Source organism: Dipteris shenzhenensis, chromosome 2, assembly GCF_047967505.1.
Source record: "Dipteris shenzhenensis isolate YYH24624 ecotype China chromosome 2, Dip_SZ_1.0, whole genome shotgun sequence".
Taxonomy (NCBI): Eukaryota; Viridiplantae; Streptophyta; class Polypodiopsida; order Gleicheniales; family Dipteridaceae; genus Dipteris; species Dipteris shenzhenensis.
Genome location: NC_141597.1, coordinates 36,179,627 through 36,240,574, shown reverse-complemented (window position 1 = coordinate 36,240,574; position 60,948 = coordinate 36,179,627). Strand labels below are relative to the sequence as shown.

The following is a 60,948-nucleotide window of genomic DNA, read 5'->3' as shown; positions in this document are numbered from 1 at the left end:
TTACAGTGTAGGGTGTGCCAAAAACTTAAAACTGTCTACCAAATGAAAAACCGTATGATAGATGTATTTAACTTAAAGAATACACCCTTACCCCGATCACATTGAGGATTTAACATACACAGCTACTCCAATCAAAGAGCTAGCTGTGGATTAAGCATATTTGAAACGTTGATATTCATGGCATAAAGCTAGCTATGGATTTGGCGCAAGCCAAGACTAAAATACAGGCTTCTTCAGATCTACGCTCTTTACAAAAGGATGCTTCACACTGAGTAAGCCATAAACCATTGCATAGAAATCTATGAACCTGTGTTGCTAAGCATTCTGGTGCAGTAGTTCTGCGATGGATACACATAGGTGGCCAAGAATGATGCTTAGCTAAGAGTTCATTATTCGTTGGTTCTTCCCAAGAAAATTATTCAAATGAATGATATATGAGCACTTTTGTGGAAGGGCTAATTGTACATTGGAAATAAGAACAATACTTTACAATGCTGCAACAAAGTGTGGCATGTCCTTCCGAGGTCCAACAACAGATCTATATACATAAAGGCTTTCTACCAGTGTGGCATCCCTGCCACTTTTTCGAATCACTTCCACATTGAGTCGAGGCTTTTGTTTTGCCAACCATGTGCAACCAGAGATGGTTACATTACAAGCTGACATCCACAAAGACCTCATCGACTCATATCTATGCAGGCCAGAGAGAAGTGCCATATCTCCAAATGGGCTGTCTCTTATTTCAAGTTTCCGCAGATTCGTACATCCTCGAAGAACATGCTGCATGCCTAGATCACTCTCCCCAGCAAAGGCAACAGAGAGCCTTTCCAATCGTTTGCCGTAAGTACCAATATATTCGAATGCTTTGTCGGTGAGCCAGCCAGACACTGACAAGCGCTGCAAGCCTTTGCAATGTTTGACAATTGCTCCGAAGCCTTCATCCATCGGTTCATTAGTTGTGTGGTCTGGTCTGGCAGGCTCCATTATACAGAGACGAAAGCTCCGCAGAGAAGGACAATTTTCTGCCATAGTCCTCACAGCTACATTTGTCATTTGACCACAAAAATAGAGGATGGAACTCAGGTCTACACAGCCCTCGGAAATGGAAACAAGCCCTCTCTCAGAGACACCTTGCCCTGGTCCATCTCTGTTAGCTGGATACACACGGAAATCTCTCAGATCCTTGCATGACAAAGCAACTGCTTGCAAACCCTTATCTCCAACTGAATCCATTACCTGCATAGAGAGATGTTAAATCTGAACATATCAATTTCGGACTTCATCAAAACAGACAAAATAGCAATAAAAATGTGGACAACCAATTCAAAGAACTTGATCTACCAATACAAGGTGGCCTAAAAGTCACGAGCTCAAAGAAATTAACCACCAATTCCCTGAGCATCCCCATCAAAGTGGGGCACTATTTTCGACATTTCTGGAAACAGTCTAGCCTCTTAAAAACATTCTGTACGTGAGAAAATGTATGGATAAACCTGGATGCACATGTGCGCATGTGTGAGTGAGATATTTTCTATATACACATATGCATATACATGCTGTCATGCATGCATGCACAGCACGTGCTCCCACACATGAGGAGGCAGGCTCACATGCACGCACATAGCCATAACATTGCCTATGCCCTCAGTCTTTCTCCTCGCCCCCTGGTGCCGTTCCCAAACACACACAATGCATACATCACCAATCTGTATTGTAGCAACAACAAAGCTCACTTTGAAAGACCAGTCTTCCTTGACACAAAAACCACTACCTGCATGTCTCTTCATAATCTTTGGTAAGTCTGTGTCATTAGCCAACCTTCTTGACTTGCCTGCTGGTGCTGGAACTCTCTGACTTGATCTAAACTCTAGAACCCATAACCATATTTGCCTGACTGCTGCCCTTTGCAGAGGATTATCATGCGTGGTTAGGTAAAGTGATCAAGTATTTCTGAAAAAACACCTAGCTTCAACTTGCAAAAGCCATGCAGCAATAGGCATATTCAAAAATATACTAGCACAAATTACAACATGACTTTCAAAGCTCCTAATGATCATGTGGCATGCTGATGGGGAAGTAGAAGTTGAAATAATACAATCTGGAGTACTCAATACGAATATTTCTCACATTCCTCCCTGTGCAAAGTAACTCAATTTCTGTTCACCCAGGCACTACCTCCATTAATTTTGGGACTTTCCACTCCATCTTAAGACTTTTCCAATAGAGAATCTACATCTTGTTGTGCTCGTCATGTCATGCACGATGAAGAGGAGACATGGAAGACAGTAAAGAGAAGGGAAATCGAATAGCATAAAAGAGAGAGAGAGAGAGAGAGAGAGTCTACATCTTGTTGTGCTCGTCATGTCATGCATAAAGGAGGAGGGACACGGAAGATAGTGAAGAGAAGAAGAATCAAATAGAAGAAGAAGAGAGAGAGAGGGGGGAAGAGGAGAGAGAGAGAGAGAGAGAGAGAGAGAGAGAGTGAGAGAGAGCACAACACATGGAGGTTAGGGAAGCAGGAAGGAGCTTCCACACAACGTAGGGGACGTCAATAACAAAACATACCTGCAATGGAGTGAGGCGGGCTTATCTGCTCTATGCTGAACACATGTACTCTACTACTAATGCCCTTGCACTCTCAGGTTGTGTGCTCCTCAGTGAGCTTCAGTGAATCTGTAGTGCGAGTTCCTGTGACTGCACCCTCCTGCACACAGGCATGCACTTGATGATGCTACACAATGGGTGATGGATGCCTCAAGACCAAACCATAGAGCTGCCCCCTGGATGGCACTTTTTATAGGGCTGGAAAGCCTATCCCTTCCACAGACTGGCTGAAGCAAACTATCAGCCTACCAATCAGGCAGACTATTGTACGACCAACCTACAGGTTTGCCAACCTAACTAGGCTGTTTTGCTTGGTTCATGGATCCGGATCTGGATCTCTTGGATTTGGAACTGTCTCTCAGAATTGGAACAGGATCCCGAATCCCCGACTATCCTTACTATGCCAGAAATCTAGAACTGCCCCCCAGATCTGCTAGATTTGGAACTTGCTCCCAGATCCTTCGGAGCTGGAAACCCCCCGATCTTGAACTGGAACCCGAAACACTAGTACCATGCCCTTGGACTGTCCTCATATGGGGGCTTGCAAGAGGGACAATGGACCTTGTATTCCAATACCCCCTCTCATTGTCACAATATGGGCTCACAATGACCCAAAGGCACATCCATTCCATCAACTTCCTTTCTGAAGTTTGAGGATCACGTTGAGATTTGTGTCGAAATCCAATCCCGATACCAGTTTACGATGCATCTCCATGTTCAGCCCCACTTCATCCTTGTATTCCAAGAACCAAGACAACAAGTACAATCACAGTACCATCCAATGGCACTGTCAAATGTCATCATGAACCCGCCAGGTACACCAAGCCACTCAGGTACAATCACTACGTATATCCAGTTGTACCCTTGGGAACCATCTGAACCTTCACAAATACCAAGTCTCCTGGGTCTGTTTCAATCTTTTATGCAACCCGCATGAACCATGACACATATCACAAAACCTTGGGAGTACTCCAAGCTGTCTCCTAGACACAATCTCGAAATGAGCTCCTCTCAAGGTCAAACCTTGAGTCCACCAGGGTACAATAATATTCCCATTTGTAGATGCTTCTGTCCTCCCTGAGAAGTATCCATCGTCACAAATACCAGCATAGCTAGTCACACCAACCAACACTATCCGATAGGAAAACCTCGCCAATACTAGTTTGGAAGGTTTTCACTCCCCCTCCTAATAAGCATCGAGTACCAAACATTCTACTACAATCATCATATAAATACATGGAGACTAGATACCCTTATACAGTTGTTGTACACACTACTCCCATCAGCACACCTGTGAGTTCTGGAGCCAAGACTCTAGTCAGTTTCAGTCACCAACTCAAATTCCATCTCAGAGTGGTCTTTACCTTCCTCATCCTCCACGATGGATACAGCCTTGTCCTCAACATGCTCTGAGCAACCTATGCAGTCTTCCTCATCTACCACAGTACCAGAATTTTCTAACATTGCTCTATATTGGACATAAGCACTGTCACACCTGGCTCTATGCACCCTATCAAGGCACTATTGGGTGTAGTCACCAAGACTTTTTCTTTTGATCATCCTTTTTCTTCCAAATATCTCTTGCTAGATGTCCAGGCATATCACAATCATAGCATTTCCTTTTCTTCTTCTTGCTGCCTGTCAGAACAGTGTCCTTGGAAGCATCCATCCTTCTTATTGGGCTTGCCTTCTCTTTCTTGACTAGTCACTTTTCCTTTATGTCGACATTGAACCCCTTCTCGTTTCCATCATCCTCACAGAGCCTCCACCTTGCTTCTTCCTGGATAACAAGGGTCCAAACACCTTAAAGTCAACCGTCTTGATCTCTCTTAGCCATTAGGGTTGTCACTTATCGATTGAAGCTCCTTGAGCATGAGACTCTTGCCACTGATTGCCATCCACCTTATAAACTAAAGCTGTCGGTTGGTCTTTTTAATAATTGAACTTTGACTAGATGCTCACTCACCAGAACAACAGATTTTGGTGTATTGCAATGCGACTAGTGTTTGCCATCTCGTACGAGTCCTTCAGGATCATCCATGCCTCAGACGAAGTCTCCGCCAGCTGAATTTGTAGAAGAACTCAATCTGCAATCATCCCAATGATCATTGATACGCGGCAACATCTTTATGCATCCATTCTTTGACATCGTCTAAATCGGCTATGTGGATTACCTTTCATGCTGCATCCTTCAGGTCCTCTCGTTTTGATTCCCATCCTTGGTTATCTCCCAAATCCATATGCAGTCATGTGATTCCAAATCTTGATCTTCCAGATCGGATAGTTTGTTTAATCCAACATCCCCATCACACCAAGTTTGGAATTGGCATGTGGGACACCATATGCACTCCTGAGATTTACTGCAAAGAAAGTTCTCACTTGCAAACGCACTGGATGGCTTAATCACCAAGGCATATGCCTCCTGGCTTTACATCTCACCCTCCTTTCAAACCCTAGGCTCTAATATCCCTCTTCCAAGCACACTACTGTCTCACGGCTCTCCACATAGGCAGCCAACCTCTATTCCCATGTTAGAAGAAATGCAGACATCTAGCTAGTTTCTCCATGCAGTAGAGATAGGAGTAGATATATGCAATGGTACAATATCAAGTACAAAGAAGGGTGGAATGTTTTTTCTAACTTTGAACTTTTATGTGGCAACAAGAGAAAACTCAAAAGCATAAATTATGGAAAATATACAACAGAACAGTCCAAATTATCTCAAAGTGTTTTGAGCAAAAACACCTCTTACAAAGAGCTCCTACAACGATCCCAAGACTTGCACCAATTGTCAGGTGTACGGATTGGTATCTGATGTGAGGTACACAAGACTAGCTCAGGTAGCCTGGGGAGGCTTAGGGCTAGGCAGGCTTGATTCTCGGGTTGAGTGGCAAGGGTACAAACCAGTTAGAGGTCTTCGCTATTTTTGGCACATTGGGCCTGAGTCTATATAAGGGGCCCAAGGGTTCAATTCTCAGGGAGCCGATGGGAGCAAGTCTCGTTCCTAGGTGCTAGGTCTGATCCTGGATTGAGTTGCAATCGCGCGCCTGCATCTTAGCGTAGCCCAAGGACCAGCAGTAGATCCTAGGCCTCTTGGCGCCACCTGGCAGTATGGGATACCCAGCTGGTTAGGATCTAGTTGGGAGTTCGTGCCAGTAGCTCAGCTTGTGGCTCGCAGGGAACATCTCTTGATTCAAGATCGCATCCCGTAGATGTCATGGTTGGGTGGTGAGCAGCCTGCTCAGATTCCTCACATTGGGTGTGTTCTTGTGTTTGCTTGCAGATCAGAGGTTTCACAAGTGCTGAGGACATGTCAGTTGGTATCAGAGCCAACTCCTGAGGTAGGAGTCTCTATTACAAGTAAATTTGGACGAGATTTTCTCCAGGTATGCCTCAATTTTGAAATTCATGTTCATGCCCTACAAGTGCTTGTTGGTTCATCATTAAGGGTTGTGGTTCTGGATTGGGAAAGAAGGAAGGAGAGAGAGTGAGAGAAGGGTGAATTCGTTGCTAGATGTGAAGGGCTAAGAGAGAGAGAGAGGTAGTTAGGAGGGAGCAGTGAGGTTCGGGTAGAGAAGTGCGAAGGGAGCCACGAGGCAAGCGTAGTGCTGAGGCGAACCGAAAGGCTCCCGCGTATGGGCAGGCAGAAGAGGAGCACAGGGAGGTGCGGAGCAAGCTAGAGCCAAATCGTCATCTGGGCCGGGTGCTATTCAGGGGGGCCTGGAGGCTAAGAAAAGCACCATCTCCTCCAAGTTTAGAGGGTGGGTTTTTGAAAAGCAGGGCTTTCTAAAAGCCTACTTACCCGTCTTATAACTAGGCCACTTCGTCTCTTACTCCAAGCCTATGGACTGCGCATACTTCAAGCTTCTCTACGCCATCTTGTTATGGTAGGCAGCCTAGAAGTAAGTTCTCCTTTTCTAAGCCCTCGTTAAGCCATGTGTCATGATTATAGGCATTGATCTTTATGAAGATCCAAGGGTTTGAAACGTGCTTTCTAGAAAAGCAAAACTTTTGTGAGCTCTCCTTAAGCAACGTGTACAATTTTAGGCCCTTGATTTTAGATTGATCTAAAGGACTAAAACACTTCTACCAAATTTGACCCAAAAGCATACTTTTTAATTCATTCTTTCCGCAAATCTATTATATAAGGAGATAATTGCATGTTTTCTTTGTTGCCATCACTTGATTGCATAATTGTTCAACAAAGCTCACGACCTTGCTACTGAAATTCCAATTGGATAATAGTTAGGATCCAAGTCCAATTTGGAGTTAGAGCCACGATGGAAAGGCTGCCTACCACAACCTAGTTCGAGAGCCAGTTACATTGTATGGCCTGCTGCAAACGCCCGTACGGCACAGCCAGGAGCGGGAGTATTCGGATTCAAAGATTCAAGCTGATCGTCAGCTTCGTACCAGCCTACCTTTTTCATCAGCCAACCTTCCCTTTCTTTCGTCACCTCCTATCTAGCCAGCTCTCACTTCGTTCCTGTCTCCTAGCTCCGAGCCCACCTGTTGCTTCTCGTCTAGTCTACTTTCTTCATCAGATCAGATTTCAGTTATGGCTGATTCCGTAGACCCCGGGCTTGCGATGGGTTATCAAAATATGAATTATCACGCAGATGATGACCAGAGCCTCTACGATGATATGATTACGAAGACTGCCTTCAGTGAATTCACCACTACTCTAGATGAAAAGTTTGAGTGAGTTAATGTGAATCAAACGGAGTTAACACAGCAACTCCAAGGGATTTAGACTTCACTCTCGCTTTTGACTAGCACTGTACAAGCATTCACGCAAGTGGATGCTTTGGCTGCAGTGTTAGGTCCGAATATCACTCCATATCCTTATCCCAGAGATCAAAAATCCTGAACTAAGAAGTTGGTTGACACTTGGTTGCACAATTGGCAAGTACACTTCCAGTTTTACCCTTACCCACTTGAAAAGAAAATGCAGCTTGCAACAGAGTATATGTCAGGGAAGACTTTATTGTGATGGAAGGAACTCCAACCAAAGCCTACAACATGGATCAAATTCAAAGAGGTCTTCAAGAAAGAGTTTCTGAAGAGGGAGGAAGATTATGATATCGTAGGCAAGCTCAAGACCCTCGATATGTCCAAGCTGAATTTGACTTTTGAGGTTTAACTTTAAAGGTTTCGTGATTTGCACACTAGAGCTGCAAAGATGGATCCGGTTACCTTGGCAAGTTTCTTTGTGGATGGTTTGCCTGACTCGTACAAGCTTCAGATTAAGAATAACAAGTGTACTACTTTGCAAAAGGCCATGAACTATGTGCGCATCTATGATGATACGTACAAGGGAGTCGAAGTCTATAGACAACGCCTCCAAGAAGAACTCAACTCAGACGAAGAATGGTCGTGCTCATTTCCTACGCACCTTGAAGTTAAAGAAAGGACATTGCTTCATATGTGAGGAGCGGGACTACACTCGGAATGATTGTCCTAAGCGCAAGAACCAGATGCAAGCGCCAGGACCGAAGCTCCATGTGGGACAAGGTATCAAAGCTAAGAAAGCTAACCAAGTGTTTTGATGATAGGTATTTCTGTAAATGTCATTACCTGCCCACTTTCTTGTAATTGCACTTTTAATAATTTGTTATTTGACCCCCATGACCTTTTCTGAGTTTATGGAGAAGTAAGGGACCAAAGAGTTCACATTCTCTTTGATGCAGGCAGCTCTCAATTTTGTTAATTACAAACTTGTGCAGAGGATGGGTCTGTCCACGATACCTAGCGATCATACCTACGAGGTGCAACTTCCAGCTGGGAAGCAATTTTAGGATCACAAGGTCGATGCACTTTCTATCTGGATTCAAGACTACATAGCTGCTCTTATGTGCTATGTCATGCACTTGGAACATGTGGACTTGTTAATCGGAATAGAGTGGTTTAAAACCCATGATATCGGATTGGATGGAAAGAGCATACACTCTCTTTTTTGGATAAGGACAGCCAATTTTATATTCAATGTGATAACATTCCCTCTTCTCAAGAACCTATTGTATCTGCGATGCAGCTTCGAAATATAATAAACACTTCTGATTATGATTTGTATCAGTGTGTTTTGATTCCGCTTTCTTCATTTGTTGACTCTTTTAATAACAAATATATTTTAACGTGTTTAAACACCGCGTATTGAGAACGTTGTTGGATTTTTTCATGGATGTATTCCCTGCTCAACTACCATAAGTTTTACCTCCAGAACGGGCAGCAGATCATCACATAGATTTAGTACCTAGGGCTTAAACTATTAGTGTTCCACCTTATAGAATGAGCCAACTTGAGGAGGATGAGTTAGCTTCACAACTACAAGATTATCTGAATATGGGCTATATTCGCCCAAGTAAATCACCCTGGGGAGCACCTATCCTCTTAAGAAAGAGAAAGATGATTCGTGGAGAATGTGTGTAGATTATAAACGATTGAATAAAGTGACAATTAAGAATCAATACCCTCTTCCTCTTTCTGATGATTTGATAGACTGTTTGGCTAGAGCAATTCACTAAGATTGATTTACGTACGGGTTATCATCAAATCCGTATCTATGCTAAACATATAGATCGAACCGCATTCTAAACTAGGTATGGCCACTACGAGTTTCTCGTATTACCTTTTGGTCTGACCAATGCTCCTGCTACCTTCTAGCAAATGATGAACGATTTGTTCCAAGATTTTCTGAGCAAATTCATTGTCGTGTTCTTTGATGACATCTTGGTATATAGCCAAATGCTAGAGGATCACATTGGACACCTCTGGATTGTCTTAGTTATACTAAGACATCATAAGCTCTATGCCAAGATGAGTAAATGTGACTTCTTTATGGAGGAGATAATTTACTTAGGACACAAGATTTCTTCTGAAGGTATTAGCATTGATCTAGATCGTATACAGACGTTTTTGGAACGGCCCATTCCTCAGACAATGAAACAACTTCGTTCTTTCCTAGGTTTTTTCTATGGAAGTCTGTGCATGATTATTCAAACATCACGGCACCCTTGACCAACATATTGAAAGGTCGTGGATGTAGGTCTACCCAGCCAATCTCTTGGAATGATGCATTGAACAAGGCTTTTGAAACCTTGAAGCTAACTATCAAGGAAGATCCTGTTCTTGCATTACACGATCCTACCTGGCCTTATGTTTTAGAGGCTAATGTGAGTGATTTTGCGATTGGGGCAGCTTTATTTTAAGAGGGCAGACCTATAACTTTTAAAAGTAAAAAGCTAGACGACACCCAATATCGTTGGCCCACACTAGAAAAAGAACTCTATGCAGTTGTGTATGATCTAAAGGTTTGGAGACACTACTTGTATGGTTTGAAGTTTCTTGTATTGACAGATCATCACTCAATTAAGTATGTGTGTGACACGTCTGAATTGAGGGGAAGAAAGGCTAGATGCGCAGAGTTAATGAAAGATTTTGATTTTGAAATACATTATCGAAAGGGTTCCATGAATAGTGTGGCAGATGCCTTAAGTCGAGTCAAGTTTGTAAATGTTGTCATTTACGGAAATATCCTCAAACCTATTTCAATCCTTGAGGGGGCTTTGCGCAACTGATAGTCATTTCAGTTCTTATTGGGATGGGAGCTCCATGGTTGACCAAGACTCAGGGATTGTGCCACCTACGGTACAGGCAGCGGGAGGTCAATGGATGATTAGGAACGGCTTGTTGTTCCGGAATGGAAAGATATGTGTGCCATATGTTTCGGATCTTCGATCCAAATTTCTCTGTGAGTGCCATGATGCTCCTAGTGTTGGACATCCACGTATACATCGGACTCTGTCTCTTGTGAAACATACCTTTTATTGGCCTAAGATGCATACATTTATTGAAAACTATGTGGTAGGTTGCTGGGTTTCTCAGGTTACTAAGGCAGAACGCCTTAGAAACGCGGGTTTATTACAGCCCTTGCAAATCTCCGGTAATAAATGGGAAAGTATTTCCATGGATTTTATTACCGGTTTGCCTAGAATGCGCAAGGGTCATGACTCCATTTGGGTCATAGTGGACCATCTAATAAAAAATGGCTAAATTCTTACCTACTAGATCGACCATATCAGCTGTTCAGTTGGCTCACGAGTTTGTGGACCACTCGTTTAAGCTATATGATTTGGCTTCTGACATAGTCAGAGACAGGGACTCTACGTTTACAAGTAACTTCTCGACACATGTTTTTGAGAAGTTGGAAACTACTCTAAGTATGAGTTCCTCAGATCATGCACAATCTGATGGCAGTACAAAGAAGGTCAACCAATTGGTTGAAGATATGCTTCGGCATATGTTTCTAAGAGACAGTCTTCATGGGAAGATTATCTCCCCATGATAGAATTTGCTTATAACAATGCAAGGCATTCTTGCAATGTACGGGTTATAGTCCTTTTATGCTTATGTACGGGTTTTAACCTAAGTCACTAGTTATGGTTGGGCTCAAGGGAATCCAAAATGATGCTGCAAAAACATTCTTGCAAGACATGCAAGAAATGTTGCAGTTTGCCAAGGAGTCTATTAGAAGTGTCCAAGATCGGGACAGATTTTATGCTAATAGACATCGTTCACCCAGAGAGTTCTCTTAAGGGACGGTGGTATATTTACGTATTCCTAAGGAATCCAAGAGCCTAAGTACTAGTTTGGTTCCGAAGTTATCCCCAGATATTGTGGTCCGTTCAAGACTATTAAAAGAATTGGACCAATTGCATATAAACTAGAATGGCCTCCTGATGTTAAAGTACATCTAGTATTTCATGTCAGTAGAATGAAAGAGTTACTGGGTGCAGATGATCAACTTGTTTCTCCTCAAGAAATAATAGAAGTTATAGATTTGACTTTTATTCCAGACGAACCTGAGAGTATTCCCGAATTTCGTGAAAGATAGATTCGTAATCGAACTATCACGGAACACAAGAAAGTGGAAGGATCGTGTTGAGGAGGATGCATCATGGGAGACATTACCGAACCTCCAGAGGACATTCCCGAATTTTTTAGCGAACTCGGGAGTGAGTTCTTAGAGGAGGGGAAGTATGTCATGTGAACGGATTGGTATCTGACGTGTACTGAGGTACACAAGACTAGCTCAGGTAGCCTGGGGAGGCTTAGGGCTAGGCAAGATTGATTCCCGGGTTGAGTGGCAAGGGTACGAACCAATTAGAGGTCTTCGCTATTTTTGATTCATTGGGCCCGAGTCTATATAAGGGGCCCAGGGGTTCAGTTCTCAAGGAGCCGATGGGAGCGACTCTCATTCCCAGGTGCTAGGTCTAATCCTGGATTGAGTCGCGGACGCGTGCCTGCATCTTAGCGTAGCCCAAGGACCAGCAGCAAATCCCAGGCCTCTTGGCACCACCTAGTGGTATGGGACACTAGGCTGCTTAGGATCTGGTTGGAAGTTCGTGCCAGTAGCTCAGCTCATGGCTCGGAGGGGACATCTCCTGATTTGGGATCGCATCCCGTGGATGTCATGGCTGGGTGGCGAGCAGCCTGCTCAGATTCCTCACGTTGGGTGTGATCTTGTGTTTGGTTGCAGATCATAAGTTTCAGGAGTGCTGGGGACGTGTTACCAATCCACTGCCATGGTGAGCACATGTGCTGCTCCTACTGATGGCCTTGCACTCCTCTACTTGCAAGCTCCTCAATGAGCTCACTAACAATAGGTATTGTCGAGTCTCTCTAGATGCATCCTCCTCCTGCACAAGCATGCTCCCCTACTAGTTGTAGGCATGCACTAGTTGATGCTGCAGAATGGGTGAGGGCTGCCTCAAGACAAAGTTATAGAACGGCCCTTGGATGGGGCCTTTTATAGGACCATAAGCCAAGCCCTTTGATAGATTGGCCGACCAAGTCTATGGGTCTGCCAACCTAGGAAATTGTTGTACAACCAACCTGCAGGAATGCCAACTTGCAACTTATCAACCTGCTTTGCTAGGTCATTGGATCCGCCCAATCTCCTGAACTTGAAACAATCTCCCAGATCTGGATATCGAACTGGAACAGACTCCTGGACTTCCCATACTCTAGAATTGGCTGTTGGATCCCCTGACTTTGGAACTATCCATCAGATCTGGAGCTGCCTCCCAAATCACTTAGAGCTAGAATGCTAAGATCTGGATCCCTCAAAGCTAGAACCCCAGAATGTTGAACTAGGTTGAGAAACCCCAAAAAACTACACTGGTATCATGTCCATGAGCTCTCATCATATGGGGGGTTTATAGGTGGGACAATGAACCTCATATTGAAATAGCTGGCCGCCAGCCCTATAGGAGACCTACCTACCAAGGTCCAGCCTTTGACCGGCGGACCCAACAAAAAAGGCCACCCATCTGCCCATGATGCCTGACTTGTCCAGTGACACCTGACCTGTCCAGGTCAACCAGCCCTACCAGATGGTTGACTGGACAGTTTGATGCCCCACCCTAGTCTACAGGTCTTGCCCCTAATCAGGTCATTTCAAGGCCCTCATAGACCCTAAATCCCTCCAATCCTTGCCCATTTGATGGCCCTTCCAGCACACATGGCTGGGTACTCTGTTGTTCATCTTTCCTCCAGATAAATTCTGATCTATTGCCCACCTATAGTGCTGCAGACATAGCATCCCTTGTGGTGTCCTTAAAGCTTTCTAATCTTCCCTCTCCCAATGTGGCAGCCCTTGCATGCCCAATGATAAATAGTTCTAACCATGTTTTCTTGAAAGTGTCAATCCCTATCCTTTCCTCATATGAGCGCTCACATGTTGGGAATTGATTCGCATATTGGGCCATTCCCTTTTGATTACCAGACGTGGGCCTACACTGACTCTTGCTCCCCAACTCCTTCCACAAAAGCGAAATCAGGAAATAGTTGAAGGCATCCACCAATGCCGGTCCACATACCCACATGTCCTACACCCCACGTATGGCTTCTAATGATGTGGCATAGAACCTCAAGAAATTATCGAGCACCATAGTTCAAGAATTTCATGTTGAGTCCACCAACCGCCCAATCCAATCTGGATCAAATAACAATGACATAGCTCTAAAATCTAATGGAGAAGCAAAAATCTTCTGAAACCTCCTGTTGAGAAACTAAATGGCTTTTGACTCCAAAAAGATATCAAATTCAAAAGCATCTCGCCACCTATAACCAATCTCCTGCCCTATCAAGACATACCCACTAACTATGCCAATGCCAACCTGAGTCAAACACGATAGAATCTCTAAGATGTCCAAGTACCACCTAAGGTCCAACAAATGATTCATTATCTTGTGATCTCACTATTGCACAAGCCACAGTCTAACAGAAACATGACCATCCAATTGTCGGGTGGATGGTACCATGGACCATAGGTGCTAGGTGCTACTTGGATGGTACCGGTGGGTTTGCTTGTGGACCTAGAAGAGCGAGTTGTGGGTTTAAGGGCCCACGATCAAGGACAACTCCGACTTGTTCTTGAACGCTTCTTTATGGGAGCTGATGAAGCATTTGCATCGACGAGTGGGTGTTGACCGATAGTGGGTCAGTGAGAGGACTTGTTGAGATTATAAAGGTCACCTCCCCACCTGTGAGCCCCCAAATGAGGTGGACATAGGGAAGCTGTACCAGCAACACATATATAAGGGGAAAGAGAGAGTTCACATGGGCTGCCACACAGACAGATCTGATAGCAGTAGCAGGGCTGCCACAAGGGCAGCATGCAGGCTGCCATGTGAGCAGCAGATATGACTGCATACAACGACTGATGCAGGGACCAATGATGACAGGACTAGTGCAGGGCGACAGCGAGTATAGAAAGTACAGATAGGCTCTTGGCCTATTTATAGGCAGGACCAATGCAGTAGATGACAGAAGCATGTTAGCTGCGAGCACGTACAGATGGCTGGAGCAGGAAAAGTTGGCAAGGAGGCGGTAGGAGCTGACTGTACGGTGGCCGTACAGACTGCAGGGCTGGGCTGACTGGTTGGCCAGGCCAATCTGTATTGGTAGAGATTGGTCGGCCACTCTGCAGATCTGGTCGGCCTATTCCTAGGGTATTCCAGCCCTATAAAATGGGGCTCTGTAGAGGCAGTCCATTGATCTTTGGCACCTCAGTTTTTGGCTGCAGTTCCAGCAGCTGGGAGGTCCACACACACACTTAGTGCCTCACACATTGGCTGCACTCCAGCATCAAGGAGGCGTTTGCCTTGTGCCTCACCATTGGCTGCAGACAGAAGCAGCAAAGAGGTCAAGAATCAGGACACCAACAGTAACTCACCATTTGCAGGCGGAAGCAGCAAGGGCATCTACTCAGCCCACTTAAGCTCTTGGATAGCATGCAGGCTGACAAGAATTTCGGAGGTGCCAGGAGGAGGTGGAGGACAGTTTTGTGGTGCCCAGGGTCCACATCTAGGCCATACCTTAACTGCTAGATGGTGGCACAAATGAGCACACCTTTGCACAAGGTTTTGTCCATCATTGGAGCGATACATATTTACTGTTTCTACTCTCATGTGCATGGTTCATTAACTGTCTGCATCTATCTATGTGCACAATAAGGAAAGGAGTGAGATCTGAGTTAGCACTGTCTGAGTTTTGGGCTACATTTACAAAATCTTCCACTCTGCGGGTTTTGTTGCTACAGCAAGCAACCTCCCTCGCTTTGTGTTCTAACAGTGAGTCTATGCAGGCTGTGCCCTCCTTACAACTAGTCGGAGTGCCCTGTGTAGCTGTACTTACAAGGCTTCTGCTGTAGATGTGGACAGAACATCACAGACTTGGCTGGGAATGGTCCTGTTACGCTATTTATATGAGCTTTTCATGGTAGCTGACTTCCTCAGATCAAGAGGACAAGCACTATTATTGGGCAATCCCAGCTAAGCGTGCCATAAAAAGTTGTACTACATCTATTCTCACAGCGTCACTTGTTTCTTTCTATTCTGCCGAAGGGCACAAACATTTTGAAGGCGTTCATGTCAATTGGCAAGAATTTCCAAACAAGTGCTCTCTCTCTCTCTCTCTCTCTCATGTGACTTAGAGCGCTCTCCCACGGGCTGTCGGGCTGGCAAATATGTCAGCACCCTGACAGCCACCAGCGTAGTATGCGAGCGTCCTGGCAGCCACCAGCGTAGCCAAGTGTTCGTCCCCACGAGTGCAATGGAGCCTGCACCTGCAAAATTCTATCTATGACGTACAAGCCTGCGTTGGTAACATCATTTTGAGCTGCATATTGATTATTTTTAGAGCTGACCCCGTGATGCCAGGGTGGAGAGGGATGTTTCCCATCTCCAATGGGGCATTGCAGGGGCTCACATTCAGCATTGAGATTTCTTGGGCCATACGTGGGGGCCTATCAAGCGCATGCATTCCCCAACATTTTTGCTGGGTATGCCAAGCGTGGGAACGCACTCTAAGCTCTTAAGCTTCTACCGTCAGGTCCCTACCTTGCGCTGCAATGTCAGACAGACTCATCATCATCATCATCATCTCTCTCTCACTCACTCATCATCATCATCATTTGGCTCCTTGGCAATGTTGCTACGAAGTAAAAGAACCTCTCCTCCTCCTCCCCGGCCCCCCCCCCCCCTCTCTATCTCTCTCTCTCTATATCTATCTTTCTCTCTCTCTCACACAGACACACTTTATATTTTGTCAACACACACACACAACGGAGAGTTGACATTAACTTTTATCAGGGATGAGGGTACACACCCATAATCGACGGAGTCTCTGGCACTGATTGACAAGGTCGGACAACTCCCCGTCATTTATAGGAGAGTAGCTTAAATTTAGAGATAACAAATTTGAGCAAATTGGGTAAATCATTGGAAGATAGATCGGCACCACATCCCCAAATCCTGACAAAGATTGCAGCTGTCTGCATCTACTGAGAACATTACGGAGGTTCTCTTGATCGCCTGACGTCACTGCTGGAGAAAATGAGCCGGTGCCAAGCTCATGGAGCTGAGGACACTCTAAAAGCAACCGCTGTAGTTGTACCAATGAGGCTGATCTATTCAACTTCAGACTCTTAAGCGCGGTACACCTGCTCACAAGTCCTTCAAGAGTAGGAAAATCGACTTCACTAACGAGATTTTCAAAATTTAAGGACACCAACGAAGTGCATGTCTCAGGAAAAGCCTTCAACCAGGATCCTGACTTGTCAATCACAATGTTTTCCGCGAGCTCAAGGTGTGTTAATTGCCTGCACAAAAACGAGGCTCATTAATTCACTGCAGTAAAACATCCCAAGGAACAACGGTGTCGACATACAAGCAGATCATTCATCTGCAAATCCGGTGACACACTCCGAAACTTCGCTATGATCTTGATTTGTTTCAAGACTGACTTCCGACTCGATCGAAACGCTTGCCCAATAAAACGCAGCAACAATCCTAATGATATGACGGATCTCACTTTTGAACCAAAGAGTCGAAGATTGACATACTTGCAATTGCCTGCGATCGCGGCAAGGCCGTCCGTGCTGAAGCCATCGCAGCTCGTGAGGACTAGAACTCGAAAGGATGGAAAAGAGCGGGCGATCAAGTCGAGACTCTCATCTGAAATTACCATCCGCTTCAACCGCAGCTCTTCTAGTAGAGGATAGGATTTCGAAAACGTTTCGACCCATGGATGTACGTGTGCTCCCCAATTTTGCGGCACAAGATCGAAATCGGCAAATCTGGGTTTCCCTTTCAATGTCACAGAGTTTATCCTCGGGAAACGCTCGGCCAATCTTTCGGGTGACACTACATAGCAATTTCCGATGAAAACACGCTGTCTGCTATAGGCTTCAATCCGATTCCAAGCCTTACACACAAGAGAGACAGCGTTTCTGTCCTTGTGCGCTGTGACAAACCTCAAGACATGCTCTAGCAAATCCTCAGTGATGGGCAAATGCATGTCCGCGTTTGGGATACGTTCGAGGTCCCGGTGAGCCGCTCTATGGGCTCCAGGTGCGTCTGTCATGTAAGCTGTGCTTGCGAGCGTCGTGAGATCTCTCGCAACAACGTGTGTTGCACCGAATGAGCGCTCTCTCTCTCTCGCTCTCTCTCTCTCTCTCTCGCTCTCTCGCCCGCTCCTATGTTATGAGTCGAAAGCTGGAGTCTCAGCAGCAAACAACTGCAGTGCATCCATTCGAGAGAATCGTTGCACCAATTGGAGAAGAGCTGTCGAGTTGCACACAACCAGTCAAAACATGGAGATGCGCCCAGTCCGCTTGCTGGGCATCTTCCCTGTAGCATTCAACGGCGGCTAGGCAAGCAATGGAGCAGTAAAATTTATCAAATTCAGAGCACGACGTCAAAAGTCGACGCAAGGAAACTGGTTCGCCTGCTGTTGGAATGGTCAAGGGGGAGCTGTGGGGTGGCTGTATTAGATTATAAAAGTGGGCTGAAAGCTGGTATGACACTGACCAAAAGGCCACTGAGTGTGAGTGACAGGAAGACTAGCAAAGCTTGGGAGTAATGAGAGAGACAGAGAGAGAGAAAGACTAAGACTGCAAACCTGCCCAGAATGCTACAGAAGGCAGAAAAGGAGAAGGCGTGTAGACTACTCACAGACACAAAAAGAAGGTATTGTTGTGATGGAATCACAGGCAAGGATGCAAACTCTGAGGAGCTAAAAGAGAGAGACAATTGCAATTTGGCCTTGATAAGGACAACAAGCTTGGATGGAGAAGAAAGCTAAAAATTTACTCCACAGTTGGGAAGAAGATAGAGACTCAACTCTTGAGGGAAAGCTCAGAGCTTTGTTTTTAAACCCAATTCCGAGGCAAGCATTTGGGGCAGCAGGCTGCAGCACCCTGGAGACTGAAGCATCCACTTCATGTGCAGAAACAGAAAAGAAGCAGGGTAGGACTATACGTACAAGAAAGATCAAGCTAATTTTGGGAGGGGTGATGGACTGATGAGCTGAGTGTTGTGTCTGCAAGCTGAGCTGGTCTGAATCCTGAATCCTGATGACTCATGAGGCTATTGAAGGAAATGGTAGAGCCTAGAGGTACCGTGCAAGGCTGCAGGATATCCGTATTAAATACTCAACAGTGTGTCAAGACTGCTACTTGTAGCTAGATTGCAAAGTCCAAGGTACAAAGTTTCAACAAGAAACATACCACTAGTGACTAGCTAAATTGTAAAGCCCAAGCTACAGAGCAGGAAAACAGAGCCTCAGCTTATCATCCAGTTGGTTAAATTTTTCAGAGCCTCAGCTTATTATCCAGTTGGTTAAATTTTTCAAATTGACTAGCAGGGAAGAGACAGCTTTACTTAGCATCCACTAGGTAATTGGCTCGTTGGATTGTTCAATAGTAACCAGCTGGTTAGGATTTCAGACTTCTTAGTCAATTTCCGATTGGAATTTCAAATTTGCTGGTTCGATTGCCATTGAACAAAAATCCGGCCAGCCGAGCTCTTTTTTTTCGGCAGCGCTGACAAAGTTACTACTTTCAGCAAGCAGCAACAAAACATACTGGATCTAATACAGTGTCTCTTGACAAGGAGCATCCAAAAAACAGAAAGGAGACTGTGAAGAAGATGTCTGATGAATGCAATGATCAATTCTGCCTAGGTAGAACAGGCCAGCAGTATACAGTATATATATAGTACCTGTCTGGGACCAGAAACAGTGTTCAGCCTCATGTTCACATTGCACTGTTTTGCACATGTGAAAGAAGCCAAGAGGCCCAATCAGATTGTCTTCCAACAAGAAGCCAATTTCCAAAGGCCACAGTCTCTCTTCTGCAGCCTTCACAGCTGCCTCCCCCTGCATTCATTAAAGGATATATGGACATCATCGGCTGATATAACAAGACGGAAGCACTTCAGTCATATCGACATGATGATGCCTGATCATACGCTCAGGCCCGCCATGGCCTTGCCCCCCCCGCCCCCCCCCTTGATTCTCATTCTTCACTAGGATGGGTCATTGGGTATATATTTTTATGGCGATCTTCTGCTTACTAGGAGCTTGAGGTCTGTCATCTTTTGGACATGGCGATGATGCTCCAATTGCTGTGTTGTATTCATTGTGGGTGATTCTTGGCAGTTTCATCCTCAGGTAGGACCTCTGTGCCTCCTGTGCTGCAAGGGCCCGCGAGCCTTTACTATCTCGCTGCTGCAGTGGGTGTTGTTACTGCATTCTCTCTCTCTCCCTCTCTCTCTCTCTCTCTCTCAGTCTCTGTGTCTGTTTCTCTCTCTCTTTCTCTCTGTGCACTGTCCATGACCATGCTCAGCTCATCACCACGAAGGGCGTTTTCAACTGGTGGGGAAGACGATGGGCACTAGGGACCTACTGTCGTGAGTCGTGAGTCGTCCCTGTTGCTCTACAGCAGCACACTCGAAGACTCCAACAGAGTACGAGTGTAGGGAGGAGCTCCCAGGTCGCCTCCTTCTGATTGCCTTTCTCTTTTCTCACGCTTTTGCGCTCTTTTTCCTTTACCCTTTTCCTAGATTCCAATTTCCATCCATTATCCATTGCCCATCACACGAATCTCTCTTGCAAAGTTTGCATCATGAGTGAGTGCCTCAGGCCTCCCTCTCTCTCACATGTGCAACATGCCTCTTTTGGTTCCATCTTCCAATTGAATCACGAGAGGCCACCCCCATACACTCCAAGATCGCTCCTGTAGGATGCCATCGTCACGAAGATAGCCTAGGGAGTGAGTGCTCACAGACCTGCATCAAGGAGGGAGATGGTGATGTGGCAATCTTCACCGTGCTGACTCATGCATGTTGGGGACATCTTCTCCACACAAGCCTCCTAGGGTATTCACGCATGGATGCTGTGGGGGTTTTCCATGCAGGGTATGGGGACAGGGACCTCCTCTTATACCTTCAGCTAACAGCACCCTACACAAGCTGCTATGCATCCTCGCCAAGTGAGAGTATGGGGACATTCATCTGGCCTCTACACAAGGAGGTCCTCTTAAAGTCAATGAACACAAGCCTCAAAATTTAACACTAGTTGCAAACTAGAGTCAAGCTACTCTCACTCAAAAGTTTGCACTCAAGTGCACAACTTTTGAGGCCACCGTGGACATTTGCCTTCATTTAAAGCTCGAAAATTTGCAACCAGTGGGAACCTAAATCCTAGTCATTTCGAGGGGTTGTGATTGCAAACCAAGCAAGATCTAGCATTTGCAACCTTTGGTAGGTTTAATCACCATCATATACGTGCAAAATAAATGCTCTCCACCCTGCAACAATCGTTCCAACAATTGAGTGTGGCCAGGCCAGTTCAACGACAAGCAAATCTATAGCATGCCAACTTTTGTGCTATGTGACTTGACCCTAATCTCTATGCGTTGGAATTTATTATCTATGAGTAGCAACCTAAGTCTGTAACACATGACCTAATCCAATCACTCTAAAATGTGGACATGTACGTGTTGGTGCGTTGACCATTGGAGGAGCAATGGTGCTGAAAAGTAGGGGATTTTGTACGATCTCTTGGCTTTGGCTTTATTCGCTTTTGTCTTCTTTTTCTTTTGCTTTTGTTCTATTGGTTGTTGCTTGAACCCTTCTTTTGCTTGATTGGGCTTACCTTCACAATGTAGAACCGATGTTTTCAATGCTCTATATTCCACAACCATCAAGAGTAGATCCTTCCTTTATTTCCCAGCCCAAGCTTCTTATCGAATGTGCTTTGTTATCCTCATTAGGAGCAATCTTCATTACATCAAACTTCTTGTATTAAAAATTATAGGTTTGTTATTGAGTATCTTAAGTATGTTGAATATCAACTTTGGCCCCTCTCTATGTACATGTACCAGGCACCACAAAAAGTTTTGAGCTCTGATGTGCTCGTGCTCATTACACCAATAAGAGAACCCTTCCACACATCCGTTTGTTACAAAATATAAGGAGTTAGCACAAGGAGAGCTCTTAATCCCACACTTGTTGCTAGAATTGTTGATAGGCTTTCTAGCAAGAACCTCGACAAACATGGTAGGTGAAGTTTCATGGTGACTTGCAATTCCAAGTGGAGTTCTCTTTTTGGGCGCATGGAACACTCACAGCCCCACCTAACCTCCTTGGGGGTGTAGTTGGTTGGGAGGCTTGCCTCTACCACATGACTTAGAACTCTTCGCTAACAGCCACCCTTTGAAGTATGTGGTTCTTGATTTTGAACTTGACACAGGTATTCTCCATGGCTCTTTATTAAAAAAGAGAAAGCTTGTAATGAATGTTGACTAGTGGAGTTTGCTAGTAGATTTAGGGGTGACAAGTTGTAGGAAAGACTCTTTAGTTGGCTCGTGTCTTTGTGAGTTGGTTCATGTTTTAAGGGGTTTTGAGGTGTAAAGGACTGGGTCACGGCAGTATAGCTATTTTTGGTTGGCAATTTTGTAATCTCTTTTTATGTTAATAAAAGCTGGCAAATTAATCATTTTTTGTTTTAAATAGTTGACCATTTGATAGATGCTCCTGGTGAGTATTTTTGGTGACGGCTCTTTCAAGAGATGTGAGAAAAATAAATGCCACCTATGGAAGAGCATTAGTATTTGATTGATGCTATGGTGAGTGTATCCCATCATATAACAAGAGGTGATGTGTTTGGTATGAAAACTGAAATCTAGTATTATGAATAAAGAGATTTGTATTTTTTGTGAAGAGCCCAAATAATGATAGGAGAAACCGAAACTATGAGACAAACACGAAAGGTAATAAAAACGGTGCAGCTGCTTTGGTGAAGTGCGCTGGCGTGTTGATATAATTTGGAAAAAAACGGTGTGGAAAAAAGATAAGGGAGAGAGCACGCTGCCCAAAAAAGCAAAGCGGTGTGAATCCGACGTGGAAACGGAGTGCACGCGGTTCGAGGTCTGTGTGTGCGATGAAAGCGAATGAGCGAAGACATTAAACAAGTTTGAAAACGAAATGAGATGGGAAGCCCAATTTTTGTGTTATTAAGAATGTGCACGCGCACGCGGTCTCCCAGCCTCGGGAGTGGGCACGCCCCCTCCTCCTCCCTCCCTCCCTCCCTCCCTCCCTCGCCTTTTCATTTTTTTTAAAAGAAGCTTTTTCCTTCCCTCCCATCTCGCACACTCCCCCTTTCCCTTCACTTCCCCCCTTCTTGCTTCTCCTTCTTCCCCCATGTTTCTTTTTCCACATTTGCTCGATAGTTCGCCCATTGCTCTCGACAACTCGCCCCACCCACCCCCAGAAAAAAAAAACTACACCCATTTCCCAACCCTGCTGACAACAGATACCACTTCCTCAACCTTTCTTCTTGCCGAAGGATCCGCTACCAATTCATCAACTCTAGCTCCTTCTTCTTGTTTCTCGTCTCCCATGAACCATCTCATTCCGAACACTCCAAATTGAAAGTGAGCCCACACAATCTACCAAAAATGACGGAAGTCCATGGATGTATATGAAGAGACAATGCTGAGACCCAACCCCATAGATAAAACAAATGCCACAGTGCTTAAGCAATTTTTACAAACGTAAAAAACATTATCACATGATAAAATTCGTCAAACTTAATTTAAGGGACTAAGACATTGGATTTTATTGCAAAGCAACTCAGGTTGGAGCTCTTTCACCCCTCTTAGCAAGGAGCAGAACCTACTTCTTTACAGATATGAAATAGAGGTGCAGGGGGAACATCCTATCTCATTGTGCTATCGTGGCAAACACCTCTGGCTCATCTTTGAGTGGTAATGTGCTATGCCAGCTACCTCCCTTTCTTCCCATGACTTCACCAAGGAAAAGAACCATGTGATAACAGTCTTGGGATATAATTCATTATTATGGAGAGAGAGATAAGAGATATATTTTTTAATAAAATACATCCCGCATGTGAAGGTCTATTAAAATATTTTTAATAAAATACATCCCTCATGTGAAGGCCTATCATATATTTTGTTTATCCAACTATCATATGACTACTGTTGCAACTTTCAATACACTACTTGTTACCTTTTACATGTTTACTATATTCTATTCAATATTTTGTTTATCCAACTATCATATGACTACTGTTGCAACTTTCAATACACTACTTGTTACCTTTTACATGTTTACTATATTCTACACACACATTAAGTTCATAATGCGTGCATAATGCTTTGCAACTTTTAGAATATTTAATTAGATGACACTAGTGGCACATGCACCCACATGAGCACCAGGCTTGTTTTGACATTCAAAATGTTTGTAAAAGTGTGGGCACATATGAAAATGAGAGAGAGAGAGAGAGAGAGAGAGAGAGAGAGAGAGAGAGAGAGAGAGAGATGATATGTTCATTAATATAATTCAAGTGTTCTCCATGTTGTGCAAACCCTCGATTTATGACACTATTCAATGATGACTATAGGCATGGACAACAATTGTATTGCACACAATTCTCTCACATGGATACACTCTCAAGCACAAGCACCAACAATTAAGCAAATCACTACCAACAACGTAATACACATCACACAATGCACTAACAACCTCTTTTGGTTTTTGAATTGGAAGGTCATTAATTAGGAAAGGCAATCCTTATTTTCATCATTCTTTGAAATATAAAAAGGACCAACACCTTAAAAGTTTCTTTCCTTAAATAGATGACTTTTTATTCTTTTACTCCAATCAAGTGAATTACCTTATCATAACAGTTTACCATGCAGTCATTGTCGCATTCCTAATGAAACTAGCCAAATAGCCTGATAAGTATTAATATAGAGGCATTAGGGTTTAGGAACGTGTTGTTCTCCTTTTCTAATTATAGTTGTCGTAAATTGACCCTAGGAAGCATGTATTAAAATATGGCATGCTCAAGTTTACAAAGGTGATGGTCTCCGTAACTCATTCGCATCTACAACTCATCTTGCTTCACGGTTTTCATGCTTACAAGGAAATGTTCAATATCTCTCATGGGCCTACATCTGATATTTCTCCGATTTTAAGGCTACAATAAAAATGTCTAATCAAATAATGTTAACCAAAAATAACCAAAGTTATTTTCTATAAATAGGAAAATCTATGTTGTGTAGCATCTCTCTCTCTCTCTCTCTCTCTCTCTCTCTCTCTCCCCCCTCCCCTCACATAAGTTCCTTTTTCATGCCTTTACAATATTAGTAAAATCATGCACTTTCATGTAGATATTAATCAACGAGTCTAGACCTTGGTAGAAAAGTACATGAACTTGTGCAAAGCAATCAAAGTGAAATGATGTCATTGATCTAAAACTCAACGTACATTTAAGTACAACATAATCGCAATATTTTATATTCTATAATAATGGCACTCAATTTTACACAGGTACGGTTGAGGCTTCCTTTTGAATTGTAATGTTTATCTGACTTTCTCTTGTTACATCAAAGGAGTTTATCATTCCACATATATCGTTCCACATCTGTCTTCCCTTTTCCAAAGTATATATATTGATTTGTTTCCATGTTATTTTTTGTTAGCATGTTTTATTAAAGTATTTGCATACTACAACATGACAAATCATGCACTCAATAATGCCATTTATATTGGATTACCCTTACCAATTATATATGCACTCCACGTTATCAAAGCTCCATGCTTAAGTGCAATGCATTTGTCACTCTCTTTTAATAAGAAGGGCTTCCTTGCAGCAACAAATATCTTTGCTCATGCAAGTAACTATTTTGTCATAGTCATATATAATTAAATTGCTATATTTGTACACAAAGATACATATCTTGAGTGAGAAGTAAGCTTATGTTTTCGTCCTCATCATTTTTATGCGAACCTCATGAGGATAGGGGCATGAGGGCATGGAGCTTTAAAATATAAGAGAGGAAACACGATGTTTTCTCTAGAATGAATGTATAAGATTTGTTAGAGGTTGTGCCAAATATTGAGGTGAGAAGTCAAGAGAAAAGGTTGATTATTGTGATCCCTTACAAACATGTTGAGGCCCTAATGAAGGATGAGAACATGATTTTGTCATTGCAAGATAAGGGTGCCCACTTTTGGTTCTCTCTAAACAAACAAAATGGGCATGTACAAGAACAAAGAAACACAAAAAATGGGCAATAAGTAACTATAGCTAAACCTTGGGCTAGTTGTGAGGAGAGTGGGAGAGAAGTAAGGAGTCTCACTTGCAGCTTTCTCACATACACAATTGGGGAATACACACAAAGGTGGAGGCTGAAAACAGTTTTCCTCTTCTTAGTTGTGAAAGCCAAAAGAACTCTCTAAGTACAAAAGGAATAGGTGAACCCTATATGTGGGTCTCAAGCCAAACTCAACTAACCTAGGTGGCATACTAATTGAGCCACTAACTAGAGTACATAAAGATAGCTGTCATCCAGCTATTATTCATGGACGGTGCACCAACCGCATCTGTAGCTAACCAGTCGGTGACATAAATGCACAACGATCACCCTGGCATATCACGAGTGGAGCTCGATATCTCAACAATCCCCCTTCAGCTCAATCCCAATTCTTGCACACCAAGCAGGTCTCTGAACTTGTGCAGCTTCTTTGCACCCAATGCCTTTGTGAATATGTCAGCTACCTGATCCTCTGTGCTGACATAAACTAGATCAATAAAACCTACTAGAACCTTCTCCCGCACATAGTGATAATGCACCTCAATGGGCTTTGTTCTAGCATGATAGATTGGGTTATTTGCCAAGTATATACTGCTCATGTTGTCACAATAAATGACAACTAGCCCATCTGTAGACTGATGCATATCATAAAGTAGCTTACGCAACCAAGCTACCTCACATGCAGCCATTGCTGCACCCCTGTACTCAGCCTCTGTGCTTGACAAGGCAACTGTAGGCTATTTCTTGCTGCTCCAAGTGACTGCAGCACTCCCAAAAGAGAACACATATCCACTGGTAGATTGTCTATCAGAAATACTACCAGCCCAATCAGCATCAGTGTATCCATGCAACTGTATCTGAACCCCATTCTCATAAAATAGTCCATAATGCAATGTAGACTTCACATACCTCAATATGCGTCTAGCTGCATCCAAATGCGGTTTCCTTGGAGCTTGCATAAACTGACTTACCAACCCAATAGCATAGCTCAAATCTGGCCTGGTAATAGTCATATAAATCAAACTTCCTACTATGCGTCTGTACATAGTAGGGTCTTCCAGAAGCTCACCTGCAACTGCCCTCAACTTCACATTTTGCTCCAAAGGAACTAAAATAGGCTTATAGCCTGTCATCCCATATTTGGATAGCATGTCCAATCCATACTGCCTCTGCAAGAGCCATATCCCACTTGTGGATCTAATCACCTCAATGCCCAAGAAATAATGCAGCTCTCCCAAATCCTTCATCTCAAACTTCTGCTTCAATAGCATTTTCACATGAAGGATATCTTCACCACTATCACCTATGATGATCAAATCATCAACATAAATGACAAGCAGCATAATGCCTTTCTCTGTTTTTCTCACATAAAGTGAGAAATCTGCCTTGAAAATCTGAAATCCAATAGTGACAAGATACTGTCCTATCTTGTTAGACCATACTCTCGGTGCTTGCTTCAAGCCATACAAGGCTTTCTTCAACCTCTGCAAACAAACTCAGGATGAATAGCATGCACATAACCTGGTGGCTGCTGCATATAGACCTCTTCTTCCAAATCACCATGCAAGAAGGCATTCTTTACATCCATCTGATGTAAAGACCATCCCTTTGATGCAGCCATAGCAATGACTGCTCTTACGGTTCGCATCCTTGCAAATGGACTGAATGTTTCTTCATAATCAATGCCATATGTCTGTGCATACCCCTTGACAACTAGTCTTGCCTTGTATCTATTCACAGAACCATCTGCATTGTGCTTCACCTTATAAACCCACTTACAGCCAATTGCATTCTTATCTTTAGGCAAAGGCACCAATTCCCATATAGCATTTGCTTCCATGCATCCATTTCTTCATCCATGGCTTTCTCCCATTTTTCTTTTCCCATGGCTTGCTCAAAAGAAGTGGGTTTTGGTTCATGTATCACTTTGACCATATAGGTATAGTGAATGGTTGTAAATCCATCATATTTTAGCCTATCCATAGGATACCTAGCTCTAGTAGACTTGTGCAAAATAGGCTCACTACCAGGTGCTCTCAAAACATCCCTTGTCTTCCTTACTCCAAGTGTAACAATAGAAGGAATACCCAACTCATCATCAAGGCTCTGTTCTGAGCACTGGATTCACCATCCACATAAGAGTGACCTGCATTCACATCAACCATGGGTTGATCTACTTTCTCTTTTCCCTTTCATGATACTTGCATACCACTATCTGCATTGCTTTGAGGAGATCCTCTTGATCTCAATCTGCCTATCCATGGCGAAGTATGTGAACCACTGCTAGAGGACACTATAGGTCCACTAATATTTTGTGATTGCTGCTGTGAATTCTGTGCATCTACATCATCAATCACATTTACTGGTTTATACCAACTGCTCATCTCATCAAAAACATCTCTGCTCACTGTAAACTTACGAGTAGAAGGGTTATTTAAAAGCTTTGAAATGCCTAAACACTTCACTTTTCTTTTTCATAAAATACACCCAAACTTTTCTGTTGTAGTCATCAATAAAAGTGACAAAATAATGATAGCCTCCAATAGATGCAGCTTTAGTAGTCCACACATTAGAGTGGATTAATTCTAATGGCCTCTTACTCTCTTGAACATGTCTAGGAAATGGTTTCCTTGCCTGTTTTCCAAATTGACAGGCTTCACATACCTTATGCATTTCTGCAACCTTGAACTTAGGCAATCCTGCAACAATATTTTGGGCTTGCATTAATTTAAGTCGATGTACATTAACATGACCAATGCGTTTATGCCAAATATCAATATCTACAACTACACCGGTCCCATGTGCAAACATTGCTGCACTCAATTCAGGCATGTCTGCATCCAACGTAAACATCTTGCCCTTTTTCTTCCCTTTTTCTATCAAGCGACCTTTATTTTTCATATCCTCAACAAAGCATCCATGAGGATTAAATCTGACCTGCAAGCCCTACTAAACCATTTGACCAATAGAAACCAGGTTCTTGGTGATATTCGGAACATGAAATACATCAGACAGGTATTTCCTTTTTCCATCCTGCATAGACAAAGGAATTTTACCAATCTGCACAATAGGATGTGCAGTATCATCACTAGTCTCCTCAAATCCTGGTCTTTCCATTTTCCTTGCATCCTGCATCCATTCTTCATGACCTGTCATGTGGTTTGATGCACCTGAGTCAACATACCACACATCATTGCTTTCTTCTGCACTTGTCATAGAATTGGTCATGTGCTGCAGATGCTCATTTCTGTCATCACCCTGTCTACTAGAGGATGCATAATTGCCTTGTTGCAATTTTCCAGTCATGATGTCATTCTGCTTTTTATAGCAGTCTTTAACCATATGACCCATTTTACCACAGTAGTAGCATTCAACATTGTTGTTTGCATTTTGGCCTCTCTGCTATCCACCACGACCTCTTTGGCTTCCCGTACCTCTAAGGTTACCACGTCCTCCTCCATAGGGCTGGTTTTCTTGAATTTGCTGCATATTCTGATTTTTGCCATGGCCTCTAGATCGGCCTGCTCTACCTCTGCCTCTACCTCTTCCAGCATTTGAGTAGAAGATAGTTTCTTTTGAAGTTCCTCCTGAAGAAGATGCACCACCATTTCTCTGCTCTTCAGAAATTAGAAGAGCAATCAACTCCCCAAAATTAGAAAAATTCTCACGGATGGCAATGGATGTTTGAAACTGTGCATAATCCTTTCCTAGACCATTTAAGGTCACAGAAACTAAATCATCATCTTCCACTGGCGACCCAATGGAAGCAAGTGCATCTGTAATCTTCTTCACCTTCATGTGATAGTCATTGATGCTCATATTTTCTCTCTGCACATTATGCAACTCCTGCTTGAGCTGCATTTTCCTGGCTTGTGTATTTGTGCTATACATTTTTGTCAAAGTATCCCACGCCTCCTTGGGTGTGCTTAGATCCTGAATATGCACAATCATAGAATGTGAAATACTGATAGACAGCCAGTACATAACTTTTCTAGCTCTCTCATGCCATCCTTTAAATGCCTGCAACTCCTGTTGATTGGGAACATTAGGAATAATTGGTTCTTGTTCAGCTCCAGTAATGAACTCCCAATAGCCTTTTCCCTTAAGGAAATTCGTCATTCTAAACTTCCATGCTTGGAAGTTGTTCTTTGTCAAGCTTTTCAGTGACTATTTGTGAAATGGCATTAGACGCCATTACAAAACACTACAAAAATATTTTGTCATTGCAAAAAACACAACTTCTACCTCACAAGGGCAAATCTGCGGAAATGACGAAAGTGGTATTTGACCACACAGTCACTTCCTAGTGACGATTTTGCATCAACAGGCAATAAGAATGATTTTGTCACTCCCTATATCTCTGCGCACAGGCATATGATGCAATTTCTGCAGCAACTTTTCACCGACCTGTAGAATAGTGGTCGCACAGTAAAAACAGGGCACTTTTCTGAGTGCATGCGGAAAACTTCTGCCCCCAAAATGGGCCCCGAAATGGCCTCAAATCAAACAAATAATGTCACCAAGGGCGTCGCCCTTACCCGCAGCATATACTACCCTCTTGCCACACCGCGAAGGGCATCCCAATCTGAGACAATGCACTCTTGCACTTTCCGGCTATGCTACCTGTAGAGATTTGCTCCCAAACTCGAAAAATGAAAGCAACACTGATCCTCTTACCAAGATACCATGAACTTGGTTTGCTTTCTTGAGCTCCTTATGATGAACCGAGCTCTAATACCATGTGAGGAGAGTGGGAGAGAAGGAGTCTCACTTGCAGCTTTCTCACATACACAATGGGGGAATACACACAAAGTTGTGAAAGCCAAAATAGCTCTCTAAGTACAAAAGGAATAGTTGAACCCTATATGTGGTTCTCAAACCAAACTCAGCTAACCTAGGTGGCATACTAATTGAGCCACTAACTAGAGTACACAAAGATAGCTATCATCCAGCTATTATTCATGGACAATGTACCAACTGCATTTGTAGCTAACAAGTCGGTGACATAAATGCACAATGGTCACCCTGGCATATCACGAGTGGAGCTCCATATCTCAACACTAGTGACTCTCGAAAAACCGATAAAACACATGTAAGCAAGCACACTTAAAATACGCATATATTCAAAATCTTACATTTTTTTGCATAATTGTTTACACCTCTTTTGTATGTATACATGTGATTTTGAGTTTAAAAGTGCCCTTCGTATATATACGTAGCATAATTATATTAGATAAATTTAAAAAAGGGCTCCTATTTGTAATTGGGCCATTACTATGATACATGTACATAATAACTACCCCTCAGGAGCTCAATCAAGGTACATCAATGAAACATTGAAGTGACAAGAGGTATCTTCCCAAGGATAAAGTATATATGAAGGTGTCATCCTATGTGTCATCAAGTACCCTGATTGAAGAGGCATGACCTTGTTGCACTTGTGCACCTACTATGCCATATGGTGAGGTAGTAAATACATCTATCTAAGGCTAGGTTTCATACCATGCATCACCCACGCATCTTAAATACCTCAATCTAGGTATGTGAATTCCAATCTTGCCTCCCCTCGTTTCCTTCGTTCGTCAATCTTCCCTCCCCGCGCGTGCCGTTATTTGCCCCCTGCTAGCCTCTCCCACTAGCCTCTGTTCACCCCCCATCTTGTGCACCTGATGTCTCCACGATGTTGTGTCACCTCTTTCACCCCCTCTACCCCCCCTTTGCCCTACTTTGTGGTGCTCCTCCCCCATCGCTTTTCCCCCCTAGCTTGCTCTTTGCTTTGCACCATTCCTCCCCCCTCCACATTTTGCTTTGCCCAGCCTATGTCACTTTTGCCCACATTGTTTGCACCTTTTTGCCTCCCTTGGGCTATCATCCCCTTGCCTTGGTTTTTTGGGGGTTACCTAGTTCTATTCACATTGCTGCAAACCCTTTTTCACGCTACTTGCCTTAGCGCTGGTAATAGCAAGACTTTTAGGCGTTTCTTGTCAAGCTAGCCCCTTGCTACGTCAATGCTTTTCTCCTCCTCTACTGATTTTTTTGGCCAGCCTAAGGGGGTTTTCAATAGGGGTAGTTGCGACCTACCAACCCCCCTCTTTGTAGATTCTTTTTCATCACTTTTCTAAGGCTATTTTCCTTTGTTTGATAGATCAAGCAACTTTTAACTCCATAACTTTGGGGATTGTAATCCCGGCGAGGATCTCTTGGTGTGGAAAAGGGGGATCTCATAGCATCTCACTCAGTTCTTAAAGCCGTTCAAATTTCATTGTCCCCATATGACAAGCAATATGTGCAGACCTTAGTGCAATCTTTATAGGAAAGAGCTTTGGCGGGTTGCATCATAGGCATCATGCCTATGCAGAGCTAGGTTCATGATTGGATCTAGGAAAGCTTAGCACTAGAGGGTGACCACATCTAGGAGGTCACCATCTATGGGAGAGCCAAATTTTGCTTGACCTACACCTAGTTTTGTTTATCCCATGGTGTCATGGCTTCATGGTGACGACATGGATTTTATGCACCATGTGCCACATTTCCCAATGACCCTTAGGTTCCTTGACCTTTTGAATAAGTACTATGTTATTTTGCCTTCTCTTAGAGGGTGTTTTAGCATTGTGCAAGAGCCATCACCCACAACACCCTGGGTTCTAGCAAAGGATGAAGGATGATAGCAAGGTTCTTGGAGCCCTTGTCAGAGGAGATATTCCTTGACACTTGGGATGGGGGATCTCTTCATTAGAGGGTCAATGTTTTTGGACTACCAAGGAAGTTTCTGTGCTACTGATAAGTGAGGCACCTTGTGAGAGCCTGCCTGTGTAGTACATGTAGAGTGATTGTCCCACTACTTCATGCAAGCTAGCAACAACAAGAGGGGCACTACTTCATGCAGGCCAGAAACAACAAGAGGGGTATGTAGCTAGACCTCTTCCCCTTGATAGATAGTATCATATGACCGAGACTCCTTGGGTTGAGCCTCTCGATTTATGTGGCTTGGACTCGGTTAGATTAAAGGAAACCAGGAAAGCATGTCAAGAAGAGCCATAGACGCCAAGCACATCACTGATAGTAGGCCTTTTGATGGAGCTTGGACTCAGTTAGATTAAAGAAAATGAGACAAGCGTGTCAAGAAGAACCATAGGTACCAAGCACATCACTATTAGGAGGCCAAGATGGGCCCCTCTTACTATAGGATGAGGGAGCCCCCTCAAGTTGACCTCGGACACCTAAGGGGAATGCCTTTTTCAATCTTCTAGTAGACTTAGTTTGCCTAACCACCTTGCAAGGCTAGGAACCTGAGTCCCACTCCTGGTCCAAACTTCTATCCACACGTGACACCACTCATCCCCCCTTGCCCCTTGCCTCCATCCTTGACCCACTTTGCCTACCTCCCCTCCTTCTTCCACACCTCACTCTCCTCTTTGTTGCCACTCCTCCCCTCCCCTCTATTGCCACTTTAGCAAGCCAGGATCACCCTCACTAACCATCACACTCCCATGCCCCCCACTTCTTCGTTGTCATACCCCCTTTATCCATACACCCCCTCACCATCTCGCAACCAGTGCTTCTCCCTCCGTAGCTCCTTCATCTATCTTGTCAACTGCTTAGTGTCCACCTCTACCGAAGCCTCAAAGTCCAAGTGTACACGGCTTCATAATCCTATCATCCTGGTCTCAAAATTCTTCCTCCTAGAGTTAGGGTGTGAACCCCCCTAAACTTGTGCATGAGTCTCCCCTTTGTGATGGACTATAAGGCCAAAAGCACTACCCAAGATAGCCCCTTCCACAAGAATTCTGGCAATTCAGACCTTGGAACTATTTGGACATTCTAGATGTCTACCCACTTAGAGGTGACATTCCTAATTTGATAGCCTAGAAAAAGGGGTTCCTTTGCCACATTTGGAAGCCATCTTGTCCTTTCTAGGGCTTCAACTTCTCTACAGGGGAGGAGTGATGGACCCCCTTTCTATTTGATTTGATGATGAAGGATTAGACATTCACGATGATGGAGCGGTTGTGGAAGTAGGGGAAGGAGTTGTGTATCATGCATGGAGACATTGCTATTTTCTAGTCGGCCTTCTCTCTTGATAGGAGTTAGGGCTTGAGAAGCGGCTTAGATAGATTGCACCCTTGTTGAGTTGCAATAATGTGCTTGTGCAGACCTTCTTTTTTATGCAGTGGGTAGGCATTCCAATCATGCCTTTAGTGTGATGCTACATGAACACAAATTATTTAGGCCCTACACACCCCCCCAACACACACACACACACACCCCTCAAAAACTCAAAAGCCCATAGTTGTTACATAGGCTTCCATGCATAGGAGGGTATTGCTCACCACCAGCCACCAATAAATTGTACCAATGGCTAGTTGGAACACACACAAACTTCAAACATACTTATACATAGCATTGCCCCTCTTTCTAGAGGCGGCATACACATAGCCTTCCAATGTTTTGATTGGATCATTGGAGAGGTGGCTTCAAGAATTTAGAGTTTGAGGAGAACAAGCAAGGTGGATCTCCTTCTTTGCAATGCCTCCACAAGATTTGAGAACTTGGTAGCAATTTGTGATCAATGGTCATCACCCTTGGACAGAGATAGGGTTCTTCTCTCCTTGTTTGAATAGTCGTCGTCCTCACAACATGATGGTCTACTAAATCAACATGACAAATTCTATGTAGGAGATTTCGTGATGCACTAAGGCGGAGCCATGAGAATTTTGGCGGGGATGACAATGTCAAATTCACTCCTTGATTGTGCTTCACTTAGAGTAGCCCCATCACAAACTCCAATAGAAAGGGGTTCGTATTCCTAAAGCTTTGCTATAGGAGGAGAAGGCCGAGTGTAGAGATCTATTAGCAACCAAAGAGCAACCCAATGGATGGTTGGGCCATTGGGTTACATGATGCCATTCAGAGAACCATTGAGGGGCTTCAAGCCTAGCCTCTTCATTGATGTCACTCTCTCCAAGAATAGGAGAGAGCACTGAGATGGGATTTGTCTTTCCATAGATTGGCTTGAAGAGTCGGACCAAACCTCACAATGTCTAATTAGCTAGACCTTCAGCCCATGAAGGTCCATGGAGTCCAAGTTCTCTTATTGATCCTCCAAGGCACTGTGGGTGCAACAGGGAAATAGGATGACAAGATAGTTTTTCAAACCACTAGCCCTCATTCAGTAGGGGCATAGTTTCTATGGCTATGGGATGTGAGAAGATAGATGCTTAAGACCCTCAAGAGATCTTATAAATGACCATAGACTTCTATCAATAGCCATTTCAATTTGAGAAGTAGTCCACCTAGGTCCATCTAGCCAAGAAGGTAGTCTAGGACCATATTCGTTAGTGGGCTCCCAAATCATGAGTAGATAGGTGGATGACCCTTTTCTTGATGAGGATCTTTTGGAGGCCATCAAGGCCCTACCTTTGAAAAAAGTTCCCTAGGGAGGATGGAATGATATTGTCCTACTTTAGGTTCTTTTAGAAGTTCATTTACAACACCTATGTTTGGCTTTCGAAGAGATTTTTGACACTAGCTTGCTCCCCTAGCCATTGAGTTGACGGTTGATTTGTTTGATCTCAAAAGGGGGGATAGGTGTGACTTTTGGCTCTGAATCTATCAAACGGAGGAGCTACTCAACTGAGGGTTTGCTAAAGACATGATACTCTTTGTGGAGGGCACATTAGAGAGCCCGAAGTGAGTCTAGGGAGACCTAGAAAGATATTGTTTGATCTTAGGGGCTAGGATCAACTTAACCAAATAGGTCAGACAATGAGATACTTAGGCAACCAGATGAGCATTGACATCTTATGAGTGTAGTAGATTGTCCTCATGCTTGAGAGCATGTGGTGCAAGATTTTGTATTGAGCTCGGCCAAAATCTCTATATCTAGTGCCCTTGTGTGCAACCAAGTCCACCTGGTTGCATTATCATGTATAGACTCGTGTTGGTCTTTTCCTAAGGATGCATGGGAAATATCAGGTGTTGAATGCGTACTTTATTATGGGAAAGATTGGAACAATAGAGTCTGGTTTGCTTAGAAGGTGATGATTTTGCCCAAGGTGGAGGGAGGACTTTAGAATCTCTTGCTTCAGTGAGGGATTTTTAGGAAAATACCATCCACTAGAGGTCAATGGAATCAGTACTCACGTAGATCTTTTCAAAGGCTTGCCTAACAAGGAAGGGATCCCCTCTGGCAAGGAGTCTTCACAGAGTTCGATAGCATTCATCTAGATGTCTCATCCAAGTGAATGTCTAATGCCACTGTTTGAGTGGAAACCCCTCTTATGGTAGCCAAAGTTTTGAGATTAGAAGGGTCTCATGCCATTGTTTGAGTGGAAACCCCTCTTATGGTAGCCAAAGGTTTGAGATTAGAAGGGTATCATCCTAGCATAGAGGATGCACGTTGGTGGATGGGCATACTGGGATAGTGTTCTAGTTATTTCCTTCAAGCCATGGAGCTACCTCCCCATCAAGGCAGAGGCACGAGGGTGACCCCTATCTCAGCTAAGGGAGATTGACTCTACAAGCCATGGAGCTACCTCCCCATCAAGGCAGAGGCATGAGGGTGACCCCTATCTCAGCTAAGGGAGATTGACTCTACAATCCTAGAGTTAGTGGGAGGGTGTGCATTGAGCCTCAGCCCCCACACATTGATACTACATGATGGTCTTAAAACATTGAACTTTGATTATTGATTCATACCAAAATATATGTAATAGGAAATGTTCAATTAATACATACACAATGCTCTTTGAACAAATCCAACATTATTTGTAAATTTTCATTGTTTCCTTTTCCTCTTCCTTGTAATGGGACCCATAGAACATGCATGTAGGCTCTATCCCATGGCTTCCACAAGATGAGCAGGGTGGTGTGTAGGGTTCCAAGGCCTTTTGTCACCTACAAATATATCAGTGTCGTCATTTGTAGTATAAGTATAGCTTAGGACCTCGGGTCCTATTCCAGTGAGAAACGTACGCTCAAGTGTGAGGAGCAAACATCATCCATGCTTGTGTGAAAAGAATATTCATCAACATGGTTGGGGTAATGAAGGCTTTTGCCTCCATTGGGGGTTTTAAGTTTAGAAAGATTGTTAGGGTTCAAAAGGAGGTACAATGTTAGAAGGAGGATCCAAGGTTTAGTTGGAGGTTCAAGATTAAGAGGGGGATCCAAGGTTGAGAGTAGAGTACATGTCTAGATCTCCTCTCCCTCATAGGTCTTGGAGGTCAAGGGTTGAGGAACTACTCTAAGAGAGTAACGGTGTAGTAGAAGCATATGAGTGGGAGAGAAAGAAGGTGTAAGAGCATGGGGTTGGGGGAGAGAGAGAAGAAGGGAGGAGGAGAGGGAGAGCAAGAGTTGGAGGAGAGGGGAAAGGAGACAATGTTAGGACATGCTTTTGGACTTGGAGTGTAAGAGAGCATAGACACTTGGAGACAATTGTATAGAACACCGAAATAGAATTCAACACAATGCCCCAAAGAGCATGGGTTTCATTCCATTATGGATATTTATATAGGTTGGAGGGATTCTCTCTCTGCATGTAGGAATTGTAGGGCTTTCTTCTCTACATGTAGAATTTGCATCCAGTCTGCACATGTAGGAGTTGCATGTAGGAGCTACATGTAGAAACTGCATGTAGAACATGCATGTAGGAATCGTTGTGGCATGCCAGTTGATCATGTTGTAATGTCTTTGCACCATACAATGTTGGCTTTTTTTCCAGAAAGCCTGTATCTAGTTGAGAAGAGGTAGATGTTGGCTCTGTTTCTAGGAAACCTATATCCAGTTGAGAAGAGCTAGATCACTGTGAATGGCAGGGGTCTCTTTGCTGAGGCTATGTCTCTTTCATTGAGTCTTCTTAAGATTTGGCATAGCTTCTTGTCTAGCATGTGAATTCATTGCACGCTTTGAGGGTGTGAAATTATATTGTGTTAACATAGTTTTTATTATGCAATTTACTATGTGCGTATTCAAAATTGTGTGAGTGTACATGACCTAATGACTAGGTAGGGACTATATATATCCTTATTTGCAAGATTTCATAGGGCAGCTAAGACTCGGTCATCACATCTGAGCCCTAAGTTGAAACCGATTAGGTCAAACTATATGTGCAAAAATGTGCATTAGCCAATGAATGTGCATGTAACAATCTAGTTTGAACTACTTGTGGTGTGAAAACATGCATATGCCAGTGAGTATGAAAATGTGCATATGCCAACGAGTGCGCATGGAACAATCTAGTTGTAACTAGCTGAGATTTGGGATTCCCAAATCTTTGATTTTGTCCATGTCGGGAGCAATTTCATGTTGAGATATGATGTGTCCCAAAACAACTCCATGGGTGACCATGAACTGGCATTTTGTTGGATGCCATACTCCCATCATTTCATGAGAACTACTTGAAGGCACTTAGGTGGTCATGCATGTCGGAATGGATGCACAAATCATCCAAGAAGACCTATAGAAACTTCTTGAGCAAAGACTTGAAGGTAGTAAGCATGACTCTTTAGAATGTGGCAAGGGCATTGCATAATCCAAACGGCATGACTCTATAGGGAAAGATTCCCCATTATGTTGCAAATGCCGTTTTAGATTGATTTTTAGGATATGTTTGCATGTGATTGTAGCCAATAAATCCATCTAAGAAGCTATATATTTCCAATCCTGCCACCTTTTCTAATATTATTTCTATCAGGGGCAAGGGATATTGATGCCTAATGGTAGCAGCATTCACATTTTTTAAGTTCACACATATCCGCAGCTTCTTATTACATTTAGGCACAATCATGATGGGGGAAACCCAATTGGTGTGCTTTATCTCATAGATGAATCATGCATCCAAGAGCTTTTCTAGTTCATCATACACCATGGTGCCATATTTGGGATTTGTTCGATATGGTCCACATACCTTAGGGTATGCACCTTCCCTAATAGGTATGGTGTGTATGGCCACTTCTAGTGAAATTCCTTTTATCTCTTTGTATGACCATGCTACGGCGCAGTCTCCATCTTCCATTAACGGGGCCTTGAGTTTTTTGAGAAAAAGTGGCTTGCACCCGAGCTACAAGAAGTAGCCTTAAGAGGCAGATAGACATGCCATGCAGATACCTATGCATTGGGATGGATCATTGTTGAGATGATTCAATTTTTTGAAGATGCCTGGGGTTATCTTGAGAATGATCAAAAAATGCCTCCCTCTCATGTCATTAATGCCATTAAGCATCATGTGCATGAACAAAGGATGCATCGCTTTGTCGATTAGAGAAAGCAACCGGCAGAGACCAGTGATATCTTAAAGAGAATAGAATGTGAGGGAGAATCGGCTATGAGGCCTATGGAAGAGATGACTCTTGCCCATAGTTTTGTAACAAAAGCCACATTTTTTGCCTTGTAATATTTTTGGGACACCATGTGTCTGTCAAACTTATCGTAATAAACTTCTTCTTCAAAACAAAATTATTGAGCTTGAAAGCATTTATAATTTGAAAAGATGCCATTTATGTTGTGGATGTATGGCCATTTATATTATGGAAAGATTACATTATTTGAAAGCATTTATCCAAGATTGTGACGTGTACATTTTGTTAAATTAAAGTAATTTTGTTATAACTTATTTTGCATACATATGTAACAATTCCCATGTACATGGGATATGTAACATCTTCATCTTTCAGCGAGCATATTGCACATGACATTTGCATCTTGTGTCCTACCTCACATCTTGAACTCACAAATTTTGAATTTGATGCATGCAGGCTTTGCATATTGTTGCACTCTGAGCATTCATCTATACTACACTATCTCAAATATACTTACAACTTTCCTATGAGAATGTCACAAGGAGAGGATACTCCTCCTCTGCACAAGGAAGAGGAAGGCTCGAGAAGAGCAAGCAAGTGTCCATTGATGCAAGAGGAGGCTCGACGTGCTGAGCATCAACACTTACAATTCAAGCGGCTCTGTAGGGTTGCCAGCATAGCACTCGAGCATGTGCCAGACACTATTACACGTACATCTGTGTAACTCAACCTAGAGGTATGTATGTTTAATAATTCAAATTTCGCATGAGCTTCTAATATTAGATGTATCATTTCTCATGTTGAACTAGCAATCAACACGATGGGTGTTGGTTTTGCAAGCATGCAATGGAAAGAAGTGAATGAGCTAGTCTTCAAACAAGAGCCTTTGGCAATCTGGCCCTTAGAGGCCGATGAAGAGGCAACCTCAAGCAGCTAGGTGAGGAGATGTAGAAGAACAATAGAGGGAGATGGAGGCACCCCAACCCAAGCTTTGGACTAGCATGAGAGATGGAAGCTAGCAAATTGCCAAGACGAACAGATTCAGCAAAATGCCAAGCAAATATATATTGAGGTATATGAAAGTGTGACACACCATAATCAAGTGGTGATGTACTTTGCCAAATTCTTATACACTCACTTCATTAAGGGTATCCAGGTGGACTTCTGATCTTATAAGGATAAGCATACGTGTGGTCATATTGAAGTGACAATCACCCAATCACAATTGTCTAGGGCATTAGAGGGTGCACGTGGACCATTGGAGCAACAAGTGGTGGAGCTCTGTGAAGAGAACATAGCCCGGTTGGAGCAAGTCCAATGTCTAAAAACCAAAAGATTGCAAATTGAGCCAGAGTTGTAGAACGAGATTATAGCTCTACGTGCCCAATTGAAGAGCCTAGAGGACCTCAATACACGGTTGTGGCAAGAGGCAAATGATGCACATGCAACATGGAGATGCGAGCGTGGAGGTGCAGTTAGTTGTTTGTTGGCATCCATATTCTCAACCATATTCTGTGCAACCCCTTCCCTCTGATATGCCATGAAACCATATGCCATGCAACCCCTTCCCTTCGATAGCCCAGACAATTTTTTGTGCCCAATATGCCAGTGTTTGTTTGATAACTCAACCGGCTATTATTCTCTGCCTTGCGGCCACAAATTTCATCTTATTGTCTAGTAGATTACTTGCCGACTAGATCTATTTGTCCACTTTGTAAAAGCCAACTATCAATGGCATTGTACATGGTGTTGGGCTTAGGACATTGAATCAAGTTATACATTTCTTTATGATGGAAATATATGACTTTGTTTTAAGTTATATGTTCTTTCAAGTTTATATGGTTGCAATTATGAATGAATAAAGTAATAAGTAATTGAAATTTATAGAATAAAGTAGGTTGCAATTCTAGTTTATTGAACTCACATGTGCATTCCATCCGAATTTGCAAACTAGCAATCCTAAAACAATAAGTAGGTTTCAATGTTTTAAATAAATCCTTCCAGTTTTCCCAAATGAAATATGAAATTAATTGTACGTATGATCCATTCTAAAATATAAAAGAAAATAAATAACTATCATATTGTTAATTCTTATGAGTGTAGGATTTAGCTAAAAGGTCTAAGTGTAGAAGGTAGGTGTTTAGAAGGTAGGTGTTGAGAGAAATTAGAAATAGTTGATAATTCTCAATGTTGACCTAGTTTTGGAACATGGTATGTGCGTGCATGCAAGAGAAATACTATTGATTCAATCATGAAAAACTATATAAAGTAAACTTTAAAAGCATTTTCTATTTGCGATTGAAATATAATTATATGCACTTTCATCATAATCTCTCTCTCTCTCTCTCTCTCTCTCTCTCAAATAAAACTTATCTCTAAAGTCATTCAAAAAGAATGTTACCAAAGACAACAAATATCACTTTGCATATGCTTCTTCTACATATCATTGCATAGGCTTCTATTGCATATGATGGTGAGTGGTATGCTAGTTGCCGTGCTCTTGAGAAAATGAACCTGGTCATGAGCACTACAATTGGTATTACCACACAGAGGCCTATGCGATGGCAATATGGAAGAATCAAGTCTTTAAATTTAGAACCCTAAGCACAAGACATTTATAATGCATGATGAGACAATACCATACTGCCTCCCATCGACAACATGCATGACGTGACAGAATAAAACTTCTCTCTCTCTCTCTCTCTCTCTCTCTCTCACACACACACACACACACACACACACACACACACACACACACACACTCATAAAACTTATCTCAAAATCCATCCAAAAAGAATGTTACCAAAGACAAGAAATCTCACTTTGCAGATGCTTCTTCCAATTGTCCATCGCATAGGCTTCTATTGCATATAATGGTGAGTGGTATGCCACTTGGAGTGCTCTCAAGCAAATGAGCCTAGTCAAGAGGACTGCAATTGCTATTACCACCCAGAGGCCTATGCAATGGCAACAAGGAAGAATCAAGTCTTCAAAGCCCAAACCCTAAACACAAGATATTTACAATGCACGATGAGACAATATCATATTGCCACCCATTGACAACATGCAATGAGACAATAAGTGCCACCATTAATCATCCACCATTTCCAAGTAGATGTAGTTTCTTCCAATGCTTGAACATCGCTCGATGCAAACAACCCCTCCTTGCATCGATACTTGGCTAAATCGTTACAACACTTTGCAAACTCATGGCTTTGGGGATAATACTATTGCACCACCTTATGAAAGTCATGCATAACAATTGGGATCTCTTTGGGCTTCATATTCTACCACTTAGGGTCTGAAAGGTACCCAAGACTATGCAATGGATTGTGAGCTTGCTCCCATTGAGGCCTAAACAATTGCCACAATTCCTTGCATTTTGTAGCATTAAATGGTCTTCTCTCATTCTCTTGGCCTAGGCAAGAAGGGGGATTCCTCGCAATAAGAGCTTGCTCAATACTCCAAAATTGCATCCATGCTTTTTTGATTGGAGCCTTTGAGTCCGAAGCCCTAAGCACAAATAAAATAGGTTTCATAACATTAGCAACATCCTCAAACCATTTCCATAATGTAGGGGATCGCAATGTTTCTTTCAGGTCATGCATTTTCTCCTTTATTGCCCTATCGGTCAACTTTGACCATCATTCAAATGCATCACAATGAAATGTCTCTATAAGAAAACTCCTATTTTTCACGAGGGATTGCAAAGTGTAGAATTACATAGCAAATCTCATGGTTGTTGGCAATTGCAACATGGTAGAACCATCATGAGACATAAAGATTGCTTCGAGACATTGCTTCAATCGTATTAACTTCACGATGTCTCGAGCCTCACAATAAATCTGTTTGAACCATGGCACTTGTTTATACCAATCTTTCAATCCAAGGTCTAAAGTATGTGTACAACATGCTGATGCATATAGATTGGTATACTCCCTTTGCAATATTCTACCTACCTTTTTACAACTCTTGGTATTATACATGACAACCACAACAACCTTTTCAGGGCCTAACTCTCTTATAAACTTTGATAATACACTAGCCATGTATGTCCCCGCTGCCAACTTCTTTACATGTAAGGAAACAATTGACATGTGGAAGGCCTCCCCATGTAGTGATATAACCATCACATTTAATAAAGCAAGGCATTTTATGCTTGTCCACCCATTTGAGACAATTGTGCATCTGGTGTTATGCAAATGCTCTAAAAAATTCTATGATTTATGTGCTCTTTCTCTTTTGTATATGCCCTATCTAACAATGCCATACACAATGTGTGGTAATAAGGCGGCTTGAAGCCCAGTCCATAGTTAGCAATGCAATTCCATGCAGCTCCCATATCATCATTATCGACCATACTCAATGGATATCTTGACTGCAAGGTTGATCTCTCGGGAGGTTCACCTCATAAAAATTTAGTGTACCACATGCATTCAAAAGGAGGGGTATTTTAATTTAACTTTTTGGAAAATTTTAACAGATTTAGAATAACAGCAGTGGTTTTTTAATTCAACTTTAGAAAAAAATCACTTAGTTCATAAGTAAAGAGGGGTGTTTTTATTGGGGGAAAAATTTTAGTTGAGGGGTTTTTTAATTACCCCTTGAATGCACGTGATAGGGTTTCTAGAGGTAGTGCACCCCCCGACATTGATCTACCAACTACATACTGTGCATTCTCCAAATCTTGAATCCGGATGCTCTCAACTATCATGGGTTGCCTGAAGTTCGGAGTCATAGTTGCCAATCTAGCTTCACGAGCCATAGGTGGTGATCTATCTTGCATGCTAGTGTCCACACAAGGAGTTCTAGCATGGGAGCCTACAACACATGTACTTCCATCACCATGTATGCTTACAAACTCTACTCCACTTACACATGGACTTTGCCAAATTGATCTTCTTCATATTTTTCTAGAAGCTTGCAACTTCTTTGTCAAGGTGTGAGCTACTGGAGCAGCTCCTGGGGCCACACAACATTGAATTCTATTTCTTCAGTCACCAAGAAAGTGACCCTTTATGCGAGGTGCTCCCTCAAATTATTGTATTCGTGGTATTATTAACATTACCAATGGTAATGTTCATTATCCCGGTGGTATAAATACCACCGGTAATATATACCACCGAGATAAATAACATTAGTGCTAGTAATGTGCTACTACTGTCGGTTATATAAGTACTATCGGCCGATAGTTTTATTCAGTTTCCTGATGATTTTTTTTGGTAAACAATGTGATCACCTTGTGTTCACGCTACTTTAAAGAGTAATTAATGAATGCTAATAACCCATTAATGCAAACGTGAAAATGTGAATGTAATCCTTGTCCTTACTCTATGTTGTGTCATTTCAAGTTGGGATCTAACCATGCTCCTAAGCATAGGCCTTCTAAGCATGGGACTTGCTTGTTTGTGTCTATGTCTATGTGTGTGTGGCCCATGCATGACATTAATTTACCATAAGAGTCCTCTAAAATCTCCAAGATATCATAATGGTATTATTAAACAGCATTTGAGAGTTTCAAAACTCTAAAATCTGATAGATATGGCATCATAGGATGTTGCACATGCATGCATGGCACAAAAATGCCCTTGGTGCATTAATGCAAGGCCATTGGTACACATGGTGGCACGGGTGTATTGCACTTGCTCACAGGGCACGAACATGTCTACAGGGCTTTTAGTCCATCAATTTGGGTATGGGATTCATGCTACGGTTGTTGTTTGTTGATAGAGGGGAGGGAGGGGGAAACATAGGGAAAGGAGGGGGGGGGGGAGAGAGGGGGGCGAAGAAAGGGGGAAGGAAAGGGGAGGGGGAGAGAGGGGAAGAAAGGGAGAAAGGAAGGGAAGGGCAGGGAGAAGGGAAGAGGGGGCGGAAGGGAAGGGGAAGGGAGGGAAGGGAAGGGGAGGGGAGGGAAGGGGAGGGAAAGGAGGAGGAAGGGAAGGGACAGGGAGGGGGAGAGAGGGAAAGGGAGGGGGAAGGGAAGGGAAAGGGAGGAGGAAGGGAAGGGAAAGGGAGGGAGAAGGGAAGGGGAAGGGGAAGGGAAGGGGAGGGAGAGGGAGGTGGAGGGGGAGTGTTGGGGGAGAGGGATGTCTGTGCATGTGTGTGCGTGTGTGTGTGTGTATGTATGTATATATACATTGGGAAATCGACATTGGGAGGTATCATGGTTTCCCCACCTATGGTATATATATATATATACCTGAGGGCAAGGCCAGCACTCTACTATGCACACTTCCATAGGTGAGGAAACCACGATACCTCCAAATGTCGATTTCTGAGGCCCCTTCCCCAACCCATGTATCAAATGAGACCCCCATTAGCCCTAACGGCTCTATCTACCCCCTTGAACACACAGGGTGGTCATGTGGCTAGTTTAATCTAGTACATAGCTTAGCCAGCTCCGTTACTACAACCTCCACTAGTTTGTATAGCTCTGGTCAATCAAGTGCTAGTAGAGGAAGTGGCCAATGACTGGGAGGTGATGGATCCACATCACGGGCCTCACCATTACTACCCCTATGAGGAAGGAAGTGGCACCCTAAGCCACTACCTCTTGCGAGAGGATCAATAGGTTCTCGTGTTCTAAACTGCTCCTATGAACTCAAGGGTGAGAGTCCTAAACTCAGTTGCCCGAAGGCCCCCGCTCCAATGTTACACTTGCCAAGGCCCCCACAAAGTAAGTGAATGCCCCTACTGAGGTACTTTTGACCCTCTAGTGTCTTGGTTCAAGTGCCAAGGGCCACATTTCTTGAAGGACTGTCCCTATAGGGATCGTACCTACCGCAATGAGGAGATAGCCACTCTCGCCACCTCCTCTGCTTTCAAATGTGTGTCTATCCAAGGTAACCTTGAGGTACCTTCGAGTCCAAAGGTAAACAAGCCAGTGCATGCCCAAGCCTAGCACCCTCGCCCTCCTATAAGGAGTCCTATCCTGACCTGATCCTAGAAAAGCAATACGTAATAGATGCTCAAAACTTGGTACGGGACTTCCAAGAGAAGTTTGAGCATCGACTCAAAGCAAGCAGAGGGTCAGATACTATCCATCTAGCCCACCTAATGGGCCACCGAGGGGCAAAATCGCTCAAGGTTCTAGAAAAGGTGGAGGAAGAGGAACATTTCAGCTTCAATCGGTCAGAAGCTCTGGATTTGATGCAGAAAATTTTCCAAGAAGACCCAGTGCTATAAAACCTACAAGAGGAAGGAGACCTTTACGGATTCGAGGACTTGTTATCCATGGAAGGAGAGTCTTCACAAGAACCCTGTGATCATTGCCAGGTTGGCTGCCTTCCTATTGAGTGACAGAGGTTAAAATGCCAATCACCTCCCTCTGCTAAGAGGAAATCCCATCCTGGGGCACGATCTATCCAATTGGATGAACAAACTGCTCTACTTCGAGGGTGATGACATGATCGCCAGTATCCCCATAATCTATCAACACCAAAAGGTTGATGCCATCCTAGATGGGGGAGTGGGAGTGAGTGTGTGTACCAAGGAATGCTAGGTGAAATGGGGAAAGCTTGTGCTTAGGAAAACCCATTTGGTAGTAAAGTTAGCCAATGGTAGAACTGTTGAGCCCTTGGGAGTGCTTACTGGCATAAACATTAAGGTATTCAGATTCACACACCCCATTAGGTTCGTAGTCATAGACTTCACTCGGTAGTTGGGATATGAAGCTATCCTAGGTAGGCCCTTCTTATGAATGTCCGAGCTCGTGCACAAATGGTGTACTAATAACATCTACTTGCACCATGAGGAGCAAATCATGCGAGTGGACTTGCACACCTATAAGTCCCACCCATTTTTAGGGTTCTAGATCACCACACTAGAGCTCAAGGGTTTGACCTCGGCGGTTCCCAAAGAATGTTTAACATGATCAAACTCCAAGAGGTAAGCAGGGGAACTGTAAGGGTAAAATCTGATCTCCACTAGCTATCATACGTAGGTGCCATGATTGGTCACCATGAGTTCTCCTCCAATTGGGGAGCTAGGGTGATTAAGATAACCTCCCCCATCGACTCCATAAGCGCAATGGAAGAGCTCTTTTCAGGTTCGAAACTCCCTATATCCAAAAGCTTGGCTAATGACAAAATGACCACTGCTCCTGCAGAAATAAAGGATGCTACTAAAGAAAAAGAGGACCTACGAGAGGTACCAACCCATTACAAGGCCTACACCATTGAGGACCGCAAGATCTTATACCAACAGGCCAAGAGGTCTTGGGAAGACGAGTGCTCCCAAGGGTACAATGGACCAGCCCATCTCAAGGAGGTAAACCTAGCCCCAGAAGGGCAAGACCCCCAACCTGTATTCGTCACCAATGGTCTCACCCCCAATGAGGTGAATGCTTTAATAGCTCTCCTACAAGAGTACAAAGATTGCATGGCCTGGAAGTACAGTGACATGAAAGGGGTGCTTGCTACTGATGTAGTGCAGCACACAATCCCCATGCTAGACAATGCCAGGCTCGTACGTCAACACCCCTACCCTATGATTCTTAAATACGCACTCATAGTGAGGGAGGAAATCTAGAAACTCATAGATGCAGGATTCATCTATGAGATTGAGCATACGGACTCGGTATCACCCATTGTGATAGTCCTAAAGAAGAATGGAAAAATGAGAGTATATGTGGATTTGAAAAAGGTTAACGCTATGACTAGACATTAGACATGACCACTACCCCTTGCCATTCACAGAAAATGTTCTAAAAAGGGTAGCTGGAAAGGAAGCCTATAACTTCCTAGATGGGTGGTTTTTGGGTTACAGCCAAGTGTCTATCACCCCATAAGACCAACATAAAACGATGTTTGCCAACTGAGTGGGGTCTGTATGCAGCTAGGATGATGATCACGGTATTCAAAGAATATCTGAGAGACTTTGTGGAAGTCTACTTGGATGACATCTGCGTGAACTCAGCATGGGATGACCACCTGAAGTACCTTAGGCTCTCATCCTCAAGAAGTGCTGATTATTCTACATATCCTTGAACCCTCTTAAGTGCCAGTTCTGGGTCAAACATGGTGTCATTCTTGGCCACATAGTGTCCTAGAATGGAATCTCTGTGGACCACAATAAAATCAAACTCATCTTGGAGTTACCACCCCCTACCAATGCCAAGGGAGTCCAATGATTTGAGAATGATTTACTGGCAACATGGGCTATTACAAGAGGTTCATCTTGTTCTATGCATATACAAACTACTACTGTCCTTTGAGTGGACTGAGGAATGCTAGAAGTCATTTGAAACCCTCAAAATATCTCTAGCCACTACACCGGTGTTGAGATCACCTAACTAGAATCTAATATTCCACGTCCATAACGATGCCTCCAACTTTGCTATCAGGTCTGTGTTAGCCCAACCAGGGGAGCATAACCTGGACTACTTGGTATACTTTGCGAGCCACAAACTAAATGACCCCGAGTTAACTACACCACAACCAAGAGGAAAGGTCTAGCCATGGTCTATGCAATCAAGAAGTTTAGGCACTACTTGTTGGCTAACAAGTTTTTCTTCTTCGTGGACCACCAAGCATTGTTATACTTGGTCAACAAGCCCTGCATGACTGGACGCATCACCAAGTGGATGCTAATCCTTTTGGAGTTTGACTTCAGAGTCATTGGACGTAAAGGGAAAACCCATGTCCTGGCTGACCATTGTTGAGAATCCCAAATGGTGAAGCTCAAACGGAAGTCAAAGATGACCTAGCTGACGCTTCTATCTTCTTCCTTGACATCATCCCTGAATGGGCCGCTGAGATCAATCACTACTTGGCCAATGGCCTACCCCTTAGACGGGCCCTTAAGAAAGATAGAGCCTGCAAACTCATTAAGGACGCAGCGCTTTATCAGGTGATAGCAGGCCAACTATGCAATAAGGGCAAGGATGGCATCCTGCGAAGATGTGTGTGCAAGCACGAATACATAGATGTGCTTGAGGAAGCCCACTCGAGAATTGCAGGAGGTTATTTTGCCACCGATGTTATAGCACGTAAGGTGCTCTAAGCTGGCCTTTGGTGGCCGACTCTCTTTAGAGACAGCCGAGTTCATCGAATGGTGCAACCCCTGCCATTGTATCCAAATCCCACACAAGGTGGACATGATGCCCTTGACCGAAATCTTGACCGATCAAGCCTTTGAGAAATGGGACATTGATTTTATTGGACCCATAAGCCCAGCAGCTAAGGGAACTAGGGCTAGATACATCACCCTGGCCACCGATTACTTCACCCAATGGGTAGAAGGGAGAGCCACCATGAAGGCCGATGTGATATCCACTGCCAAATTCTTATTTGAACAAGTCATCACGTGGTTCAGATGCTCCTTGGAGAACTAGCAAGTAAAGCACATGGACCACCATCAGTCCATCATGCCCAATATCTTGTTGCGGTTGGTGAATCCCTAGGTGACAAATTGGGCAAACTTTCTGCAACAAATGAGGGACGATCTCAAAACGCATGGGGAAGTCATCAGCAACCCAATGCTTTATATGTCGATTCTATACTACATGTTGCAGTAGCAGCAACATCCACCTATCGACTACGGGTTGGCCGAAAAGTCCACCATTGGCCAGAGGAAATAGACGTCAAGCCCAAGCAAGCAAGGATAGAGCCTAGCGCCACTCTAGCCAGCCGCCTTGTGCATCCATATCCAAGCCAGTTGCTCGCTCAATACAAGGATAGCTAGAATTTATGAATCGACAACTATGACTCCACCAAGAGGATCCTCAAAATAAAGGCAAAAGGGTTCAACAGGAGCCCATGATGATCGAGGACCTCCTAGGTGATGAAAAAGTCACCATTGGCCTCCACCCAGGAGCCAAAACCATGCCGACAATGTCTGCTGTGCCCTATGTCTTGATCTCAGTGATAGCCCAAGAGACAACCTCCTTCATCACCGACACCTCATCTGCATGGGCAATCCTAGTAGAGGCATTACAGTTTTGCAGTAGTATCGGGTACCTGGTGGTTATAGCCACATGTCAGCTGAGCAGCTCTCATGTGCAGACCTAATGGAACAAAACCTATTCGAAACCATGGCGCAGCTTTCGAAGGTTGCACAAACAATTTTGCAAAGGAGGCAAGAACATGCCTCACAACTCTCAGCAAATCTCCTCTAGGCATAGCTCTCCACACACGACAGCCACACAATCATGGTTGTTGCCCAAGTACAGGCCAAGCTACCATAGACAGAGTAGAGGAGTACATGCAAAAGCTAAAGAGCTCGAGTTGGCTCTAACAAGGCTCAAGGATGACCTCGCCACCACAAGCAAATCCCTAGACCAAACTCTCATGGACCAGGCCGACAAAGAGGAGTCTGGCCTTCGAGCAACATTGGAGCAAAAGGTGCCGGCAGAGGCTCAGCATGCCAAGACATAGAAAAACTAGGAGCACAACTCCAGTCACTACAAGATCTCCTAGCACAAGAATGGGCATTGACAGTGTCCCTCCAAGAAGAGAATGAATGACAATGCGCCCTCGGCCAATCAGGCAAGGGAAGGAGTACATTACAAGCTCAGGGAGTTTGAGCCCCAAATACCAAAGATTGTAGGCAACACACATTCATGATTTACTTCAAAGTTTATAGCCATGGAAGGAGTACAGTACAAGCTCAGGGAGTTCGAGCCCTAAATACCCCAAGGCCAAAGATTGAAGGCAACGTGTATAGATTGTATGTTTCGGCTGCCAAGTTATAGGTTCCAGCTAACGAAGTTGTATGTTCCAGCTACAAGTTGCGGTTAAATGTCTCGTGGGAGTTAAGCCTCACCACTCCAACTTTTGAGCCTTGTACATGGGGTTTGAACCACAAATGTCTTAAGGATTGGATGCGCTGAGGGAGTTGTTGAGATATCGAGCTCCACTCGTGATACGCCAGGGTGACCGTTGTGCATTTATGTCACCGACTTGTTAGCTGCAAGTGCGGTTGGTACACCGCCCATGAATGATAGCTGGATGACAACTATCTTTATGTACTCTAGTTAGTGGCTCAGTTAGTATGCCACCTTAGTTAGTAGCTCAGTTAGTATTCTTTTTTACTAAGAGAGAGTTCTTTTGGCTTTCACAACTAAGAAGAGGAAAACTGTTTCAGCCTCCACCTTTGTGTATATTCCCCCATTGTGTATGTGAGAAAGCTGCAAGTGACACTCCTTACTTCTCTCCCACTCTCTTCACATGGTATCAGAGCCCGGTTCGTGGTAAGGAGCTCAAGAAAGCAAACCAAGTTCATGGTGTCTTGGTAAGGGGAGCAGTGTTGCTTTCCTTTTTCGAGTTTGGGAGCAAATCTCTGCAAGTAGCATAGCCAAAAAGTGCAAGAGTACACTGTCTTAGATTGGGATGCCCTTCATGGTGCGGCGAGAGGGTATTATATGCTGCGGGATAGGGCAAAGCCCTAAGTGACATTATTTTTTTGATTCGAGGCCATTTCGGGGCCCGTTTTGGTGGCGGAAGTTTTTCGCAGGCACTCAAAAAAGCACCTTGTTTTTGCTGTGCGACCACTGTTCTACAGGTTGGTGAAAAGTTGATGCAGAAATTGCATCGTATGCCTGTGTGCAGAGATATTAGGAGTGACAGAATACTTCTTATTGCCTGTTGATGCAAAATCATCACTAGGAAGTGATTGTGTGGTCAAATACCACTTTCGTCCGTTTTGCAGATTTGCCCTTGTGAGGCAGAAGTTGTGTTTTTTGCAGTGACAGAATATTTTTGTAGTGTTTTGTAATGGCATCTGATGCTCTTTCATAGATAGTCACTAAAAAGCTTGACAAGAACAACTTCCAAGCATGGAAGTTTAGAATGACGAATTTCCTTAAGGGAAAAGGCTATTGGGAGTTCATTATTGGAGCTAAACAAGAACCAGTTATTCCTAATGTTCCAAATCAACAGGAGTTGCAGGCATTTAAAAGATGGCATGAGAGAGCCAGAAAAGTTATTACTGGCTGTCTATCAATATTTTAGATTCTATGATTGTGCATATTCAAGATGCAAACACACCAAAGGAGGTGTGGGATATTTTGACAAAAGTGTATAGCACAAATATGCAAGCCAGGAAACTGTAGCTCAAGGAGGAGTTGCATAATGTGCAGAGAGAAAATATGAGCATCAATGACTACCACACGAAGTTGAAGAAGATTGCAGATGCACTTGCTTCCATTGTGTCGCTAGTGAAAGATGATGATTTAGTTTCTGTGACCTTGAATGGACTAGGAAAGGATTATGCACCATTTCGGACATCCATTGCCATTTGTGAGAATTTTCCTGATTTTGGGGAGTTGATTGCTCTTCTAATTTCTGAACAGCAGAGAAATGGTGGTGCATCTTCTTCAGGAGGAACTTCAAAAGAAACTGTCTTCTACTCAAATGCTGGAAGAGGTAGAGGTAGAGGTAGAGCAGGCCGATCTGGAGGCCATGGCAGAAATCAGAATATGTAGCAAATTCAAGAAAACCAGTCCTATGGAGGAGGATGTGGTAACCTTAGAGGCAGGTGGAGCCAAAGAGGTCGTGGTGGATGGCAGAGAGGCCAAAATGCAAACAACAATGTTGAATGCTACTGTTGTGGTAAAATGGGTCATATAGTTAAAGACTGCTATAAAAAGTAGAATGACATCATGACTGAAAAATTACAGCAAGGCAATTTCGCATCCTCTAGTAGATAGGGTGATGACAGAAATGAGCATTTGTTTATGGTGCAGTACATGACCAATTTTGTGACAAGTGTAGAAGAAAGCAATGATTGTGATATGTTGATTTAGGTGCATCAAACCACATGATAGGTCATGCAGAATGGATGCAGGATGCAAGGAAAATGGAAAGATCAGGATTTGTGGAGACTGGTGATGATACTACACATCCTATTGTGTAGATTGGTAAAATTCCTTTGTCTATGCAGGATGGGAAAAAGAAATACCTGTCTGATGTATTTGATGTCTCGAATATCACCAAGAACCTGGTTTCTGTTGGTCAAATGGTTGAGTAGGGATTGCAGGTTTGATTTAACCCTCATGGATGCTTTGTTGAGGATATGAAAAGTAAAGGTTGCTTGATAGCAAAAGGGAAGAAGAAGGGTAGGATGTTTACATTGGATGCGGACATGCCTGAATTGAGTGCAGCAATGTTTGCACATGGGACCGGTGTAGTTGCAGATATTGATATCTGGCATAAACGCATTGGTCATGTTAATGTACAACGACTGAAATTAATGCAGGCCCAAAATATTGTTCCAGGATTGCCTAGGTTAAGGGATGTAGAAATGCATAAGGTATGTGAAGCCTCTCAATTTGGAAAATAGGCAAGGAAACCATTTCCTAGACATGTTCAAGAGAGTAAGAGGCCATTGGAATTAATCCACTTTGATGTGTGGACTACTAAAGCTGCATCTATTGGAGGTTGTTATTATTTTGTCACTTTTATTGATGACTACAGCAAAAAAGTTTGGGTGTATTTTATGAAAAAGAAAAGTGAAGTGTTTGGGCATTTCAAAGCTTTTAAAGCTATGGTTGAAAAAGAAAGAGGCCTGCAAATAAAATGCCTAAGGTCAGATGGAGGGGGAGAGTACGTCTCAAATGAGTTTGCAAGGTTCCTGCAAGAGCATGGCATAAAGCAGCAATATTCATGCAGTCATACCCCACAGCAAAATAGACTTGCAGAAAGGAAAAATAGGCATATTGGAGAGGTATCTTGTGCCATGCTGAATGAAAAAGACCTGCCAGATTATTATTGGGCTGAAGCAGTTGCTACAGCAGTCTACATAATGAACAAGACTCCCACTACAGCAATACATGGCATGACGCCAGAGGAGAGGTATACTGGTAGGAAACTGGATATTTCTCATTTGAAAGTTTTTGGTTGCATTGCCTATGTTCATGTGCGAGATGAGTTGAGATCCAAGTTGGATCCAAAAGCTGAGAAGTGCATCTTTATTGGTTATTCTCCGTAGCAGAAAGGGTATAGATGCTATAACCCTTCTACTCGTAAGTTTACAATGAGTAGAGATATTGTTTTTGATGAGATGAGTAGCTGGTATAAAAAAGTAAATGTGATTGACGATGTAGATGCACAAAATGGTAATGCTGCACAGAATTCACAGCAGCAATCACAAAATATTAGTGGACCTGTAGTGCCCTCTAGCAGTGGTTCACATACTTCACCATGGACAGGCAGATTTAGATCAGGAGGATCTCCTCAAAGTAATGCAGATAGTGGTATGCAAGTATCACGAAAAGGAAAAGAGGAAGTAGATCAGCGCATGGTTGATGTGAATGAAGGTCACTCTTATGTGGATGGTGAATCCAAAAGCTTAGGAGAGAGCCTGGATGATGAGTTGGGTATTCCTTCTATTGTTACACCTGGAGTAAGGAAGACAAGGGATGATTTGAGAGCACCTGGTAGTGAACCTATTTTGCATAGGTCTACCAAAGCTAGGTATCCTGTGGATAGGCTGAAATATGATGGGTTTATAGCCATTCACTATGCCTATATGGTCAAAGTGATACATGAACCAGAACCCACTTCTTTTGAGCAAGCAATGGGAAAAGAAAAATGGGAGAAAGCCATGGATGAAGAAATGGATGCCTTGGAAGCAAATGCTACATGGGAATTGGTGCCTTTGCCTAAAGACAAGAATGCAATTGGCTGCACAGTGGGTTTATAAGGTGAAGCACAATGCAAATGGTTCTGTGAACAGATACAAGGCAAGATTAGTTATCAAGGGATATGCACAAACATATGGCATTGATTATGAAGAAACATTCAATCCGGTTGCAAGGATGGCAACTGTAAGAGCAGTCATTGCTATGGCTGCATCAAAGGGATGGTATTTACATCAGGTGGATGTAAAGAATGCTTTCTTGCATGGTGATTTGCAAGAAGAGGTCTATATGGAGCACCACTAGGTTATTTCATGCTGTTCATCCTGAGTTTGTTTACAAGTTGAAAAAAGCCTTGTATGGCTTGAAGCAAGCACCCAGAGCATGGTCTGACAAGATAGGACAGTATCTTGTCACTGTTGGCTTTCAGATTTCCAAGGCAGATTTCTCACTTTATGTGAGAAAAATAGAGAAATGCATTATGCTGCTTGTCATTTATGTTGATGATTTGATCATCACAGGTGATAGTGATGAAGATATCCTTCATGTGAAAATACCATTGAAGTAGAAGTTTGAGATGAAGTATTTGGGAGAGCTGTGTTACTTCTTGGGCATTGAGTTGATTAGATCCACAAGTGGGATATGGCTCTTGCAGAGGCAGTATGGATTGGACATGCTATCCAAATATGGGACGATAGGCTATAAGCCTATTTCAGTTCCTTTAGAGTAGAATGTGAAGTTGAGCGCAGATGCAGGTGAGCTTTTGGAAGACCCTATTGAGATATCGAGCTCCACTCGTGATATGACAGGGTGACCATTGTGCATTTATGTCACCGACTTGTTAGCTACAGATGCGGTTGGTACACCGCCCATGAATAATAGGTGGATGACAGCTATCCTTATGTACTCTAGTTCGTGGCTCAGTTAGTATGCCACCTTAATTAGCTGAGTTTGGTTTGAGACCCATATATAGGGTTCTTCTATTTCTTTGTACTAGAGTTCTTTTGGCTTTCACAACTAAGAAGAGGAAAATTGTTTTCAGCCTCTACCTTTGTGTGTATTCCCCCATTGTGTATGTGAGAAAGCCACAAGTGAGACTCCTTCCTTCTCTCCCACTATCTTTACATGGTATCAGAGCCTGGTTTGTGGTGAGGAGCTCAAGAAAGCAAACCAAGTTCGCAGTGTGCTGGTAAGAGGACCAGTGTTGCTTTCCTTTTTCGAGTTTGGGAGCAAATCTCTGCAGGTAGCATAGCTGGAAAGTGCAAGAGTGCATTGTCTCAGATTGAGAGGCCCTTCGCAGTGTGGCGAGAGGGCAGTATATGTTGTGGGAGTGGGCGAAGCCCTTAGTGACTTTATTTTTTTGATTCGAGTCATTAGTATATATCACAAAGTTTCTTGCGTCCACAGATCCCGATATGCCGCAAGCTTGGCATAACAAGGATGATGATCGCATCATTGGCGAGGTTCCCCAAGGAAAAGGGATTGAAAGAAAGATGAGCGAAGAGCAAATGGAGAAATTCAATAAGTTTTGTATCCTCAATAGCCCTGAGATGCAGAAGTGGATTGAGAGATATGAAGTGGCCAAAGCAGAAAGAATAAATGCAAGGACGAGATTTAGAGTAATGTACAGGCGATCGCAACCATATCCACGGGATCTGGCTCTTCTCCCCACTCATGTCACTTGATTGGCTACAACTGGCTCTATGTAAAGCCGAACGTGATGGAGAGACAATAAACGAGCGCGAGCGAGAGTTATCATCTGGATGTATGGTGCATGTAAGTTTCTTACCTCTTGACGTAATTAAGTAATTATTTGTGGCAATATACGGTATAAAATAGATGCATCTTCATTGTTTTAATGATGCTCTTTTACAGTACAAAAAGTACAGTGCATTATGGTCATATGGACGACATTCTTGCGTAGAATGCATCGATTCAAAGAGAGTCACGTATGATTGTGGAGTCATGGCTAACTTCACACAAGATAGCCAAGCAAGTGCTTCGGATACCAATCTTCTCTCCTCACAGTTGGATTATTGTGGAACCATACGCAACATCTATGAAGTTGATTTCAGACGATTTAGTATTTTCATTCTTGATGTAAAATGGTTTAGAACTATTTACAACGGTCCCCATGCGACAGTGAGAAAAGATAGTAGTGATTTCTTTGCAATAGACTCCACCAAACATTGGACCAATGAAAGTGATACTTTTGTTCTTCCCGAGCACTGTGAGCAGGTGCATACTAATGATTTAATTAATCGAAGCTTTCATTTTTAAAGATCCATTGATACATGTACTTGGGCATAATTTCATATATATAATTGACGACATTTGGTACCCATCTTCAATATAGGTGGTTTTTCATCCAGATCGTTCTGATCCAAGATGGTGGTACGTGATCCAAGTTGCACCACGAAGTAAGCAAATTTTTGAAGATAGAGATGTGGATATGGAGATGCCACTACCAATGCCGGATCCAATTGATCCCAATGAATCTAGCGAAGAAGATGAAGATCACAATATGAGCCAAGAGGAAGACGTGCATAATGACATCGCACGGGAGGAAGATGGAGATCATGATATTTAGGAAGAAGACAACGATCATCAAGAATCACCACACTTTATTGAAGAATATGATCAAGTACTTTTAGGTGAACGTATGATGCTAGAGTACGATGATGATATAGGAGATCAACTCGGTATAGAGTTGGAGATAGACTTGTTTGGCACCTTAGACTTGGCTCAAGATGAAACAGTTGATGTAAATGCTCTTAATTGATTTTTTTCATCTCAAACTTGGACATGAATATATAAGCTTCAAAGGCTTGATGTATATGCTCTCATATTTTTATTCTCTATGAGATCAAACATGTATGAAAATTTAACAAAATTTGTCATTGGAAAAAACTAACTTTTTAGGCTTATATGAGTAAAAAACCTCTCTGGAAAATGTCGCTATAAAATAGTATATCAGTGTTGCTATATAGCGACACTTAAAAGTCGCTATATAGCGACCTTTGTAATAGTCGCTATATAGTGACATTTGCCTAACGTCGCTATATAGCGACGCTTTATGGGACGTGCTTTTCATACCGACGATTAGCGTCCCACGTGCACTAAACGTCGGTACCTAAACGTCACAATAGGGTCCGTGTGTAGTAGTGAATCTGAGCTAAGGAGCAAAAGTTATGACCGCTTCTACGTAGGCTCTCCAAGGGTATTTTGCCGGTAGAATAGGGTTGGGACAAGCTCTTCAAACCATATTCCTCTGGCAAAATATACTTAGAGGGTCTATTAAAAAGGTACTATTTATTTTTCTTAGGTCATCCTCAGGAAGTGTAAAGAGGATATTTGCTGAAAATTTCATGATCCAAGCAATGGTGAAAGCAAAAGAAAGGATTTTTGAAAGTCATATAATAAGTCACCACTTGGACATTATATATGCATATCCCCAAAAATGACTTGAGCCTATATATTTTGACCCCTTCCACCTTTTGTCTGCTCATCACTCGGGGGATTTTGCTCGAAAAATGGAAACCCCCCTTTCTTGAGTTCCTTACCATGAACTGAGCTCTGATACCATGTGAAGAGAGTGGGAGAGAAGTAAGGAGTCTCACTTTGCAGCTTTCTCACATACACAATGGGGGAATACACACAAAGGTGGAGGCTGAAAACAGTTTTCCTCTTCTTAGTTGTGAAAGCCAAAAAGAACTCCCTCTAAGTACAAAAGGAATAGGTGAACCCTATATGTGGGTCTCAAACCAAACTTAGCTAACCTAGGTGGCATACTAACTGAGCCACTAACTAGAGTACTAAAGATATCTGTCATCCAGCTATTATTCATGGGCGGTGTACCAACCGCATCTATAGCTAATAAGTCGATGACATAAATGCACAATGGTCACCCTAGCGTATCACGAGTGGAGTTCGATATCTCAATAAAAAAGTCAAGTGGTGACCTCTAATATATAAAAATATGGCTCAATGAAGCTATAATTCCCAAACTTGTGCATGGTGGCCCCATCCAATTGAAAATTAAGTTTTAGAATTTAAGCTATAGGGGTTAGGGTTTAAGGTTCAGGGTTTAGGGTTTAGGGATTAGAATTGTTATATAAGTTTAAGAGCTTAGATTGTATAACCTAAGATTTAGGGAGCTTTAGGATTTAAGATTTAGGGTGTAAGATTTAAGGTATATAGACTATATAAAATATGCATTCCAAAGTATTAGTTCTCGGCTACTGTGATCCGAAGAGCCTCCAAAGCTGCCGAAGCTGTCAACAGCCGCCCTTTCATCTCGAACCTTAAAGTCCTCATCCTTAGCAATGTGCAACACTCCTCTAATGGCCTCATCCCACCAGGCTTTAGGGTCTGAACTCTTCGCCGCCACCTTCATCCAAGATCTTCTGATCTGCATGCCGAATGTTTTTGATTCGAGGAGGGTTCTTGGAAATTTGAAGGGAATCTCCTTCGGCCTCTCAACCATGACAAGGACTGAGAACTACCACGTAATGGGAGAATGGTCGAAAAGTGCTGGAGAATAGACTACCCTTTCAAGGGGCCTCGCATCCACCACCCTTCCTCGGTGAAGTCTACTAGCATAGAAATCAGCCGCCTTTCTCCGGTTTAACCACGTGAAGGACCCAAAGACCTCCTGGTCCAACTCCTTTGCTTCGATCAGCCCTCTGTCCATGCAAAGTTCCTCCCATGCTTCCTTCTCTGTACCCATGAGCAAGGCCCTACTGAAGGATCTATCCTCCTGGTTCTTCGTGACGTTCTAGTCTCCCCCAAGGATCCATTTCCCCTCCCCCACCAGCTTGTTAATTTTCCTCCAGCACTTCGTTCTCTCTCCACACCATTGTGCGCGTACACACTCATCACCTCAAACTCAAAACCCCCTTGGGAAACTGCTACACCTATTGCACACCCATCTGTGCTCTTGGCAACCTTGTGGTGCCTTAAGGCACTACGGCCATGCTCCCTCTCCCTCTTGTGGATGAATTAATTAAGGAAGAATACCCAAGCTGTTAGAACGCAAACCACCACTTTTCCTCACACCCACACTTCACTTCATGTAACAGAATTATACCCGGCCTCCTCTTGGTCACCGAAAGACAACCCTTTTGTTTCATCTTGATGCAGCACCCTCTTACGTTCCAGCCACGACCTTCGAACTTTTAGCGTCATTCTTGATCATTGGGTTAATGAGTAAGGACCTTATAGGCATCCCGGAGAAAATTGAATCTATTCTCTCGTGAAAAACCCCTCACAACATCCTTGAGCCTTTTGGAAAGTGTCTTCGGATGTGATTGGGCCCCTTCTTGAATTCCTCCTGCATTGGCCTTTTGCGTCGTCTTCTCTTCCAATGCTCTCTTTCGGTGGTAAGCCTCGAGCATAGCCTCCTCCTTGGTGGCGCCATGCAGCTCGCCACCTTCCTTCTACACCTCCTCCTCCATGCATGAGACTTGTATTCCCATGGCAAGCTCCTCCTTCGAAGTATTCGACATACCTGGCTGATGTGCTGCCCTAAGTCCTCCCTCCTTTCCTGTGTTCAGCTCATCATGTACCTGTACCACCTTCCCTCCCTTCCTGATTATCTTCCAAGCCTTCGAGTCTGTGGGGGCTATCTGATCACCCCCCTTTGGAAGATCCTCACCCGTGGCGCACTTGTCGCTCATCTTCTCCTTGGATGCTCCCTCTGCAAGTCGAGGTGGCACCTCAATCCCCTCCATCTCCCCTTCTTCAACGGCCAACGTCATGTTTGAGGTCCTAAGCGGGCAGTTTCTAGCAAAAAGACCCAAGCAGGAAGTTTCTAGCAAAAAGGCCCAAGCGCTTACAAACATAGCATGCATCCGAAAAGGGGACAAACCTGACCTCTTGTGCAATGAGTGGGCTATCCAGGAATTCAATCTTGATGAAATTCGGTATATCTTGGGTCCTGTCCCAGAGGATCCATGCCCTCATCCTTCCCCCCGGTTGTTTAGACTCTGGCAGAATCTGCAACACTCTCCCTAGGGATGTCGCAAGATAATTGATTCTTTCCCTCAACCATGAAGGGAGATTGGGAAACTCAATCCACACCAGACAATCATGCACTAGGAAGTGATCAGTTTTAAATTCTGGCAACCACGGGAGCATCAGCAATGGCAAACCTGAGAATAGGAAACTTCTCCCCACTACCTCGTCCTTGATCACTTCGGAGACGCATTGCACCAGGAAGAAGCCCTTCCCCAGAAAGCTTGTGGAGAAACATCCGCCTAGGAGGTTGACCTCGACCAACATAAACTCCTTAAACTCTTCAGAGATGATGGGATGTGCCTTGTGAAGAATAGTTACAACCCTTGCCTAGCCAGCTTCTCCAATTCTAGGCACACGTCCTCAACGCCGAGCATGCAGATAGTGTGCCTCTTCCGCGATTCGAACCATGGTTTACATTCCACCTCTTCTGCCTGCTTGGCGAGTTCGGCATGAAGAATCTGCTTTGCCTCAACTTCCATAAG

At 43.4% G+C, this 60,948-nt stretch overlaps 1 protein-coding gene across 1 annotated transcript; it reads right to left on the bottom strand.

The window, feature by feature from the left end:
• Nucleotides 1–342: 342 nt before the first annotated feature.
• On the bottom strand, nucleotides 343–18,683 carry LOC147904696 (transport inhibitor response 1-like protein Os04g0395600). The gene is made up of 3 exons (XM_087387982.1): nucleotides 17,012–18,683; nucleotides 16,276–16,768; nucleotides 343–1,236 (listed from the first exon to the last, which is right to left on the bottom strand). The coding sequence occupies exons 1-3, from the start codon at nucleotides 17,530–17,532 to the stop codon at nucleotides 487–489; spliced, it is 1,764 nt and encodes a 587-aa protein (XP_087244108.1). The 5' UTR covers nucleotides 17,533–18,683; the 3' UTR covers nucleotides 343–486.
• Between the last annotated feature and the right edge of the window lie 42,265 nt (nucleotides 18,684–60,948).

Bases quoted from the DNA above. Each gene is read 5' to 3' on its own strand.
- LOC147904696 (XM_087387982.1), bottom strand. From the start codon at position 17,532: ATGACAGACGCACCTGGAGCCCATAGAGCGGCTCACCGGGACCTCGAA. The intron at 16,769-17,011 runs GTATGTCAATCT...GTTTTTGTGCAG, and splicing joins GCGATCGCAGGCAATTGCAA to GCAATTAACACACCTTGAGC. The intron at 1,237-16,275 runs GTGTGTACCCTC...CTCTCTATGCAG, and splicing joins AGAGACTCCGTCGATTATGG to GTAATGGATTCAGTTGGAGA.